Source organism: Somniosus microcephalus, chromosome 30 (genome assembly GCF_052327205.1).
Source record: "Somniosus microcephalus isolate GS21.2 chromosome 30, FLI_Smic_1.0, whole genome shotgun sequence".
Classification (NCBI taxonomy): Eukaryota; Metazoa; Chordata; class Chondrichthyes; order Squaliformes; family Somniosidae; genus Somniosus; species Somniosus microcephalus.
In genome coordinates, this window is record NC_141016.1 from 21,031,415 (window position 1) to 21,092,362 (window position 60,948).

The 60,948-nt window shown below is 48.9% G+C and overlaps 1 protein-coding gene across 1 annotated transcript; it reads left to right on the forward strand.

The window, feature by feature from the left end:
- The first annotated feature begins 8,275 nt into the window (after window positions 1-8,275).
- LOC147097999 (sialic acid-binding Ig-like lectin 13) lies at window positions 8,276-44,938 on the forward strand. Its single transcript, XM_085971196.1, has 8 exons — window positions 8,276-8,424; window positions 9,423-9,482; window positions 14,855-15,211; window positions 17,428-17,715; window positions 18,975-19,232; window positions 30,594-30,714; window positions 38,918-39,050; window positions 43,971-44,938. The coding sequence occupies exons 2-8, from the start codon at window positions 9,437-9,439 to the stop codon at window positions 44,085-44,087; spliced, it is 1,320 nt and encodes a 439-aa protein (XP_085827322.1). The 5' UTR covers window positions 8,276-8,424; window positions 9,423-9,436; the 3' UTR covers window positions 44,088-44,938.
- The last annotated feature ends 16,010 nt before the right edge of the window (window positions 44,939-60,948 follow it).

Sequence of the window (60,948 nt, forward strand, 5' to 3'; positions counted from 1 at the left end):
AGTTAGTGAGAGGAGTGAGTGAGTGGAGTGAGGGAGAAGAGTGAGGGAGAGGAGTGAGCGAGGGGAGTGGGTGAGGAGAGTGTGAGGGGAGAGTGAGGAGAGAGTGAGGGGAAAGAGTGAGGGGAGAAAGTGAGGAGAGAGTGAGGAGAGTGAGGAGTGAGTGAAGGGAGCGTGAGTGAGGATAGAAAGTGAGGGGAGAGAGTGAGGAGAGAGTGAGGAGAGAGAGTGAGGAGAGAGAGTGAGGAGAGAGTGAGGAGAGAGAGTGAGGAGAGAGTGAGGAGAGAGAGTGAGGAGAGAGAGTGAGGGGAGAGAGTGAGGAGAGAGTGAGGAGAGAGAGTGAGGAGAGAGAGTGAGGAGAGAGAGTGAAGGGAGAGAGTGAGGAGAGAGAGTGAGGAGAGAGAGTGAGGGGAGAGAGTGACGAGAGAGAGTGAGGAGAGAGAGTGAGGAGAGAGTGAGGAGAGAGAGTGAGGAGAGAGAGTGAGGAGTGATTGAGGAGAGAGAGTGAGGAGAGAGAGTGAGGAGAGAGTGAGGAGAGATTGAGGAGAGAGAGTGAGGAGAGAGTGAGGAGAGAGTGAGGGGAGAGAGTGAGGAGAGAGAGTGAGGAGACAGTGAGGAGAGAGAGTGAGGGGAGAGAGTGAGGAGAGAGTGAGGGGAGAGAGTGAGGAGAGAGTGAGGAGAGAGAGTGAGGAGAGAGAGTGAGGGGAGAGTGAGGAGAGAGAGTGAGGAGAGAGAGTGAGGGAAGAGAGTGAGGAGAGAGAGTGAGGGAAGAGAGTGAGGAGAGAGTGAGGAGAGAGTGAGGAGAGAGTGAGGAGAGAGAGTGAAGGGAGAGAGTGAGGAGAGAGAGTGAGGAGAGAGTGAGGAGAGAGAGTGAGGAGAGAGAGTGAGGAGAGAGAGTGAGGGCAGAGAGTGAGGAGAGAGTGAGGAGAGAGTGAGGAGAGAGAGTGAAGGGAGAGAGTGAGGAGAGAGAGTGAGGAGAGAGTGAGGAGAGAGAGTGAGGAGAGAGAGTGAGGAGAGAGAGTGAGGAGAGAGAGTGAGGGGAGAGTGAGGAGAGAGAGTGAGGAGAGAGAGTGAGGGAAGAGAGTGAGGAGAGAGAGTGAGGGAAGAGAGTGAGGAGAGAGTGAGGAGAGAGTGAGGAGAGAGTGAGGAGAGAGAGTGAAGGGAGAGAGTGAGGAGAGAGTGTGAGGAGAGAGTGAGGAGAGAGAGTGAGGAGAGAGAGTGAGGAGAGAGAGTGAGGGGAGAGAGTGAGGGGAGAGAGTGAGGAGAGAGAGTGAGGAGAGAGAGTTTTGAAGAGAGGGTGAGGAGAGAGTGAGGAGAGAGAGTGAGGGGAGAGGGTGAGGAGAGAGTGAGGAGAGAGGGTGAGGCAAGAGATTGAGGAGAGAGGGTGAGGAGAGAGTGAGGAGAGAGAGTGAGGCGAGAGTGAGGAGAGAGGGTGAGGAGAGAGTGAGGAGAGAGAGTGAGGAGAGAGGGTGAGGAGAGAGAGTGAGGAGAGAGAGTGAGGAGAGAGAGTGAGGGGAGAGAGTGAGGCGAGAGTGAGGAGAGAGAGTGAGGAGAGAGAGTGAGGCGAGAGTGAGGCGAGAGAGTGAGGAGAGAGAGTGAGGGGAGAGAGTGAGGAGAGAGAGTGAGGAGAGAGAGTGAGGAGAGAGTGAGGGGAGAGAGTGAGGAGAGAGTGAGGAGAGAGAGTGAGGAGAGAGAGTGAGGGGAGAGAGTGAGGAGAGAGAGTGAGGAGAGAGAGTGAGGAGAGAGAGTGAGGGGAGAGAGTGAGGAGAGAGAGTGAGGGGAGAGTGAGGAGAGAGTGAGGAGAGAGAGTGAGAGAGAGAGTGAGGAGAGAGAGAGAGGAGAGAGAGTGAGGGGAGAGAGTGAGGAGAGAGTGAGGAGAGAGAGTGAGGAGAGAGTGAGGAGAGAGAGTGAGGAGAGAGAGTGAGGGAGAGAGTGAGGAGAGAGAGTGAGGGGAGAGTGAGGAGAGAGTGAGGAGAGAGAGTGAGGAGAGAGAGTGAGGAGTGAGTGAGGGGAGAGAGTGAGGAGAGAGTGAGGAGAGAGAGTGAGGAGAGAGTGAGGAGAGAGAGTGAGGAGAGAGAGTGAGGAGAGAGAGTGAGGGGAGAGAGATGGAGAGAGAGTGAGGAGAGAGAGTGAGGAGAGAGAGTGAGGAGAGAGAGTGAGGGGAGAGAGTGAGGAGAGAGAGTGAGGAGAGAGAGTGAGGAGAGAGAGTGAGGAGAGAGAGTGAGTGGAGAGTGAGGAGAGAGAGTGAGGAGAGAGAGTGAGGAGAGAGAGTGAGGAGAGAGTGAGGAGAGAGTGAGGAGAGAGAGTGAGGAGAGAGTGAAGGGAGAGAGTGAGGAGAGAGAGTGAGGGGAGAGTGAGGGGAGAGAGTGAGGAGAGAGAGTGAGGAGAGAGAGTGAGGAGAGAGAGTGAGGGGAGAGAGTGAGGAGAGAGAGTGAGGGGAGAGAGTGAAGGGAGAGAGAGTGAGGAGAGAGAGTGAGGAGAGAGTGAGGAGAGAGAGTGAGGGAAGAGAGTGAGGAGAGAGAGTGAGGAGAGAGTGAGAAGAGAGAGTGAGGGGAGAGTGAGGGGAGAGAGTGAGGAGAAAGCGTGAGGAGAGAGAGTGAGGAGAGAGAGTGAGGAGAGAGTGAGGAGAGAGAGTGAAGGGAGAGAGTGAGGAGAGAGTGTGAGGAGAGAGAGTGAGGAGAGTGTGAGGAGAGAGAGTGAAGGGAGAGAGTGAGGCGAGAGAGTGAAGGGAGAGAGTGAGGAGAGAGTGAAGAGAGAGAGTGAAGGGAGGAGAGGTGAGGAGAGAGTGTGAGGAGAGAGAGTGAGGACAGAGAGTGAGGAGAGAGAGTGAGGAGAGAGAGTGAGGAGAGAGTGAGGAGAGAGAGTGAAGCGAGAGAGTGAGGAGAGAGTGTGAGGAGAGAGAGTGAGGAGAGAGTGAGGAGAGAGAGTGAGGAGAGAGAGTGAGGAGCGAGAGTGAGGAGAGAGAGTGAGGGGAGAGAGTGAGGAGAGAGAGAGTGAGGAGAGAGAGTGAGGAGAGAGAGTGAGGAGAGAGTGAGGAGAGAGAGTGAAGGGAGAGAGAGAGGAGAGAGTGAGGAGAGAGATTGAGGAGAGAGAGTGAGGACAGAGAGTGAGGAGAGAGAGTGAGGAGAGAGTGAGGGGAGAGTGAGGAGAGAGAGTGAGGAGAGAGAGTGAGGAGAGAGAGTGAGGAGTGAGTGAGGAGAGAGAGTGAGGAGAGAGAGTGAGGAGAGAGAGTGAGGAGAGAGAGTGAGGGGAGAGAGTGAGGAGAGAGAGTGAGGAGAGAGAGTGAGGAGAGAGAGTGAGGAGAGAGAGTGAGGGGAGAGAGTGAGGAGAGAGTAAGGCGAGAGAGTGAGGAGAGAGAGTGAGGAGAGAGAGAGAGGGGAGAGAGTGAGGAGAGAGAGTGAGGAGAGAGAGTGAGGAGAGAGAGTGAGGAGAGAGAGTGAGGGGAGAGAGTGAAGAGAGAGTGTGAGGAGAGAGAGTGAGGAGAGAGAGTGAGGAGAGAGAGTGAGGGGAGAGAGTGAGGAGAGAGAGTGAGGGGAGAGAGTGAGGAGAGAGAGTGAGGAGAGAGTGTGAGGGGAGAGAGTGAGGAGAGAGAGTGATGGGAGAGAGTGAGGAGAGAGAGTGAGGAGAGAGAGTGAGGAGAGAGAGGGAGGAGAGAGAGCGAGGAGAGAGAGTGAGGGGAGAGAGTGAGGGGAGAGAGTGAGGAGAGAGAGTGAGGAGAGAGAGTGAGGAGAGAGTGAGGAGAGAGAGTGAGGAGAGAAAGTGAGGAGAGAGAGTGAGGAGCGAGAGTGAGGAGAGAGTGAGGAGAGAGTGAGGAGAGAGTGAGGAGAGAGAGTGAGGAGAGAGAGTGAGGAGCGAGAGTGAGGAGAGAGTGAGGAGAGAGTGAGGAGAGAGAGTGAGGAGAGAGTGAGGAGAAAGAGAGTGAGGAGAGAGTGAGGAGAGAGTGAGGAGAGAGTGAGGAGAGAGAGTGAGGAGAGAGAGTGAGGAGAAAGAGTGAGGAGAGAGTGAGGAGAGAGAGTGAGGAGAGAGAGTGAGGAGAGAGTGAGGAGAGAGTGAGGAGAGTGAGCAGAGAGTGAGGGGAGAGATTTAGGAGAGAGTGAGGAGAGAGTGAGGAGAGAGAGTGAGGGGAGATAGTGAGGAGAGAGTGAGGAGAGGGAGTGAGGAGAGAGAGTGAGGAGAGAGTGAGGAGAGAGTGAGGGGAGAGAGTGAGGAGAGAGAGTGAGGGGAGAGAGTGAGGGGAGAGAGTGAGGAGAGAGAGTGAGGGGAGAGAGTGAGGGGAGAGAGTGAGGAGAGAGAGTGAGGAGAGAGAGTTTTGGAGAGAGGGTGAGGAGAGAGTGAGGAGAGAGAGTGAGGGGAGAGGGTGAGGAGAGAGTGAGGAGAGAGGGTGAGGCAAGAGATTGAGGAGAGAGGGTGAGGAGAGAGTGAGGAGAGAGAGTGAGGCGAGAGTGAGGAGAGAGGGTGAGGAGAGAGTGAGGAGAGAGAGTGAGGAGAGAGGGTGAGGAGAGAGAGTGAGGAGAGAGAGTGAGGAGAGAGAGTGAGGAGAGAGAGTGAGGGGAGAGAGTGAGGTGAGAGTGAGGAGAGAGAGTGAGGAGAGAGAGTGAGGCGAGAGTGAGGCGAGAGAGTGAGGAGAGAGAGTGAGGGGAGAGAGTGAGGAGAGAGAGTGAGGAGAGAGAGTGAGGAGAGAGTGAGGGGAGAGAGTGAGGAGAGAGTGAGGAGAGAGAGTGAGGAGAGAGAGTGAGGGGAGAGAGTGAGGAGAGAGAGTGAGGAGAGAGAGTGAGGAGAGAGAGTGAGCAGAGAGAGTGAGGAGAGAGAGTGAGGGGAGAGAGTGAGGAGAGAGAGTGAGGGGAGAGTGAGGAGAGAGTGAGGAGAGAGAGTGAGAGAGAGAGTGAGGAGAGAGAGAGAGGAGAGAGAGTGAGGGGAGAGAGTGAGGAGAGAGTGAGGAGAGAGAGTGAGGAGAGAGTGAGGAGAGAGAGTGAGGAGAGAGATGAGGGGAGAGAGTGAGGAGAGAGAGTGAGGGGAGAGTGAGGAGAGAGTGAGGAGAGAGAGTGAGGAGAGAGAGTGAGGAGTGAGTGAGGGGAGAGAGTGAGGAGAGAGTGAGGGGAGAGTGAGGAGAGAGAGTGAGGAGAGAGAGTGAGGAGAGAGAGTGAGGAGTGAGTGAGGGGAGAGAGTGAGGAGAGAGTGAGGAGAGAGTGAGGAGAGAGAGTGAGGGAAGAGAGTGAGGAGAGAGAGTGAGGAGTGAGTGAGGGGAGAGAGTGAGGAGAGAGAGTGAGGAGTGAGTGAGGGGAGAGAGTGAGGAGAGAGTGAGGGGCGAGTGAGGAGAGAGAGTGAGGAGAGAGAGTGAGGAGAGAGAGTGAGAGGAGAAAGTGAGGAGAGGGAGTGAGGAGAGAGAGTGAGGAGAGAGAGTGAGGGGAGAGAGTGAGGAGAGAATAAGGAGAGAGAGTGAGGAGAGAGAGTGAAGAGAGAGAGTGAGGGGAGAGAGTGAGGAGAGAGAGTGAGGAGAGAGAGTGAGGAGAGAGAGTGAGGAGAGAGAGTGAAGGGAGAGAGTGAAGAGAGAGTGTGAGGAGAGATAGTGAGGACAGAGAGTGAGGAGAGAGAGTGAGGGGAGAGAGTGAGGAGAGAGAGTGAGGGGAGAGAGTGAGGAGAGAGAGTGAGGAGAGAGTGTGAGGGGAGAGAGTGAGGAGAGAGAGTGAGGGGAGAGAGTGAGGAGAGAGAGTGAGGAGAGAGAGTGAGGAGAGAGAGGGAGGAGAGAGAGTGAGGAGAGAGAGTGAGGGGAGAGAGTGAGGGGAGAGAGCGAGGAGAGAGAGTGAGGGGTGAGTGAGGAGAGAGAGTGAGGAGAGAGAGTGAGGGGAGAGAGTGCGGAGAGAGAGTGAGGAGAGAGTGAGGAGAGAGAGTGAGGAGAGAGAGTGAGGATAGAGAGTGAGGAGAGAGTGAGGAGAGAGAGTGAGGAGAGAGTGAGGGGAGAGAGTGAGGAGAGAGAGTGAGGAGAGAGTGAGGAGAGAGAGTGAGGGGAGAGAGTGAGGATAGAGAGTGAGGAGAGAGTGAGGAGAAAGAGTGAGGAGAGAGAGTGAGGGGAGAGAGTGAGGAGAGAGTGAGGAAAGAGAGTGAGGGGAGAGAGTGAGGAGAGAGAATGAGGAGAGAGTGAGGAGAGAGAGTGAGGAGAGAGTGAGAAGAGAGTGAGGATAGAGTGAGGAGAGAGTGTGAGGAGAGAGAGTGAGGAGAGAGTGAGAGAGAGAGTGAGGAGAGAGAGTGAGGAGAGAGCGAGGAGAGAGAGTGAGGAGAGAGAGTGAGGAGAGAGAGTGAGGAGAGAGAGTGAGAGAGAGAGTGAGGAGAGAGAGTGAGGAGAGAGTGAGGGGATAGACTACGGGGTGAGAGTACGGGGAGAGAGTGAGGGGAGAGAGTGAGGGCAGTGAGTGAGGGCAGTGACTGAGGGCAGTGAGTGAGGGGAGTGATTGTGGGGATTTAATGAGGACAGCGTTTGAGTGTGTGTGTGAGCGAGTGTGTGTGTTTGATGATGTTTCTGTGAGTGTATGAGTATGTGAGTGTGTGTGTTTAAGAGTGTGAATGTGTGAGTGTGTGTTAGATAATGGGCCAGTAATTCCGGCCCCAACGTGTGAGTACGGATGGTGTACTCACGTGTGGGCCCGTTGGAAGTGCCGGATTTCAGCATGTGCAGCGCATGCGCGGGAAACCGGCATTTCCTCCAAGGGGTTTAGAGGTCCAACGCGCACGCGTTGAACTTCCTTCTTTTTGACAGGTTTGCCCGTGTGCAAGGGCCTGAACTTTTTAGACATATAAAAAGGAGGCGTAAGGACTTGATTCTTGAAGGTAAGTGGTCTATTATTTAAAATCATAACATTTTTTCCACAGCTTTATTGTTTTTAAGGACTTTACAGTAAGGTAAGTTTATTTTTAGACCCGATTTCTTAAAAAATTATTTTTTCAAAAATTTGATTAATTGTTTAAAATAGTTTTTAAAATTTATTTATAGTTTATTTAATTATTGGGATGTTTTTTAAAATTTTATTTAAAATTAAACTAGTCTTTTGGGCGCCTGTACTTTTCATGAGTTTGACAGTTCTTACTATCAAACTCATGAATGAAGTTTCCCCTCCTCTAATTGGCTGCACAGTGCTCACCTGATCCCAGCCGGCACATCGCACTAACTACACCGCTGGATCAGGCAAGCACATCGCGCCGACATCTGAACCGGGCCAGTGACAGGAATTCCAAGCAGGCCCAGGCTTCAGAAGTCGGCGCGCCAGGTGAGTGCACATCGGGGGCTTGCACGCGTGGCAAGTCCCCGATCCTAATTTCTGGCCCAATGTGAATGTGTGAGTGTATGAGTGTGTGAGAGTGTGTGTTTGAGAGTGTGTGTGTGTGAGTGTATGAGTGTGTGAGTGTGTGTTTGAGAGTGTGTATGAGTGTGTTTGTTTGAGAGTGTGTGTGTGAGTGTATGAGTGTGTGAGAATGTGTGAGGTTATATGTGTGTGAGTGTATGAGTGTGTGTTTGAGGGGAGTTGTGAATCCTGGGGGTTAGATGATTTCTGACGTGATGCTTCTATGTCCTTATTTGGTGCATTGGACGTAAATTTGTTATAATTATTTTAAAGCCGTAAAATCACACACGGTCCCTTTTTATCATGGACTGTTTGTGAGTGTGAGTGTGTGTTTGAGAGTCTGTGCGTGTGTGAGTGTGTGGGAGTGCATGTGAGTGTGTGTGAGTGCGTGAGTGTGTGTATGAGTGCGTATGAGTGTATGCGTGTGTCTGAGAGTGTGTGCAAGTGTGTGTGTGAGATAGTGTGTGTGTGTTTGTGAGTGTGTGCGAGTGTGTGTGTGAGATAGTGTGTGTGTGTGTGTGTCTGAGAGTGTGATTGAGAGTGTGAATGTGAGTGAGTGTATTTTTGTGTGAGTGTAAGTGTGCGAGTGTGTGTTTGAGAGCATGTGTGTGTCTGAGAGTGTGAGTGTGTGTGCGAGTGTGTGAGTTTGTGTGTGTGAGATCGTGTGTGTGTCTGAGATTGTGACTGAGTGTGTGAGCGTGTGTGAGTGTGGACTGTTGAGTTTACAGCTTCATACTTGGCTATGGACCAATTTCTGCCTCTCGGTGAGATTGCTGTGTTTCTGTGCACTAGTCTGTCACAAACAGTCGATGATAAAAGCGGAACGTGTGTGGTTTCACGGCTTTAAAACAATTATCACAACTTGACGTCCACTGCCCCAAATAAGGACATAGAAGCATCACGTCAGAAACCATCTGACCCATCGGATTCACATCCTCCCAAACTCGGCTCACTCCCAATCGCCTCTAGTCTGTTGCAGTGGGAAGTGAAAATTGATCGCCTGCGATCCTGTTCAACTCAACACTTCCAGGTTTACATTAGTGAGCTGAAGTGGATCAGTTCGTCCGACAGGATACAACCTGGGGATTCTTCAGTAAGTAGAACCAAAGTGTTTTCATCCTTGGGTGAAACCCTTGTTCATTTCCCAACCTCAGGACGTCCCAAAGCACTTAACAACTTAAGTTCTCTTTTTGTAATGTCGCAATGTATGAAATACGGAAGCCAATTTTCACACAGTAAGGTGCCACAAATAACATTTTGGTAATGTTCAGGGATACTATTTTTAGTGATGTAAGTTGAGGGATAAATATTGGCCGCAGGCCCCAGCAGAATTCCCTTGCTTTTCAAAATAGTGGCCCTGCCATCTTCTATGTCCACCCGAGAGGGCAGACATGGGCATCCAAACGATGGCACCTCCAACAGCACAGTGCTGCCTCAGTAATGCCCCTTTTGACAATGCAGCACTCCCTCAGTACTGCCCCACCCGACAGTGCAGCACTCCCTCAGTACTGCCCCTTCCAATAGTGAGCATTCCCTCAGTACTGCCCCTCCGACACTGCAGCACTCCCTCAGTACTGCCCCTCCGACAGTGCAGCATTCCCTCAGTACTGCCCCTCCGACAGTGCAGCACTCCCGCAGTACTGCCCCTTTCGACACTGCAGCGCTCCCTCAGTACTGCCCCTTTTGACACTGCAGTGCTCCATCAGTACTGCCCCTCTGACAGGGCAGTGCTTCCCCAATACTGGCGCCAGGGAGTGTCTGCCTGGAATATGTGTTCAAATTCTCTGGCCCGAGGACTCAAACCCACGACCTTCTGACTCAGAGGCAGGAGAGAGAGAGTGACAAACCCACTAAGCCATGGCAAAGAAGATCCAACACCCAGCAAAGGAGATGACAGAGCAACTAATATTTTTCTTTTTGCCGTTGGTTTTGACCATCCCTTCCCAATCTCTCCTTCCTTGCCTTGATGTTGGGGGAACACCTTGGGCTGTTTTTACTACCTGAAAGTTGCAACTTAGATGCAAGTTGTTGAGGAAGGAATGCTGGGTCAGACTTGTTAAAAAGACTTCCTATTTTTATTTTTACATTTAGGAGAGGAACTGAAGATGGAGGTCGTCAGATTGATGCCAATCTTTCTCCACTTGCTACCAGGTACAATTTACTTTCTGAGCTGAATTCAGGAAATTGGATTCATCATAGCCCTTGGATTGAGAGAGCAGCCACTTAATGAAAGGGAACAGATTTGACCTTCAATCGTAGTGTGAGCAGATATAGAATCATAGAACGAGTGCGTGAATGTGAGTGTGTGTGAGTGCATGTATAAGTGTGTATTTGCATGTGTGTATGTACACGAGTGTGTGTGTGTATGTACACGAGTGTGTGTGTGTATGTGCACGAGTGTGTATGTGTGTGTGAGTGAGTATTTGTTTGTGTCTTGTGTGTGAATGTGTATGTGCATGAGTGTGCTTATGACTGAGCGTGTATGTGTAAGTGTGTGTATATTAGTGTGTGTGGCTGTTTGAGTATACATGAGTGTGTGAGTGAGTGTGTATGAGTGAGTGTGTCTATGAGTGTGTATAAGTGAGTGTGTGTGAGTAACTACTTAAAGTAGGGAAACATATTTGGTATTAAATCATAAAGTGACCAGATATAGAATCATAGGGGGAGAAATTCCCTATCTCATCGCCACCCGTTTATGTGGAGAAAGCGGTGGGTGCTGCTCTTCTGCCAGCTGGTGACGGGTCCCGTGGCATCTGCCATTTTTGTTGTCCTGCTGCTAAGTAGTAGCGCCCTGAAAACAAAAATGGCACTGTGGTGACACGCCGACTTAACGTCACCACGGAGAACTTCGACCCTAGTGCTGAGTTCAGCGCTGGGTCCTAAGCACGCGCCATGTAAACCCAGCATGCAAGCAGACTGACGGAGGCACTGTCAGCACCTCCTAAAGGGGCACACACATCTTTCAGGTAAGTTGGGATTTAAGCTTCTGGATTTTTTTTTGGATTTTGTTAAAGTAGTGGCTTGCTGCAATATATGTTTAAATGCTTGCAAGGCCTTGGATGGTAAGGGAAGGCCTCTGAAAAGACAGAAAATGCTGCAAATACTCAACAAGTCAGGCAACATCCATGGAGAGAAAAACAGAGTTCACATAAGAACATAAGAAATAGGAGCAGGAGCAGGCCATTCGGCCCCTCGAGCCTGCTCCGCCATTTAATGAGATCATGGCTGATCCGATTTTGGCCTTAACTCCACTTTCCTGCCCGCTCCCCAAAACCCTTGACTCCCCTGTTGCTCAAAAATCTATCGATCTTAGCCTTGAATATATTCAATGACTCAGCTTCCACAGCTCTCCGGGGTAAAGAATCCCAAAGATTCACGACCCCCTGAGAGAAGAAATTCCTCCTCATTTCTGTCTTAAATGGGCGACCCCTTATTCTGAGACTATGCCCCCTCGTTCTAGATTCCCCCACAAGGGGAAACATCCTCTCAGCATCTACCCTGTCCAACCCCCTCAGAATCTTATGTTTCTTAAGCCCCCTCCTACGGGAATGATCGCCGTCAATCATTATCTTTGAGTTACTCCCATGTCGGTTTGGCTGTACCGATGTGTCGCCGGCAGGACAGCGTAAAGGTATGACCCGCCATGACTTACAACTCAAAAGAAGCCACAGCTACTTGTAACACCGGCTCCCCAGCATTGAGAAGGAAGGCTTATAGACCTGAGGCTCCCCGAGCTGCTCAAGGCCCTGCTAAATCACAAGAGGCTGAGAAGGTTTGGTTACTCTGCCTATTTGGTTGGAGGTTCTCGGCCAGTCATTTAGCCAGCACCGACGTGCTGCCCAGCGGGACCTCGTGGAGGTACGACTCACTGTGTTATAGAACTCCAAGATTACACAGTTACATTGTAACTCTAGACTCAACTCTAGGGGGAGCCTGAGAGAGTCCTCAACTCAGTAGAACCCCAAGCGGGCTCTCACCCCAATAGAACATTGAGGGATTCACTCGCCTGGTAGAACCCCGAGAGATTTCCCGACTCAAGTCAATCACGGCAGCAGCTCGTCCACCGCGCCCTTAAGAGAGTCATAGTTACTCCCGCTTCAATAAGATCACCTCTCATTCTTCTAAACGCCAATGAGTATAGGCCCAACCTGCTCAACCTTTCCTCATAACACAACCCTTCCATCGCAGGAATCAACCTAGTAAACCTCCTCTGAACTGCCTCCAATGCAAATATATCCCTCCTTAAATAAGGGGACCAAAACTGTACGCGGTACTCTAGGTGTGGTCTCACCAGCACCCAGCACAGTTGTAGCAAGACTTCCCTACTTTTACACTCTATCCCCCTTGAAATAACCTCAGGTCAAGATACTGTCTGACCTGCTGAGTATTTCCAGCATTTTATGCTGCCATTTCAGATTTACAGCATCCGCTCGCAGAGGGAAGAGGAAGACACAGTAGAGGAAGACACAGAAGAGGAAGAAGCTGAAAGCAGAAGAGGAGGAAGCAGAAGAGGAGGAAGCAGAATGAAGGATGCAACTCAGACAGCCCCTTTCTGGCCAGGATACCCGGGATGGAATCATCCGCTTGCGGTACCAGTGACCACAAACCCAATTCCCCTTTTAATATTAGCCCCACACCTTACATTCCCTCTGTTACTGACCATCACAACATCCTCTTGGCCACAATGCTGAAGTAAAAGCCACCACAAAGCAAACTTTTCAATCCAACTTTATACATCTATCCATCCAATATGACATCAAGAAATCAACTCATCACCCTTATGCATTGACTTTCTTGTGTGTGCCTTTGCCCATCCTACTGATGTCACACAGTGCTACCCCAATGACTGCAGCATGGCTGCTGGAAGGCTGCTGGCTTTCAGTGGGGGACACTGTAAATGGCCTTGCTGGTCGACTTTGAGGAGCTGGTGACTGGGAGTGTCAAATTGAGTGACGGTGTTCCTTCTTCTTCACTTTCCTCTTCCTCTTCTTGGTCAACCACTGGCTGGGCAGGCTGCATTTTTTGGGTGTGTGAAATGAGTAAGGCACAAGGGTGGCATTGTGGTGAGGGGAGGGTGGGAAAACAAGAGGTGCATGCCAGAAGCAGGATAACACATGAGGATACCAGCATCTTGTATCCTTTCTGCCCCGCCGCTGGCCAAGGGCTCAGCCATGCCCCTGCCAAGAATGGCCTGCTCCGTCTCCTCCAAGGGGTTGAGGTGAGGCTAGGAATGGGAGATGTGCCTCGTGATTGATAAAAATTGTTGGTAGGTAAGTGATTGGGTGGGGGTGGGGGGGATGTAGTTCAATGAGCACTGTGTGAGGCTAGTGATTCAGTTGGCAGGAGATGGCTTTTGAAGATACATTCACTGACTTTGACCAATGCTCTGAGGTCATGAAGCTTCTTTGGGCATTGGAGCCAGATGGTTGGGCGGGGGGGGGGAGGGGGCGACACTGCTGGCAGTGATGGCCTCGGTGATGTAGTCCCACATCCTTCTTCCTGGAGGGCCTCCTGCCTCCTGTGTAGGGGAACTCTCTTGCAGTGTTGACCTCCTGCACAAAGTTGGAGTGCTGTGTGTGGGACTCTGGGTGCCCCTTCCCTGGCTTGCTGAGCCATTTGTGTTAGTGCTGAAGCACTTTTCCCCTTTTTTGAGGTTTGGAAGGGAATTCAGCTTTAAGTGCGGGAGACTCCCATTTGGGAGTATTTTAAGGTAAATTTTTTTTTGAAAGGCTGTAAGGGCAGAAATTTATTTTTTTCACTTGATTTTAATTTTTATTAGTTCTGAAAGCACTGCCCCTTTAATTCATTGCTCTTTTAATTGCCCACAATTCATTGCGAACTGCACAGCCTCGCTCCCAGGGGCTGTAAGAAGCTGTAACGCCACTCCTCGATGGTAACTTCGGGTCAGATGCCTCCACTGACGCCACCAGGAGTGGGTTACACTGTAAGTTAGCACTGGGCTAATCATCTTTAGCCCCCCAGTGTGAATTTTCAGCAGCCGTAAACCCGAGGCCACGCTGGTTTTAGTCGATGTCCAATTTCTAGGCCACAGAAGGAGGCCATTCGACCCATCAGCTATTTGAAAGAGCTATCCATTTAGTCCCACTACCCACCCCCCTGCTCTTTCCCCATAGCCCTGCGGATACTTCCCCTTCAAGTATTTATCCTCTTCCCTTTTGGAAAGTTACAATCGAATCTGCTTCCACCGCCCATTCCAGATCATAACAACTCGCTGCGCCAAAAATGTTTCCTCGTCTCTGCTCTGGTTCTTTTGGCAATCACCTTAAATTTGTGTCCTCTGGTTACCGACTCTCGTGGAAACAGTTTCTCCTTATTTACTCTATCAAAATAAGAACATAAGAAATCCCTCATAATTTTAAACACCTCTATCAAATCTCCCCTTAAACTTCTCTGCTCTAAGGAGAACAACCCCAGTTTCTCCAGTCTCTCCACTTAACTGAAGTCCCTCATCCCTGGTACCATTCTAGTAAATCTACTCTGTACCCTCTCCAAGGCCTTGGCATCCTTCCTAAAGTGTGGCGCTCAGAATTGGCCACAATAATGCAGCGGAGGATGCAGCCAGTGAATTATAAAGAGACTTTGGGGGCTGTGAAATTGATCTTGGGCAGGGGGTGTCTCAAAGAGGCAGCCGATTCTCAAATCATCAGAGAACACTCTTTCAACAACAACAACAAAAACTTGTATTCACGAAGTGCCTTAAACATAGTAAAACGTCCCAAGGCGCTTCACAGGAGCGTTATCAAACAAAAATTGATGCCAAGCCATATAAAGAGACATTAGGACAGGTGACGAAAAAGCTTGCTCAAAGAGATAAGTTTTAAGAAGCGCCTTAAAGGAGGAGGAGGAGGTAGAGAGTGCGGAGAGGTTTAGGGAGGAAATTCAACAGTTTAGTGCCAAGGCGGATGAAAGCACGGCCGCCAATGGTGGAGTGATGGAAATTGGGGCACGCGCAAGAGGCCAGAATTGGAGGAGTGCAGAGATCTCGGGGGGTTGTCGGGCTGGAGGAGGTTACAGAGATAGGGAGGGGGCGATGCCATGGAGGGATTTGAAAACAAGGATGAGAATTTTAACATTGAGTCGTTGATCAACCGGGAGCCAATGTAGGTCAGCGAGCACGGGGGTGATTGATGAATGGGATTTGGGGCGAGTTATTATACTGGCAGCAGAATTTTGGATGACCTCAAGTTTACGGAGGGTGGAAGATGGAAGGTCAGCCAGGAGAGCTTTGGAAGAGTTGAATCTAGAGATAACAAAGGCATGGATGATGGTTTCAGCAGCAGATGAGCTGAGTCAGGGGTGGAGACGGGCGATGTAACAGAGGTGGAAGTAAGCGGTCTTAGTGATGGAGTGGATATGTGTTCAGAAGCTCATCTCAGGGTCAAATACGACACCAAGGTTTGGTTCAGCCTCAGGCAGCTGCCAGGTGGAAGGAGAAGCAGATCTGATGTTGTTTGTTGTGCACTGTTTCATTCACTTCTTCCCCCCACCTCGTTCCTTTTTAGGCGTGTTGTCAGAGGAATGGTCCATCCGAGCTCTGCCGAGTGTGGCCGTGAGCAGATCTTGTGTGGTTATACCCTGTACTTTCGACTTTCCTTCACACCCTTACACAGCCCTGCATGGAGCCTGGTTTAACTACTGGTATTACTGGAAGTATACAGTCTACTACACCAAAGATCCCAAATATGTGATGTCCAAATTCGAGGGACGAGCCAAAATAGTTGGAGACCTGAAGCAGAAGGATTGCTCCTTGAGGATCAATAATCTCAGTCCCAATGATAGTGGCATGTATTACTTCTATGTGGATTTGGAGGGCTTCGAGGATCATACTTTCACAGAACCCGTCCAACTGCAGGTTCTCCGTAAGTCTCAGTTCCTTTGACACTTAGTTTGTCAGTGTCAACTATGGCTCAGTGGGTTTAGCATTCTCGCTCTCTCGCCTGTGAGGTCGTGGGTTCATAGTCCCACCCCAGGAGACTTGAGCTCAAAATCCAGGCTGACACTCTTTCAGATTAGATGTTAAACTGAGGCAACATCTGCCCTCTCAAGTTGATTGGAAAAAAAGCAGGGAAGTTCTCCCTAGTGTCCTGGGCCAATATTTATCCCTCAACCAATGTCACTAAAAAAAAAATGATCCGGTCATTGTCACATTGATGTTTACATTGGTGTTTGTGGGAGCTAGCTCTGTGCAAGTGGGCTACTGTGTTTCCTACATTACAGGGGTCATAGTCTAAGGATAAGGGGTAAGCCATTTAGGACTGAGATGAGGAGAAATTTCTTCACCCAGAGAATGGTGAACCTGTGGAATTCTCTGCCACAGAGGGCGGTGGAGGCCAGTTTATTAAATATATTCAAGAAGGAGTTGGATATACAGTATTTCTTAAGGCTAAAGGGATCAAGGATATGGGGAGAAGGCAGGGACAGGGTACTGACTTTGGATGATCAGCCATGATCTCATTGAATGGCGGAGCAGGCTCGAGGGGCCAAATGGCCTACTCATGCTCCTATCTTCTATGTTTCTATTACAACAGTGACTACACTTCAAAACTGCTTAATTGGCTGTAAAGCACTTTGGGAAGTCCTGAGGTTGTGAAAGGTGCTGTAGAAATGCAAGACTTTCTTTTAGTTCGGTCACTTTGCTGGAACAGGTTGTGGGATGTCAACGCAGGGAATGCAAAACCGTTTCCAAAACATTGCCCTCAGCAATTGCATCAGGAGCAGTCCTTCCCTTTTTGAGAAGCCCTAGGTTCAAGATTGACCAGAAGATGAGATAAGCATATGGAGCTCCTTGGGCCTTATCGATAGAGGAGGCACAGAGTAAAAAAGCAAGGAGGTGATGTTAGAACTTTATAAATCACTGGTTCGGCCTCAGCCTGGAGTATTGTGGACAATTCTGAGCACCACACTTCAGGAAAGATGTAAAGGCCTTAGAAACGGTACAAAGGAGGTTTACCAGGGTGTTACCAGGGCTGAGGGACTTCAGTTATGTGGAGAGGTTGGAAAAGTTAGGACTGTTCTCCGTGGAACAGAGAAGGATAAGAGGTGATCGAATAGAGGTTTTCAAGATAATGAGAGTCATAGAGTCATAGACATCGAGTTATACAGCACCGAAAGAGGCCCATCGGCCCATCGTGTCCGCACCGGCCATCAAGCCCTGTCTATTCTAATCCCATTTTCCAGCACTTGGTCCGTAGCCTTGTATGCTATGACGTTTCAAGTGCTCATCTAAATGCTTCTTGAATGTTGTGAGGGTTCCTGCCTCTGCCACCCTTTCAGGCAGTGAGTTCCAGATTCCAACCACCCTCTGGGTGAAAAAGTTTTTCCTCAAATCCCCTCTAAACCTCCTGCCCCTTACCTTGAAACTATGCCCCCTGGTTATTGACCCCTCTACTAAGGGGAAAAGTTCCTTTCTATCTACCCTATCTATTCCCTACATAATTTTGTACACCTCAATCAGGTCCCCCCTCAGCCTTCTCTGCTCTAAGGAAAACAACCCCAGCCTGTCCAGTCTCTCTCCATAGCTGAAGCACTCCAGCCCAGGTAACATCCTGGTGAATCTCCTCTGCACCCTCTCCAATGCAATCACATCCTTCCTATAGTGTGGCGGCCAGAACTGCACACAGTATTCCAGCTGTGGCCTAACTAGCGTTTTGTACAGCTCCATCATAACCTCCCTGCTCTTATATTCTATGCCTCGGCTAATAAAGATTCAAAATCATTGGAGAAAGATCTCAAGGGAAGATAAGGAGAAATGTTTTCACTCAGAGAGTTGTCAGGATCGGGAACGCTCTACCTGAAAAGGTGGTGGAAGCTGATTCCATAAATAATTTTAAAGGGAGTTGGATGGGTTCTTGAGGATGAGGAACTCACAGGGTTACGGACAAAACGCGAAGATGTGGGACTGAGCCCGACTGCTCTTTCAAAGAGCCAGCACAGGTACGACGGGCCGAATGGCCTCCTTCTGTGCTGTAAGTTTCTATGATTCTATGAAAAAGCATAGGACAAACCCAAGCGAATCATTGGGTCGATGGCTCTGTTCTGTTTGACTGCCAACCTCTGTATCTTTCTTAATGTCCAGAGACTCCGGATGCACCAGAAATATTACTCCCAGAGAATATAAGCGAAGGGACACCCGCGAATATAATCTGCAAATCCCTCTACGCCTGCCCTGATAATTGTCCCACTCTAACCTGGAGTGAATTGCCAAATTCCACTGTCAACACCATCACCAAGAACAGTGGCGAGGTTTCCACTGTGCTGACCTTTAACCCTTCGTTCAAGCATCATGGGCTAAGTGTTCGCTGTACGTCCGACTACCCTAAAACCAGCCAACGACTGGTGAACTCCGTCACCTTAAGTGTAAAATGTAAGTACTGTATTGGCTATCAAGTCTTGTTTGCGTTACAGGTGCCGTTGGTCACATATTAAATGAGGCACGCGTGAAGGTGCAAAAAAAGATTCACAAGGATGGTACCAGAACTGAGAGGTTATTATCAGGAAAGACTGAACAAGCTGGGCCTCTTTTCTCTAGAAAAGAGAAGGCTAAGAGGTTACCTGATAGAGCTCTTTAAAATTATGAAGCAGTTCGATAGGGTCGACGTTGAGAAGATGTTTCCACTTGTGGGGGGAGTCCAAAACTAAGGGCCATAAATATAGGTTAGTCACTGACTGCTTTACCCAGAGGCTGATGAGAATGTGGAACTCGCTACCACATGGAGTGCTTGAGGTGAATGGCACAGATACTTTTAAGGGGAAGCTAGATAAATACATGAGGGAGAAAGGAATAGAAGGATATGCAAATAGGGTGATATGAAGTAGGGTGTGAGGAGGCTCGTGTGGAGCATAAACATCGGCATGGACCAGTTGGGCCTGTTTCTGTGCTGTACATTCTATGTAATTCTATGTAAAATCAGTCTCTAATCAGGAATACAGCGCAGTTTGTACACATGCTAGTGTTGGAGCTCTATCCAGTCCCAACTTGAATGCCTCCCCAGCCAAATTCTGAGACTCACATATTAGATGTTAAACTCCCTTGGGTTCACTCTTTTTTAAAATTCATTCTCGGGATGTGGGCGTCGCTAGCAAGGCCGGCATTTATTGCCCATCCTTAGTTGCCTCTTGAGAAGGCAGTGGTGAGCTGCCTTCTTGAACCGCTGCAGTTCCGATGGCAAAGGTGCTCCCACTGTGCTGGTAGGTTGAGAGTTCCAGGATTTTGACCCAGCGACGATGAAGGAACAGCCGATGTATCTCCAAATCGGGACGGTGTGTGCGTGACTCAGAGGGGAATTTGGAGGTGATGGTGTTCCCATGCGCCTGTTGCTCTTGTCCTGCTGGATGTGGAGATCGCGGGTTTGGAAAGTGCTGTCGAAGAAGCCTTGGCGGGTTGCTGCCATGCATCTTGTAGATGGTACACACTGCAGCCATGGTGTGCCGGTGGTGGAGGGAGTGAATGTTTAAGGTGGTGGATAGGCTGCTGATCAAGCGGACTGCTTTGTCCTGCATGGTGTCGAGCTTCTTGAGTGTTGTTGCAGAATGAACCCCTCCAGGCAAGTGGTGAGCACTCCATCACACTCCTGACTTTAGCTCAGTATATATTAATGTGTTGATAATTTTTGTATTTCAAAGACGCTCCTCAAAACACTGTCATCAGAAGGACATCCATAAAAGAAAATATGATTTCCATGAGATGTTCCAGTGATGGTATCCCACCAGTCCACAGTTTCTCCTGGTCCAAGGTCTCCAACGGAAAAGATACCAGTCTGAGAAATGTTGGTCAAACTATTACTGTTCCCTTTGGCATCGGAGAGGAAATCTTCTACTACTGCAAAGCAACAAATGCCCTGGGCAGCTCACGGTCTCTGCCCATTAAAATTCCCACCAAATGTGAGTACCTTTCATTTTGATTTTTAAAAATTCCTGCATTTTGACGTTGATCCAAAAAGAACCGAATGTTTTGTTCCGTAATTCAGAATTCTTAAGACGCTCTCAAATGACAAAGCTTTAAGTTCAAATAGAACTAGCACGGTGGCATAGTGGTTAGCACTGTTGCCTCACAGCGCCAGGGACCCGGGTTCGAATCCGGCCTCGGGTGACTGTCTGTGTGGAGTTTGCACATTCTCCCCGTGTTTGCGTGGAGTTTCCTCCGGGTGCTCCGGTTTCCTCCCACAGTCCAAAGATGTGCGGGTTAGGTTGATTGGCTATGATAAATTGACCCTTAGTGTTAGGGGGATTAAATACGTGGGGTTACGGGGATAGGGTGGGATACGTGTTGGTGTAGGGGTTACGGGGATCAGGTGGGATATGTGTCGGTGCAGGCTCGATGGGCCGAAATGGCCTCTATCTGCACTGTGGGGTTTCTGTGATTCTGTGAAGAAAGAAAGAATTTGCATGAATATCGCGTCTTTTACGACCTCGGGAGGTCTCCCAATCCAAAGACTGGATCCCCATAATTCAGGCCGCACTCCCAGTCATTCAATTAGCCAGTCAGTCAAGTCATTCAATTAGATCATGGCTGATCTGTACCTCAACGCCATTTACCTGCCTTTGCTCCGTATCCCTTGATACATTTACCAACAAATCTATCAATCTCAATCTTGAAAGCGCCAATTGATCCATAGCATTTGGGGGAGATTTCCAGATTCCCACTACCCTTTGGGTGAAGAAGTGCTTCCTGACATCACTCCTGAACGGCCTAGCTCTAACTTTAAGATTGTGTCCACTATTTCTGAACTCCCCCCAACAGAGGAAATAGTTTCTCTCTATCTACCCTATCAAAGCCTTTAAACATCGTAAACACCTCGATTAGATCACCCATTAGTCTTCTATTCTTGAGAAAATGCAAGCCTAGTCGATGCATCCTGCCCTCATAATTTAAGCCCTGGTATCATTCATAGAAACACAGGAACATAGAAGATAGGAGCAGGAGTAGGCCATTCGGCCCCTCGAGCCTGCTCCGCCATTCAATGTGATCATGGCTGATCATCCAAATCCAGTACCCTGTCCCTGCCTTCTCCCCATATCCCTTGATCACGTTAGCCTTAAGAAATATATCTAACTCCTTCTTGAATATATTTAAGGAATTGGCCTCCACTGCCTTCTGAGGTAGAGAATTCCACAGGTTCACCACTCTCTGGGTGAAGTAATTCCTCCTCATCTCTGTCCTAAATGGCTTACCCCTTATCCTTAGACTGTGACCCCTGGTTCTGGTGAATCTGTGCTGCAACTCCTCCAAGGCCAATACAGTATATCCTTCCTGAGGTACGGTGCCCAGAACTGAAGGCAGTACTCCAGATATGGTCTGACCAAGGCTCTGTACAAGGCTCAGCATAACTTTCTCCCCTTTTGTATTCCAACCCTTTTGAGATAAAGGCCAATGTTCGATTGCTTTGGTGTACCTGTCCACTGAAACTGGATAATTGAATGGGCCTTTTTCTCAAATCACACCTTACAGATGAAGCAGTCATACTGCCAGAGTCGAAATGCACGCGGTACCTGACCTGGGTTTTTCTCTCTTGGACACCGGCGGGTCTGCGATTCTGCATGTCGCCTCACCGTGGCGCCAAACGTGGCCAGTGCTCTTCGAGGGTCTGGGCTGCCTGACAGCCTTCACCCACCAGCCCATGGTTGACTCCACCGTTACCCCCGTCATTCAGCCACTGCGCCGCATCCCGCTTGCTCTCCGTGACGGGGTCACAGCTGAACTAAAGCAGCTACTGGAAGCTGGCATCATTGAACCAGTTGCTGCCTCCCCATGGGTCTCCAACCTGGTGGTCGCAATGAAAAAGTCAGGTGGTCTACGCATCTGTGTCGATCTTCGAGCAGTGAATAAGGCCGTAATCCCTGACAAATATCCACTGCCCACGTCAGAGGAACTCACAGTGCAGTTCTATGGTTCCATCCTGTTCTCGAAACTGGACCTTCGACAGGGCTATCTACAGGTTCCCCTCTACCCCAGCAGCAGGGACCTCATTGCTTTTGTGACACATGCTGGCATCTTTCAGTACACCAGGATGCCATTTGGACTTGGCTCTGCACCCAGCTGCTTCCAAAAGGTGATGTCCTCTGTGCTCGCGGGCATTCCTGGGGTGGCCATCTACCTGGATGACATCGTCGTGCATGGGCCCTCGACCTCCACTCACGACGAACGCCTTCACAGAGTTTTCACGACTCTAGCAAAACACAAGCTCACACTGAATGGCGAAAAGTGTGTCTTTGCTGTTTCAGAGATCGAATTTGTGTGGTTTCGGTTGTCGGCTGACGGTATATCCCCACTCCAGTCAAACGTGGATGCCATTCACAGCATCCCAGAACCCAGCTCTGCAGCACAGGTTGCCTCCTTCCTTGGGATGACTGGGTACTGATGTAAGAAAAAGGAGGCTTACCATCAAGTAACTTTAAAGTAAGCTTTAAGTAACTTATAAACACACTATATACAAGAGAGGTCTTTACCATGCCTCTGGTAGAAGCCTCTTACAATACTGAACAGACCAGTATTTATACCAGTCCAACAGGAAGTGACACATGACAGGAAGTGAGGTATGTACACAGTTCATAGTTCATAGTTCACAGTTCACAGTTCACAGGAAGTGATGACATAACTTCCCGGAAGTTATTATTTTTATCACATTCTTCCCTCCTGCAGGTTTAGGAGGCTGTGGTCTACCTTTTGGTCCGCAGCCGCCGAACAAGGAAGAGTCGCACCCGTTTGGATTCCCGTCGTAGAGGGTCGCTGGTCCGCTTACATGCGGTTGGCCATTGGCCAGAGTCCGTGTGGCCTGGATTGCCCTGTGAAGGGTCGGGGAGATCATGGCTTCGAGTACGAGCCCCAATAGGTTCAAAGTCAGACTGCCTCTGTTCAGAGGGAGGTGCAGAGCTGGTCTTTGGCAGACCAGTACTTTCATGCGTGGTACTGGGAGGGTCGCAACCTTGAGCACGGGGTTCTACCGGCACCAAGCTAGTTGGTGTCCGATCAGGATCCTGGAGAGGGGTACCCGATAGGTCCCAAGAGTTTCCTGGTGAAATGCCATCACCCGATGTCCCACTAGGTCCTGGTGGGCAGGGAGCCAGATCCCGTAATGATACGGTAGATTCTCGGCCGTCGGAATATCGTATGTTTGCATAGGTGGGGTTGGCATCGGTTAGTTCGACCTCGTCTACAAGAGGGTCATTTTTAGACGTCCGAACGTATCTTCGGAGTAATACAGGTCCAGGAGTAGTTAGCCATGATGGGAGTGATGTCCCATGAGATGAGCGACGCTGGAATCCAAAGAACCGCTCATGAGGTGTAGTATTTGTGGCTGTAGAAAGCAGGGACCGTATAGAGTGCAATGCATCCGGAAGCACTGTTTCCCATTGCTGGTCTGGTAGGCCCCGAGATCTTAAAGCGAGACGTACGGAATTCCAGATGATACCGTTATACCTCTCTACCTGCCCATTTCCGATGGGATGGTATGGTGTTGTTTTGCTTGTAGCAATTCCCCGTTCTGAGAGGTAGTCCTTGAGTTCCCTCGACATAACGGATGGACCCCGATCTGAGTGAATATAAGCCGGCATGCCACAGAGAGAAAATACCTGCTCAAGGCAGCAGATTACTGTGGATGCCAGCATATTGGAGCAGGGGAAGGCAAATGGAAAACGTGAATATTCGTCGATCATGGCGAGCAAATATGTGTTCCGAGTTGAAGAGGGCACTGGGCCCTTAAAATCGATGCTAAGTCGTTGCATCGGTTGGGTTGCATGTATGAGTTTTCCATCTGAGGGGCGGAAGAACTGAGGTTTTAATTCCGCACAAAGCCGGCATTCTGAGCATATTTTCTTTACATCTCCAGTGGAAAAAGGGAGATTCCGTGATCGTACGAAATGTAGCATGCGCGTAACGCCAGGATGGCACAAACCATTGTGGACATCCATGAGGGTGGAGGATGACATAGTGGAGCAGAATGCCCGTGTGAGGGTGTCCGGGGCCACATTCTCCTTGCCAGGCCGATAGAAAATGGTATAACCAAAAGAGGCCAGTTCCATCCTCCAAAGTTGTATTTTATTATTCTTAATTTTGGTTCGTTTTCGATTATCGAGCATGAAGGCGACTGATCGTTGGTCCGTGATCAATGTAAAGTGCTGGCGAGCTAGAAAATGGTTCCACTTCCGTACTGCCTCTATGATGGCTGTGGCTTCTTTCTCAACCGGAGGATAATGTAGCTCGGCACCTTGTAAGGTCCTGGACATAAATGCTACAGGACGACCTTCCTGATTCAGAGTAGCCAAGATCGCCACCTCCGAGGCATCACATTCAACCACGAAAGGGAGATTCTCATCAATGGAGTGAAGAGCCGCTTTCTCCAACTGTTTTTTGAGAAGGTTAAAGGCTGCAACAGCCGCTGTTCCCAGTGGAAATGATCTAGCATGCAGCAAGGGTTGGATTTTGTCCGAAAAATGAGGAATCCATTTAGCGTAGTATGCAAACAGACCGAGAGCCCGACGTAAAGAAGCCGGATTCTTAGGTGACGGGAGCTCTTGGAGCGGGCGAAGTCTTTCTGGGTCTGGCTTAATGATACCATTGCCTACGCAGTAGCCAAGGATGTTGATGGTCGGTTGCGACTCAACAGATTTGGATTCATTCAGGGTCAAATTACGGCGATGGAGGGCATCCCGAAATTTTTGGAGGTTGGAGTCGTGTTCCTGTTGATCGTGACCTGCAATGGTAATGTTATCAAGATAGGGAAAAGTGTCCCTTAGGTTTTCCTGCTTAACCAGGCCATCCATTGCCCGTTGAAAGACAGCCACTCCATTAGTAACCCCGAATGGGAGGCGACGAAATTGGTACAGCCGTCCATTAGCCTCAAAGGCTGTGTACTGCTTATCTGAGACCTTCAAGGGTAACTGATGATAGGCACTTTTTAAATCGTAAGTTGAGAACACTTTGTATTCGGCCAGTTTATTAACCATATCATCAATGCGTGGCAATGGGTAGGCGTCCAAGTCGGTATATTGATTGATGGTTTGCGAATAATCGATGCATAGTCGCTGTTTGTGAGGTTTTAGAGGGTTCTTGACAATGACGACTTGAGCCCGCCAGGGCGACGAACATGGTTCAATGATATCCTCTGCTAGAAGTCGAGAGATTTCAGCCGCAATAAAAGATTGGTCTTCCTGATTAAAGCGCCGCGATTTCGTTATTATCGGTTGGCATTGAGGCGGAATACTGGCAAATAATGAGGGTTCATCAAGTGAAGCTGCTGATAATGCACAAAATGGTAATTTAGACGGTATATTAGAAATAGTAAGTCCGGGTTTGGATCCACCAAACTCAATGGTGAGTTTCTTATGCTGTTTTTGGAAGTCCAGTCCTAAGAGGAGATCACTACATAAGTCCTTGAGCACCGAAAGTCGGGTGGAGGGATACATACGACCATGAATTGTCATATCAACAACACAAAAGCCGGAGATTCTGGTATTAAGTGATGACTGGGCCATCGCAATTGCCTGGTCCGATGGGAAGACATGTAGTTTCAATTTCGCAACAATCTGTTCCTTAATGAAACTATCAGTACTTCCTGAGTCAATTAAGGCATCTAAGGTATGCCCTTTAATTGAAATTTTTGTGGCAGCATGAGACAGGTTCTGTGGGCAAGCAGCTGTAATTGGTGTCGTTGCACAGAGAGTGGCTAAAACTCTTGGTGTGCTTCTTCGGGAGAGAGCTCGAGAGGAAGCTTGATAGGTCCTAGCTGGAGCATCTTGATAGGCCCTAATTGGGGCAGTTCGGTAGGCCTTAGCTGGATTGGCCCTCGTAGAGGCCCTTGATAGGCAAACTTTAGCAAAGTGTCCTTTTTTCCCGCAATAACTGCAGATTGCATTGCGAGCAGGGCAGGTTTTCCTAGGGTGAAAAGCATCTCCACAAAAGAAGCATTCCTTCCTAGATTGCCAAGAGGCTGCTAAAGTGGGGTCGTCCTCCTCTTCTTCATCAGAATTATCAGAATTAGATTCCCCCATGATAGGGTTCACCTGAGACCGCTTGAATTGTCTGGTTGCAGCTACAGCAGCAGATCGAGATCTGGGCAGCTGATAGAGGTCTGCATTTCTCTTTGCCAAATCCAGTGAACAAGCTAGGTCAAAAGCTTTTTGTAGCTCAAGTGTTTTACTTTCTAGTAGACGCTGGCGTATAAATGGAGAGGCAATCCCGCAGATGAAAGCATCACGAATCATTTCTTGGCGGTACAGCTCAGCTGAGGCTGCCTGAAAGTTACAATCTACGCTGAGCCTGCGAAGTTCTTGCAGGAATTCGTCAATTGATTCCCCTGGCCCTTGTCGGGCTGTGGCCAGTAGATGTCTAGCATAGACCTCATTTGGGGTCTTGGCATACAGTTTCTTAAGTGCCCGAATCACCTCATCGTAATTATCCCATTCATCAACATATTCGAACACTTTTGGGGTCACATAATTGATAAGTATCTTCAATCTAGCAGGAGCATCCGCTTCACATTCATCCAGAAAATTCTCAAAAGTACGGTACCAATGCTTCCATACCCTGCCAGCTGCTGGTGCATTCGGGTCCAAGTCCAGACGAATAGGTCTAAGGATTTTCTCCATGATGGGTGGTTCCCTGGATCCTTAATTCCGAGTTTGTCCGAAGGTCTAGTATTCGTGAGTGTAAATACTAAGTTACTTAAATTGATGTAAGAAAAAGGAGGCTTACCATCAAGTAACTTTAAAGTAAGCTTTAAGTAACTTATAAACACACTATATACAAGAGAGATCTTTACCATGCCTCTGGTAGAAGCCTCTTACAATACTGAACAGACCAGTATTTATACCAGTCCAACAGGAAGTGACACATGACAGGAAGTGAGGTATGTACACAGTTCATAGTTCATAGTTCACAGTTCACAGTTCACAGGAAGTGATGACATAACTTCCCGGAAGTTATTATTTTTATCACAGGTACTACCTGAAGTTATTGCCCCAGTATTCAGCCACCACAGTCCCACTGCGCCAGCTCCTGCGAAAGGATGAGCCCTGGGTGTGGGCACAAGCCTGTACGGAAGCTGTTTGCCTCCTCAAATCGCAGCTCACATCGCCTCCAGTGTTGGCTCACTTTGACATCGCCAGCCCCACCCTCGTCACCTGCGACGCGTCTGCTGCAGCTGTGGGGGCGGTGTTATCGCAGATACAGAATGGAGTGGAGAAACCAATCGCCTTTGCCTCCCGAGCCCTTAGCCCCACCGAACAGAAGTACTCAGTAGGCGAGCGTGAGGCACTAGCGTGCGTCTGGGCATGTGAGCGGTGGCACCTGTACACGTATGGCCGTGCCTTCACCCTGCGAACCGATCACCAGGCTCTCACTGCCCTGCTGTCAACATCCGGCACGGGCCACAGACCACTGCGTCTACACCGCTGGTCTGACCGCCTCCGCCAATACAATTTCAGTCTCCAGTTCACACCAGGACGTGACAATGTTGTTGCAGATCTGCTCTCCCGCACTGTCTCTGCCCCAGCTCCACTCATCGGGTCTGACCATGTGGAACAGGATATCGTCCAGATGCTGCACACGCCTCTCCAAACCACAGTCTCTCTCCAGGAGCTCAAAGAGGCCTCTGAACAGGATCCGGCCCTCTCCCAGCTGTGCACCTTCATCAGAGATGGCTGGCCTCGCAAGGTGCCTGAGGAACTGTCTGCCTACTCCAGAGTTAAAGAGGATCTCTCCTGCTGGAATGAATCCTGTGTTGCACGTGGGCTCTGCACTGTGGTCCCAAGTGCCCTTCTTGCGCGTATTTTATCCATGGCGCATGAGGGCCACTTGGGCATAGTGAAGCTCAAACAACGATGCCGAGACCTAGTGTGGTGGCCGGGTTTAGACAGGGAAATCGAGGCCCTGGTCAAGGACTGTGCAGCCTGCCTTGTAAGTGGCAAGACTGGCCACCAAGCTCCTCCACCCCTGCAACCCCTTGCCTGGCCCTCTCAGCCCTGGGAGCACCTGCAGCTGGACGTCTGCGGGGAGATCCATGGTGTCCCCCACCATCAACGGTTCCTAGTGGTGACCTATGACCTGCACTCAAAATGGCCAGAGGTCACTGCCGTGGGCTCCGTCACCTCTCAGGTCATCATTGATATCCTTGAGTCCCTCTTCTCCCGCTGGGGGCATCCAAAGGCCATCACCACAGACAATGGCCCCCAAATGGTCTCTTCGGAACTCTCCTCTTACCTTGAGAGCAAGGGCATCCGTCACATACTACCACCCCGAGTCAAATGGGGGGGTGGAGCGTTTTAACCAGACACTGAAAAATGGCCTCAGAGCACACCTATCCCAGGGGTGTGCATTTGACAAGGCCCTCCTCCACACACTGCTGCACTACAGAGCCTCCCAGCATTCCACTACAGGGGTCTCACCCGCATCCCTCATGCTAGGCCGTGAGCTCATGCTGCCCCTTAGCAGGCTCCGCCCCTCGCTAGCTCAGAGCCCTGCTCCACCAGCTCAAGCCACAGTTGCTAGACAGCAGGAGAAGATGAAACTCCGCTTCGACCAGTCGAAGAGGGCCAAGGCGCCCAACATCTCAGTCTCCGATTGGGTCAGAGTCCGCAGGCCTCACCGCAACAATAAGATGGCGTCATTCTGGTCCTCCCCTCTCCAAATCAGCCGCCAACTTGGACCAGCCACTTTCTGCCTCACTGACGGCTCTCGGTGGCATGCCAGCCGCCTTCGGAAGGTGCCAGCACCCCCTGATGCGGGATTATACGGACCTAATCCCCAAGCCTTACCCCCAGAGTGGCGGGATGCACATGTGGCTCAGCCAGCCAACCCTCAAGCAGACATTGTGCCTCAGCCTGCTCCTCACCAGTCCCCACTTCGGCCTGCTCTTCACCAGTCTGCACCTCGGCCTGTTCATACACGTTCTCGCCCTGGCCACCTACAGGACTTTGTCACTACATTTCATGTTTGAAATTCTGTGAGGGGGGAGGAAATGTTATGCCTGACATTGGTGATAGGTACTCGATTGCCTTGGCCTGAGCACATGGAGTTTGATAGTGCTGTTATCATTGTATTGTGTATAGGTATTCGATTGCTTTTGCCTGGGAGTGTGTGTGTGGAGCAGCCAATTAAAAAGCAACATGAACTGAACTCTGCTTACGGCCTCTGGATTATCTTTGCAAATGTAACAGGAGCGTTGCACTGTCGGAGGGACAGTACTGAGGGAGTGCTGCACTGTCGGAGGTGTTGTCTTTCAGACGAGAGTGGGGGAGTTCTCCCCGGTGTCCTGGCCAATATTTATCCCTCAACCAACATCACCAAAAGAGAGATTACCTGGTCATTGTCACATTGCTGTTTGTGGGAGCTTGCTGTGCGCTATTGGGCTGCCACATTTCCCTACAGTACAACAGTGACTAAAAAGTACTTCATTGGCTGTGAAGCGTTTTGGGACCTCCTGAAAAGTGCTGCAGAAATGTAAGCTCTATCTTTCTCCCGTTAAGTGGGCTCCAACCCCCCCGCTTCTCTGCTGCGCTCGGCTGCCCCGAGATCCGAAGGCGCTTACACCAGACATCACAGCTGTTCGTCGCACTGCGGACCATCTGTGGGATCAGCTCACATTTATTTCTGCTCCTCAGCTGCATTCTGAACTGTTCTGCAGTATTTGTGCTGATTGCCCTGCTGATTAAGGAGACCACATTCAGCTTGTAAAAAGTAACAGCAAAAAATAGAAGCGGTGTTGAGTTTAGCGGAAAGACTGAACTACGAAGTCCTGACTAAAGTGTCAAACCATCATCAGCAATAATGTTGAACGGAAAAAATGAACATGAATTTTTCTTGCGCCTTTCAAAACCTCAGGACGTCCCATAGCGCTTCACAGCCAATGGAGTACTTTAAAAGTGTAGTCACTGTTGAAATGTAGGAAACGCAGCAGCCAATTTGCACACAGCAAGCTCCCACAAACAGCAATGTGATAATGATCAGATAATCTGTTTTAGTGATGTTGGTTGAGGGATAAATATTGGCCAGGACAACAGGGATAACTCCCCTGCTCTTCTTCAAAATAGTGGCTGTGGGATCTTTTACGTCCACCTGAGAGAGCAGACGGGGCCTTGGTTTAACGTCTCATCTGAAAGACAATGCAGCATTCCCTCAGTACTGCCCCTCCAACAGTGCAGCATGCCCTCAGTACTGCCCTTCGACAGTGCAGCGCTCCCTCAGTACTGCCCCTCCAACAGTGCAGCGTGCCCTCAGTACTGCCCCCTGACTGTGCAGCGCTACCTCAGTACTGCCCCTCCGACAGTGCAGCACTCTGTCTGTACTGCCCCTCTGACAGTGCAGCACTCCCTCAGTACTGCCCCTCTGACCGTGCAGCACTCCCTCAGCACTGACCCTCTGACAGTGCAGCGTTCCCTCAGTACTGCCCCTCCGACAGTGCAGCACTCCCTCAATACTGCCCCTCCAACAATGCAACACTCTCTCAGTACTGCCCCTCCGACAGTGCAGCACTCTCTCAGTACTGCCCGTCTGACAGTGCAGCACTCCCTCAGTACTGCCCCTCTGACAGTGCAGCACTCCCTCAGTACTGACCCTCTGACAGTGCAGTGTTCCCTCAGTACTGCCCCTCCGACAGTGCAGCACTCCCTCAATACTGCCCCTCCGACAATGCAACACTCTCTCAGTACTGCCCCTCCGACCGTGCAGCACTCTCAGTACTGACCCTCTGACAGTGCAGCACTCCCTCAGCACTGCACTGGGAGTGTCAGCTTAGATGTTGGTGCTCAAGTCTCTGGAGTGGGACTTGAACCCACAAACCTTCTGACTCAGAGGCGAGGGTGTTAGCCATTGAGCCACAGCTGACACTTCACAGCCAACTGAGTTCTTTTTTTTTGAAGAATGGTCACTGTTGTAACGGGGCAGCCACATTTGCTCATAGCAAGATCCCACAAACAGCAATGCTCATTTTTTTTGGATCGATGTTGGTTGAGGGACATATATCGCCCCCTTGACACCAGGGAGAATTCCGCCTCCCTCGCTCTTCTTTGAAATAGTGGCCCGCAGGATCTTGTATGTCCGCCCGAGAGGGATTGAGCGGATCGGGCTCAATTGCAACACCTACTGCTATAGTTGGATAGCCAGCCGAAAAGGCTGACACTTACACAAAGGGGATGTGGGTTGCTGCTCAATGATTCACCGGGTTCGTCTTATTAAGGGTGTGCAAGAGATTTATGGAGCAAAGTACATTAGCACTTATATTGTCCTCTTTTTTTCCTTTTATACCTTAGTTGTGAGAGCATTGGAGAAGATACCAACAATCCCATTGGCTGCTGCAGGAGGGGCTTTGTTTCTGATCGTCTCTACGGCCGTAATTTGCTTAATTGTCAAGGCCTGCAGGAGAACCAACAAGTGAGTATGAAAGCAACTGGGGCCTGGCCCCTCCCTATCTCTGTGACCTCCTCCAACCCCACAACCCTCCGAGATCGCTGCGCTCCTCCAACTCTGGCCTCTTGCGCATCCCCCGTATTCCATCATTCCACCATCGGCGGCCGTGCCTTCAGCTGACTACGTCCCAAGCTCTGGAACTTCCTCCCTAAACCTCTCCTCCTCACTCTCTTCCTTTAAGATGCTCCTTAAAATCTACCTTTTTGGCCGAAATTTTGGTCACCTTTCTTAATATCGCCTTATGTGGTTAGTGTAGTGCATGTACCTTTAAGAGAGAACTACTTTTACAGCTCCTGTATACTGTAGTACCGGCAGTGACCACCCCTGTATATAAGCCTTGAGCATGCCTCTGTACTGTTAGTCTTTAGACTACCCTACTCCAGTAAACACCTGTTGATTGTTAAGTTACAGCCTCCGTGTAGTTAATGGAAAACATTCCTGGGACTAGGGACAGGGTCACTGGCAAGGCTTGGAAGTCTAAGCAGAGCCAGGCCTGGTTAGTACCTGGAGGGGTAACCATCAGGGAAGACCAGGTGCAGAAGGTCACAGAAGGAGCCCCGAGGAGGGGCGGTTGGTGAAAAGGTCACGGATGGAGCCCCGGGAGGGGCGGCTGGTGAGCAGGCCTGGGCGTTGGGCTGAAGATTGTCAGACAGGAGGAATGGTGGAAATGGATTGGCGGCGCGCACAGACGCAGCGGCTTTGCTTCTCCCAGGACGGTGCTATTTACATTTAATGTTAATGTTATTTGTACTGGACTCATGGGAGCTTGCAAGATCACATTTCGTTGTTCATGTACTTATGCATTGTACAATGACAATAAAGTTGAATTATTATTACTCTAAGAATCACGGATCCAACAGTGGCGACGAGGTCGATTCGAATCTACCTGCAACTCTGCATTTCCCTTCAAGGATTCGCTCCGGGAGGGCGGTGGAAGAAAGTCAAGGCCAGAAGCACGGGCGTCGACCACGAGCAACCGCCCAGTCGTCCGGCAGAGAGTGAACATCGCAGGGGAGGCTGTTGAGAGCCGGGCTTGGTTCCCCAGCCACGACGATCCAGCAACAGACTGGCAACAGGTACAGCGCAGACCCTTCCCGGACAGCGGCGGCTGGAGCCGACCGACGGCAGAGAAAAAGCCGAGCAGCGTCGACGGGGTAAGAGAGAGGGTGAAGCGCACAGGGCGTAGCCGGGGGTTGAAAACCGAGCGGCGTCAAGGAAAAACAAAAACAGAGAGAGAGAGGGTAAAGCAGCAGCCGGGTTCAGGACCGAGCGGCGGAAACGGGAAAGGTGCACAGGAGAACGCGCAGAGCACAGCCAGGGCTCAAGGGCTGAACAGCGTCCGCGGGGAGAAGAAGGGAGAGCGCGGGAGACGCCATTGAGCTGCGGAGAAGAAGGGAGAGCGCGGGAGACGCCATTTTTAGAAGCCGCAGCGGAGAAGAAGGGTGAGCGCGGGAAGAAAGGAAAGCGCGGGAGACGCCATTTTGTGCCAGTGGAGAAGAAGGGAGAGTGCGGGAGACGCCATTTTTGACAGTTAAATCACACCCAGGGATGCCGAAGAGTGGCAGTATCTCTGCGTTCGACAATGAAGTTGAAGATTGGGCAAGATATGTGGAACGCATGGAGGTGTACTGCAGGGCGAATGAAGTGCCAGATGCTAGGAAAGCACTGGTTTTGTTAAATTCCATGGGTGCAAAAACTTATGGCTTACTGCGAAACTTAATAACCCCAGAGAAGCCCGTGGATAAGAATTTCGGAAGCATAGTAGAAATCCTACAGGACCACTTAAACCCCACACCGCTGCTGATAGCAGAAAGATTTAAGTTCCACAAACGCAACCAGCATAAAGATGAAAGTAATGCTGAGTACTTAACGGAACTGCGCAAGCTATCGAAACACTGTCAGTTTGGAGTGGGACTAGAAGATACGTTAAGGGACAAGTTTGTGTGTGGGCTTCAAAGTGAAGGAACCCAGAAACGGCTTCTATCAGAAAAGTATCTTACGCTGGACAAGGCTTTCAGCATGGCAGTATCACACAAAGCAGCCGCAAGGGGTGCTGCAGAGATACAACGGAGACCGCAAGAATATGGCACCAATGAAATGTCATATGGAGCAGGGAAGTGTTATCGCTGCGGCAGAAGAACACACGACCAGAAGAATTGTTGGTTCAACAACCAAGTGTGCAGACAGTGTGGAAAAGCAGGACACATAGCAAGAGTCTGCAGGTCAGGGAAGAAAACCAACAGCAAGAAATCTCCACAGGAGAAGTACAAAAAGGTACATAAGGTGATGGACAGTAGTTCAGACGAACAGAAAAATGATACAGACTCCGGAAGCAAGGAGCTGGGTTGTCTGAAACTACATAAGGTAACCAAAATGGAGGATCACCAGACTATCTGGGTCACACTCAAGATAGATGGAGTCCAAGTGAAAATGGAATTGGACACAGGGTCAGCCCTAACAGTCATAAACCAAAGGGACTACAAGCGGCTATTTTCACATATACCCTTGAAAGCTACAGAGATTGTCTTGAAGACGTACACGGGGCAAAACGTCTACCCCAAAGGAAAAATAAGGGTGAAAGTGACATACAAAGGCCAGGAAATACCTAAAATGGACCTATATGTATTGCCAGATGGAGGACCACCACTACTAGGACGTGAATGGATCCGGAAGATACAATTAGATTGGCATTCCATACAGGCACTGAAGGTTGAGGCCAAAAAGGATGACGATGTCACACCTGGACGACTGTCAAAAATGCTAACTGACGCAAAAGAAGTGTTCCAGGAGGGACTCGGAACACTAAAAGGCATAACAGCAACGATTAAAATAGAGGAAAATGCAAGCCCAAAGTTTCTTAAGGCCAGACAAGTGCCTTATGCGATCCGACCAGCCGTCGAAGCAGAGCTGGAAGGGTTGGAACATTCAGGAGTACTGTCCAAAGTAGACTGGAGCGAGTGGGCTACACCCATCGTTCCTGTAATGAAGAGGTCGTTGAGTAATATGCCTGGGGAACCAAAGAAGGTCCGCATCTGTGGGGATTTTAAGGTGACAGTGAACCCAGTCCTTCACACGGTACAATATCTGCTTCCACGGATTGAGGATATTTTTGCCTCGCTATCTGGAGGTAAACGCTGCACCAAAATTGATCTAGCCCAGGCGTACTTGCAAATGGAGGTAGAAGAAGCCTCGAAACAATACCTCACGATCAACACACATAAAGGTCTCTACCAATACAACCGGCTGGTGTTCAGGGTAGCATCAGCTCCGGCTATTTGGCAAAGGTCGATGGATCAAGTCCTGCAAGGGAATCCAGGGACCCAGAGTTATTTGGACGAAATCCTGGTCACGGGCGAAAATGACAGTGATCACCTTGCCAACCTGGAGAAGGTGCTCACTAGATTAAAGGAATATGGGCTACGAGCTAATCGCCACAAGTGCGAGTTTTTCCAGAAGCAGATCTCGTATTGTGGCCACGTTATTGATGAAGAGGGGTTACATAAGTCCCCTGAAAAGATTGAGGCAGTAGTCAAGGCTCCAGCACCGGAAAATATGTCACAACTGAGGTTGTTCCTCGGGCTGGTGAACTACTACCATAAGTTCTTACCAAATTTGTCTACAGTATTACACCCACTGAAAACCCTACTGCAAACGGGGGTACCATGGAAGTGGAATGACGAACGTAAACGAGCTTTCCAGAAGTGCAAAGAATTGATCACATCAAAAGAGGTGTTGGCCCATTTCAACCCAGCACTACCAATTCGTTTGGCACATGATGCATCACCCTATGGTATTGGAGCGGTGCTGTCGCACAAATTCCCAGACGGGTTGGAGAGGCCAGTAGCCTTTGCGTCTCGGTCACTAACCGCAGCCGAGCGCAACTACGCCCAGATTGACAGGGGGGCCCTCAGCCTAGTATGGGGAGTAAAAAAATTCAACCACTATCTGCATGGGCAGAAGTTCACCTTGCTGACTGACCACCAACCACTTGTCTCCATCTTTAATCCAAAGAAGGGCGTTCCGGTGATGACTGCACAACAGTTACAAAGATGGTCCCTTTTTCTAGGGGCAAACCAATATGAAATAGAATATAAAGGCACGAAACAGCATGGAAACGCTGATGGGCTATCACGCCTGCCACTGCCTACTGGAGACCCGCAATGATCCGACACTCTCTCGGGTATATGATTTGACGGTGAGGGGATGGCCAACACATGGCGACTCACTGTTGCCAGCATTCTCATCCAGAAGAGAACAGCTGTCAGTATGCCAGGGGACAGTGATGTGTGGGTCCCGAGTGGTAATTCCACCCAAGTTAAGGGAGAGAGTGCTAAATGAGCTTCACGAAGGTCATCTGGGAGGGGTGAAAATGAAAAGTCTTGCTAGGGCTTATGTGTGGTGGCCGGGGATCGATCAACAAATCGAGGACCTAACAAAGAGCTGCTCAGGATGCCAGAAGGTCCAAAATGCACCACCACATGCCCCTCTACACCCATGGGAGTGGCCCTCCTCTCCATGGCAACGGGTGCATATTGATTTTGCTGGTCCATTCATGGACTCAATGTTCTTAATAGCAGTGGATGCTCACTCGAAATGGCCTGAGGTGATAAAAATGTCCTCAACCACTACAGAGAAAACGATTGCAGTCCTACGGACCATATTTGCCAGGAACGGCTTGCCAGAACAGATTTGCTCTGATAATGGACCACAGTTTGTATCCGAAGAGTTTCGGAAATTTATGAGAAGGAATGGGGTAAGGCATTATACATCCGCCCCGTATCATCCAGCCACAAATGGATTGGCTGAGAGGTTCGTACAAACCTTTAAAAAGGCGATAAAGGCCATGTGCAATGATGAAATTCCACTACAGCATAAGGTGGACAATTTCCTGTTAGCCTACAGAAATGCGACACATGCAGTTACCAACCAGACCCCGGCCATGATGTTCTTTAACCGAAGGTTGAGATCTCGTCTGGATTTGCTCAGACCAAATGTGCGAAGAAATGTTGAGGATAAACAATTCCAGCACATCAATGAGAAGCCGACAAGGAGCTTCAATGTAGGACAACCAGTCTTGGCCCGTGACTACCGAACAGAGAAATGGCAACCCGGAACGATATGCACACGGCAGGGGCCATTAATGTACACAGTGGATGTCGGGGAGAACATTGTGAGACGCCACGTCAATCAGATCTTAGCGTCACAGGAACGAGTCAACCCCATGTCTCGAGTACCTGGGGATGAACCCGACATACCGGTAGCATCTACCTCAGAAACAGTAGCAGTGGAAACGGATGAACTAACCGACGAAAGGGGGCCAGAATCGCCTCCGCATCAAGAACAAGAACCTCAGGAAAGGCGCTATCCAGAAAGGATCAGGAAGCCGCCCCAAAGACTGAATCTATAAATGGACTATTTCTGTTTAATGTGCATGTTAAAGTGTTAATTGTTATTTGAATATTATGGGTACTGTTAATCTAAAAGGGGAGGAATTGTAGTGTATGTACCTTTAAGAGAGAACTACTTTTACAGCTCCTGTATACTGTAGTACCGGCAGTGACCACCCCTGTATATAAGCCTTGAGCATGCCTCTGTACCCCCAGTCTTGAGACTACCCTACTCCAGTAAATACCTGTTGATTGTTAAGTTACAGCCTCCGTGTAGTTATTGGAAAACATCATACTCTAAGAATCACGGATCCAACAGTTAGGTGTCAAGTCTTTGCTTGATACTCTCTCCTGTGAAGCACCTTGGGATGTTTTACTATGTTAAAGGCACTGTATAAATGCAAATTGTTATTGAAATATGGGTGCAGAAAGCGAACAATGCTTTGGGACATCCTGAGGTCGTGAAAGGCACTTTATAATTGTAAGTTCGTTGCACCCTCTCCATGGCCGGGACACCCTCCCTAAGGTAAGATGTCTAAAATTGGACCCACAGAAATCTAACCAACACCAACAATAACAATTTGCAGAGTTTAGGGCCTAGTCAGCTGAAGGCACGGCCGCCAGTGTTGGAGTGATGGAAATCGGGGATGTGCAAGAGGCCAGAATTGGAGGAGCACCGAGATTTCGGAGGGTTGTTTGGCTGGAGGAGGTTACAGCGATAGGGAGGGGGAGAGGGCCGTGGAGGATTTGAAAACAAGGATGAGAATTTTAAAATCGAGGCGTTGCCAGACCAGGAGCCAATGTAGGTCAGTGAACAACAGCGGGGTGATGGGTGAACGGGACTTGGTGCTCGTTATGATACGGGTCAGCAGAGTTTTGGATAAGCTCAAGTTTATGAAGGGTGGAAGACGGGAAGCCGGCCATGAGAGCGACTTGTGCCGGTTTAATGAGACCTCTTGGCTTTTTAGCTCCCCTTGTTTATACATTGTCGGAGGGCACGGGTCGGAAATTCAACTTGCAACCTGGCGTGAAATGTGCATGAAACACAGAAGGTTAGTATGCAGGTACAGCAGGTGACCAGGAAGGCCAATGGAATCTTGGCTTTTATTGCAAGGGGGATGGAGTATAAAAGCAGGGAAGTCTTGCTTCAGTTATACAGGGTACTGGTGAGGCCACACCTGGAATACTGCGTACAGTTTTGGTTTCCATATTTAAGAAAAGATATACTTGCTCTCGAGGCAGTTCAGAGAAGGTTCACTCGGTTGATTCCGGAGATGAGGGGGTCGACTTATGAGGAAAGGTTGAGTAGGTTGGGCCTCTACTCATTGGAATTCAGAAGAATGAGAGGCGATCTTATTGAAACATATAAGATTGTGAGGGGGCTTTATCGGGTGGATGCGGGGAGGATGTTTCCACTGATGGGTGAGACTAGAACTAGAGGGCATAATCTTAGAATAAGGGGCTGCCGTTTCAAAACTGAGATGAGGAGAAACTTCTTCACTCAGAGGGTAGTAAATCTATGGAATTTGCTACCTCAGAGAGCTGTGGAAGCTGCAACATTAAATAAATTTAAAACGGAGATAGACGGTTTCCTAGCTGATAAGGGAATTAGGGGTTACGGGGAGCGGGCAGGGAAGTGGACGTGAGCTTAGGTTCGGATCAGCCATGATCCTATTGAATGGCGGAGCAGGCCCGAGGGGCCGTATGGCCTACTCCTGCTCCTACTTCTTATGTTCTTATGTTCTTATGTGCATTGGGATCAGTTGCCCATTATGGAAACCGCCTGATTTACATTTCCGTTTCAAACAACAGCGAGCGATTCTCGAATGCGGCAAGTTATATATCTGCCACCATAAGTTTTTCTCCTACAGCTTGTCCTCCCACTTTTGAATATTTGCGTGTATCTGAATCACTGAGTTTCTCTGCTCCTCTACTCCTTTTAAACCATTACACTTTAGGAAGGACATCAAGGCTTTGGAGAGGGTGCAGAGGCGATTTACCAGAATGGTTCCAGGGCTGAGGGACTTCAGTTATGTGGAGAGACTTGGAGAAGTTGGGATTGTTCTCCTTAGAGCAGAGAAGGTTAAGGGGAGATTTCATCGAGGTGTTAAAAATCCTGAATGGTTTTGATAGAGTAAATAAGGAGAAACTGTTTCCACTGGCAGGAGGGTCGGTAACCAGAGGACACTATTTATGATAATTGGCTGAAGAACCAGAGGAGAAGATGAGGAGAATTTTATTTTTACACAGCAAGTTGTGATCTGGAATGAAAGGGCGGTGGAAGCAGATTCAATAGGAGCTTTCGAAAGAGAATTGGACAAATACTTGAAAGGAAAACATTTGAAGGGCTGTGGGGAAAGAGCAGGGGATTGAGACTAATTGGATGGCTCTTTCAAAGAGCCAGCACAGGCACGATGGGCTGAATTTGCTCCTTCTGTGCTGTAAGATACTATGATTTAACCCCTGTTTCCTCTCCTTATTACTCCTCCTAAAGTGTATCACCTCACATTTCTCCTTATTAAATATCATCCCTCTGCCCAATCTCCCAGTCTGTCTCTGTCCTCCTGAAGTCCCAATAGCCCTCTTCACAGTTCACCATGTTCCTTATCCTCAGCTCGCTTTTGAAGTGGTAAAATAGGCTAGATTTCAGACAGTGTGTCAGGTGCAATGGTTAAAATGCGGTCCAAATATTATAATCAGCTGTCAATCCCAGTCATTCCAACCAGAATCTCTCTTATTATTTCCGGTGCTTGTAAGCTTGTCTTAAAATATGTTTTTAGACCAGAAGGAAATGAGACGAATAAGGCAACAAAGCCGGTGTCAGAGGACCAGTCCGAAATGAAGTCCATTGGTCCAAAACAGGAGAGGGAGAAATACGTTGAAATCCTCCCTGCACTGCCCAAAGTGGCCCAGGTAACAACTGTCTACTTGAATGACTTTTTTAAAATTCCTTAGATGTGGGCATCACTGGCAGGGCCAGCATTTATTGCCCATCCCTAATTGCCCTTGAGAAGCTGGTGGTGAGCCGCCTTCTTGAACCGCTGCAGTCCGCGTGGTGAAGGTACTCCCACAGTGCTGTTAGGGAGGGAGTTCCAGGATTTTAACACAGCAACAATGAAGGAACGGCGATATAGTTCCAAGTCAGGATGGTGTGTGACGTGGAGGGGAACTTGGAGGTGGTGGTGTTCCCATGCGCCTGCTGCCCTTGTCCTTCTAGGTGGTAGAGGTCACAGGTTTGGGAGGTGCTGTCGAAGAAGCCTTGGCAAGTTGCTGCAGTGCATCTTGTAGATGGTACACACTGCAGCCACGGTACGCCGGTGGTGGAGGGAGTGAATGCTTAAAGTTGTGGATGGGGTGCCAATCAAATGGGCTGCTTTATCCTGGATGGTGTCGAGCTTCTTGAGTGTTGTTGGAGCTGCACTCATCCAGGCAAGTGGAGAGTATTCCATCACACTCCTGACTTGTGCCTTGTAGATGGTGGAAAGGCTTTGGGGAGTCAGGAGGTGAGGCACTCATCGCAGAATAACCAACCTTGACCTGCTCTTATAGTCATTGTATCCATGTGGCTGGTCCAGTTAAGCTTCTGGTCAATGGTGACCCCTAGGATGTTGATAATGGGGGAATTTGGTGATGGTAATGCCATTGAATGTCAAGGGGCGGGGGTTAGACTCTCTCTTGTTGGAAATAGTAATTGCCTGGCACTTGTGGGGCACGAATGTTACTTGCCATATGTCAGCCCAAGCCTGAATGTCGTTCAGGTCTTGCTGCATGCAGGCACAGACTGCTTCATTATCTGAGGTGTTACAAATGGAACTAAACACTGTGCAATTATCAGCCAACCTCCCCACTTCTGATCATATGATGGAGAGAAAGTAATTGATGAAGCTGCTGAAGATGGTTGGGCCTAGGACACTGCCCTGAGGAACTCCTGCAGCGATGTCTTGGGGCTGAGATGATTGTCCTCCAAAAACCACAACCATCTTCCTTTGTGCTAGGTATGACTCCAGTCAGTGGAGAGTTTTCCCCCTGATTCAAATTGACTTCAATTTTACTAAAAAAAAACTTAAAATTTCCTACAGAACAATAGTGACTACACTTCAAAAGTACTTCATTGGCTGTAAAGTGGATTGGGACGTCCTGAGGTCATGAAAGGCGCTATAAAAATACAAGTCTTTTAATAGGGCTCCTTGATGCCACATTCGGTCACATGCTGCCTTATGTCAAGGGCAGTCACTCACACCTCAGCCCTGGAATTCAGATCTTTTGTCCATGTTTAGACCAAGGTCTGGATCCGAGTGGTCCTGGCAGAACCCAAACTGAGCATCGGTGAGCAGGTTATTGGTGAGTAAGTGCCGCTTGATAGCACTGTCAATGATACCATCTATCATTTGCTGATGACAGGGTGGTAATTGACCGGATTAGATTTGTCCTGATTTTTGTGGACAGGACATACCTGGGAAGTTTTCCACATTGTCGGGTAGATCCCAGTGTTGTAGCTGTACTGAAACAGTTTGGCTAGAGATGCGGCTAGTTCTGGAGCACAAGTCTTCAGCATGACAGCCGGGATGTTGTCGGGGCCCACAGCCTTTGCTGTATCCAGTGCGCTCTGCCGTTTCTTGATATCACGAGGAGTGAATCAAATTGGCTGAAGACTGGCTTCTATGATGTTGGGCACCTCAGGAGGAGGTCGAGATGGATCTTCCACTCGGCACTTCTGGCTGAATATGGTTGCAAACGCTTCAGACTTGTCTTTTGCACTCACGTACTGGGCTCCACCATCATTGAGGATGGGGATATTCATGGAGCCGCCTCCTCCCGTTAGTTGTTTAATTGTCCACCACCTTTCATGACTGGATGTGGCAGGACTGCAGAGCTTTGACATGATCTGTTGGTTGTGGGATTGATCAGTTCTGTCTATAGCTTGCTGTTTCTGCTGTTTAGCATGTATGTAGTCCTGTGTGTAGCTTCCCCAGTTTGGCACCTAATTTTTAGGTACGCCTGGTGCTGCTCCTGACATGCTCTTCTACACTCCTCATTAAACCAGGGTTGGCCCCCTGCCTTGATAGTAATGGTAGAGTAAGAGTTATGCCGGGCCATGAGGTTACAGATTGTGGTGGAATACAGTTCTGCTGCTACTGATGGTCCACAGCATCTCATGGATACCCAGTTTTGAGCTGCTAGATCTGTTCTGAATCTATCCCATTTAGCACGGTGGTAGTGCCACACAACACAATGGAGGGTGTCCTCAGTGTGAAGACGGGACTTCATTTCCACAAGGACTGTACGGTGGTCACTCCTATCAATACTACCATGGACAGATGCATCTGCGATAGGTAGATTGGTGAGGACGAGGTCAAGTAGGTTTTTCCCTCGTGTTGGTTCTCTCACCATCTGCCGCAACCCAGACTGGCAGCTATGTCCATCAGGACTCGGCCAGCTCGGTCAGTAGTGGTGCTACTGCATCACTCTCGATGATAGCCATTGAAGTCCCCCACCCAGAGTACATTCTGTACCCTTGCTACCCTCAGTGCTTCTTCCAAGTGGTGTTCAACATGGAGAAGTACTGATTCGTCAGCTGAGGGAGGGCGGTAGGTTGTAATCAGCAGGAGGTGTCTTTGCCCATGTTTGATCTGATGCCATGAGACTTCATGGGGTCCTGAGTCAGTGTTGAGGACTCCCAGGGCCACTCCCTCCCGACTGTATACCACGCTGCTGCCACTTCTGGTGGGTCTGTCCTGCCGGTGGGACAGGACAAACCCAGGGATGGTGATGGAAGAGTCTGGAACGCTGTCTGAAAGGTATGATTCTGTGAGTATGACTATAATCAGGCTGTTGCTTGACTAGTCTGTGGGACAACTCTCCCAATTTTGGCACAGTCCCCAGATGTTAGTGAGGAGGACTTGGCAGTGCCAATTGGGCTCGGTGTGCCTTTGTCGTGTCCGGTGTCGAGGTTGATGCCGGGTGGTCTGTCCAGTTTTATTCTTATTACGTATTGTTTTTCATAGTGCCGCAATTATTCCTTGGTCACATACACACAGAGTACAAGGCTCTAATTCCCATTTATACACCACCCTTTCACCACCTCAGGACGTCCCAAAGCACTTTACAGCCAAAGCAAGATGTACAATTGTATGGCGCCATCCCACCTCTCTAGATATGGCATCAGAAATCACGCATTATCATACAACCATAGAACGGTTACAGCACAGAAGGAGGCCATTCGGCCCGTCGAGCCCGTGCCGGCTCTCTGCAAGAGCACTTCAGCTAGTCCCACTCCCCCGCCCTTTCTCCGTAGCCCTGCAAATCCTTTTCCTTCAGGTACTTATCCAATTCCCTTTTGAAAGCTACGATTGAACCTGCCTCCACTACCCTTTCAGGCCGTGCATTCCAGATCCTAACCACTCACTGCGTAAAAACGTTTTTCCTCATGTCGCCTTTGGTTCTTTTGTCAATCACCTTAAATCTGTGTCCTCTGGTTCTCGACCCTTCCGCCAATGGGAACAGTTTCTCTCTATCTACTCTGTCTAGACTCCTCATGATTTTGAACACCTCTATCAAATCTCCTCTCAACCTTCTCTGCTCTAAGGAGAGCAACCCCAGCTTCTCCAGTCTATCCACGTAACTGAAGTCCCTCATCCCTGGAATCATTCTCGTAAATCTTTTCTGCACCCTCTCTAAGGCCTTCACAAACTTCCTAAAGTGCGGTGCCCAGAATTGGACACAATACTCCAGTTGAGGCCGAACCAGTGTTTTATAAAGGTTCATCATAACTTCCTTGCTTTTGTACTCTATGCCTTTATTTATGAAGTCCAGTGCCCAGTATGCTTTTTTAACCGCTTTCTCAACCTGCCCTGCCACCTTCAAAGATTAGTGCACATATACCCCCGGGTCTCTCTGTTCATGCACCCCCTTTAGGATTTACCCTTTAGTTTATATTGCCTCTCCTTGTTCTTCCTACTAAAATGTATCACTTCGCACTTTCCTGCATTAAATTTCATCTGCCACATGCCCTCCCATTTCACCAGCCTGTCTATGTCTTCTTGAAGTCTATCACTATCCTCCACTGTTCACTATATTTCCAAGTTCTGTGTCATCTGCAAATTTTGAAATTGTGCCCTTTACTCCCAAGTCTAAGTCATTAATATATATGAAGAAAAGCAATGGTCCTAGTAGACTGTATATCTTCCTCCAGTCCGATAAACAACATAAACACGTTAAACACACGTAATCGAACGTGACACTGCTTGGTACCAACAGAAACTGAGAGAAAGAACTTTCATTTATACACTGCTCCTTTCACTATCTTTGAACATCCCAAAGCGCTTTACAGCCAATTAAGTGCTTTTGGAGTGTAGTCACGATTGTGATGTAGGATAAATATTGGCCCAGGACACGGGGAGTGCTCTCCTGCTCTTCTTCGATGTAGTGCCATAAGATCTTTTACATCCACCTGAGAGAGCAGACGTCTCATCCAAAAGATGGCACCTCCGACAGTGCAGCACTCCCTCAGTACTACACTGGAGTGTCAGCCTAGACTTTTGTGCTCAAGCCTCTGGAGTGGAACCTGAATTCACCACATTCCGATTCAGAGGTGAGAGAGAGAGCTAAAACCACAGAGCCACGACTGACGTGGATAAATCATATAATCAAACCCAACACTGTTCAGGATCAATAATCAAACCCAACGTTCTTCAGTATCAATAATCAAACCAACGTTCTTCAATATCAATAATCATTGGCTGCAATTGTGGGTGGAATTTTCTAATTGGATTTGAAGATAACAAATACAGATCATGCTGATTGTCAATCTGCTCATTTCCTTTTCTATTACAGAAGAAAAAGGAGGAGGACCTGGAAATCAAATCTAACCGCCGCATCAATTCATATCAAGATCATGATATTTACGAAAACTGCGAGTTTGACGAGAGTCCTGTATATGGGAATGTATAATCTGAGCAAGAATGAAAAACACGCACTCTGGGAACAGCACAGAAGAAGAGAATCAATTCGAAACTCTACTTCACCTTCCTAGAAACCACAGGACTTCACCCCACAAAAAAAAGTTCTAAACTTCTTGACATAATCTAATGCAGTTTCGTAGAGCTGATGTTATCTCATTAAGTTGAGTGATGATATAGCCCAGATCATTCTCACTGGGTTTAGTTGCGTACGCCCTCTTTCAGGACTGCCCCTCACTGTTGGAGTCATCCTTCTCTCCATTGTGATTATAAATGTCTTTAGGTATTGATCGACAATCCACCAGGACAGAAGGTATAAATTCAATCCCGTGTGTGTGCTTGAGGCAATTTTAATTTTGTGATTCACTCTCCTGTCTGTGAATGTTTACAGAATGGTTGTTACCAAGTGTAGACTCCAGCGGAAGCAGGGTTAGAAGATAATTGGACCAGGGCAGATCGGTATAATTAACTCGCTATTTTACAGTCATGCATTCTTCTGCTTATTTTTATGCAATACTTTTGAGTTTATATTATTTTTCACAGTTAAATAGCAAAACTATTTGGGAAGCAGGGAAACAGAGTTGGAGAATTGGGAGATTCTCTGCAGTACAGACTGAGGAACAGGATGACGTGAAACAGAGGTGATACAGCGACACTACTGCTGGGAGGGTGTAATTACAGCATGACATGCTTGCATAGGCAGTTCCCATTGTAAATATGGATGGAGGAAATTATGCTGGGAAAAGTTGCTTGCAGATGTAAGATTTTTTGATATGTCATAGATGAATGAAACAGCTTTGATCACATAATGAACTACAGCTACAATAAACAACTATTTTAGTATTTCAGTCTTTGAAAGTGCAATTAGCAGCCACCCCTGATGGCTCAGTGGATGGGTGGAACCATGTTGTATGACACAGGATACAGAGGCCAAGGTCCTAGATCCTGGTTCTGGTCTGTGTTAGGTTAAAAGATCTCAACCAGGTGCTTGGGTCAAGGAGCGAGAATTAAGTAACCCTCCCACTCTTAATCTGTAACCGGTGACTCCCTCTGTTAAGCTCGGATTGAGTGAAGTCAGATTTGGATTCGGGAGTGCTGCCCTCCATGGTCAAACAGCCCACTTGTCCGCCGACATGTGCAGAATGGTTACCTGGTTTAGGCACTGTGTGCTGCTGCACCTGTGGAACTGACCCAAGTATCAGTCATTGCCTTAAGAGCAGGAGAATATTAATGTAACTAAGATGTACACAGAAACAGGGTGGCTATTACAGCAGAATATCACGGGAATGGATACATGTCCAGTCGAGTTGAGAATAAGGCTCAGGGGAGAACCTTCTCTGTTTGCTACGTGTGCACGACATTGGAAACGGAGCACTCCTGGAGTGCACCAGGAGTGGGGCAGCAGAATTTCTATCCACGAGGTTATTGATGACATTAAATCCATACACAACAGCCCCCATTTGGGCATCGAGTGGCACCAATTGGCGACTTGCCCCTGAGAGGTCACAAAGATTGACTGTGATGCCAATACAATTGGGTTGGCACAAGACAAGATTGCTCTTCTTGGGCTTTTCTTCAATTCATTCTCGGGATGTGGACGTCGCTGGCAAAGCTGGCATTTATTGCCCATCCCTAGTCGCCCCTTGAGAAGGTGGTGGTGGGCCTTCTTCTTGAACTGCTGCTGTCCGTGTGGTGAAGGTGCTCCCATAGAGCCATTAGGTAGGGAATTCCGGGATTTTGACCCAGCAATGAAGGAACGGCTGATATATCACCAAGTTGGGATGGCGTGTGTGTAACTCGGAGGAGAACTTGGAGGTGATGGTCTGAAGCCCTTGTCCTTCTAGGTTGGGTGAGATTAAGGAACATTCCTGAAGCAGAATAGTAAGCGCTTTACTCCCAATCTGGCCACTTGCACATAAGTAATCTGGAAGTGCACTGGGAGGCAAATGTTTGGAGGTTCCACCAGAGACAAGGAGCCTCACTGGTTGGAGGTGTTGTGGAGTATTTTAAACCATCACTCGACACAAGGTTTTAGATCGTTATTCAAATGGTCTTTATTACACCAGTGGGGAGACAATCTCTATTGGCGCACCAGGAGACTTCTCCAAATTGATACAGTAAGCGTTACAAACTTATACATTCAGAAGTCGTGGTAGCTTCGTGCATAATCCATTACACTGTTTTAATTGGCCTAAGGCCTGCTTGCACAGTTGCTGATTGGCTAATTCCCCGTCTCGCATCACACAACCTTTTGCCTATATTTTATCTTTATGATCTCACCTGTTGTTATATTTTGTAACCTTCAGTAAAACCACATGTCTACATTTCTGTCTTGCTGTGCCCCGTGTGGTTTTACTTATCTCTAGGTTCCATAGTTTCTGGTTAATCATAGATGGTGCTTCTGAGCTAATTTCATCTAATCTTGAAAAGCATTGAGACCTTGTGGTCAGCATGTCTGAACTATCTCCGCCGATCTCTGTCTCAACCATTTCTAGTGTGCAAGCTGCATTGTTAAACCCTTAATTCCTGAAGGACGCTGATGTCCCACTTCAGAGGCAAGGGTGTAAAATGGAGGAGAGGAATTTTACAATGTGTGAAATGAGCACAGTGACTTCATTACATGGCCTGTTATTGTTTCACCTGTTGTTGAGATCTGTGGGTTTACGTTGTCCTGCGTGGGGAACACTGAGCAGCGGCGGAGCTTAAAACCGGCAGCGAGGCGAGGCCCAACCAGAGCGGACCTGCGTGGGGAACACTGAGCAGCGGCGGAGCTTAAAACCGGCAGTGAGGCGAGGCGAGGCCCGACCAGAGCGGACCTGCGTGGGGAACACTAAGCAGCGGCGGAGCTTAAAACCAGCGGCGAGGCCCGACCAGAGCGGACCTGCGTGGGCAACACTGAGCAGCGGCGAAGCTTAAAACCAGCAGCGAGGCGAGGCGAGGCCCGACCAGAGCGGACCTGCATGAGGAACACTAAGCAGCGGCGGAGCTTAAAACCGGCAGCGAGGCAAGGCGAGGCATATCAATTCAACAGCGGGGGAGAGAGGTAAAAAGTAATCAAAGTGTGACGTCACCAGGAAGCAGGTAAGTGATTGGTTGGTGAGTATTTCTCTTTTTTTAAACTTTAACTCTGGTTTATAGTTTCTAAAGGTCTCTCTGGTGTAGCAGGGACTGTTGGTAAACCAGTTAACTGTAGTGTAATAGTGGGATTGATTGATTTAATTTAAATTCAATTAATTAAAGGGTAAGTCATTGCAGGACAGCCGGGCCACGTTATATGCTCCTCCTGTGATATGTGGGAACTCAGGGACACTTCCTGTGTCCCTGACAACTACATGTGCAGGAAGTGCATTCAGCTGCAGCTACTGACAGACCGCATTGCGGCACTGGAGCTGCAATTGGATGCATACTGGAGCGTTCAGGATGCTCAGGACATCGTGAGTAGCATGTTTACGGAGTTGGACACACCTCAGGTAGAGGTTGGACAGGAAGAAAGGGAATGGGTGACCAACAGGCAGAGTACTAGGTGCAGGCAGGTAGTGGCCATCCCCCTCTCCAACAGATACACCACTTTGGGTACTGTTGGGAAGGATGACTTATCAGAGGAAGGCAGCAGCAGCCAACTTCCTGGCACCAGGGGTGGCTCTGCTGCACAGAATGGGAAGAAAAAGAGGGGTAGAGCTATAGTAATAGGGGATTCTATTGTAAGGGGAATAAATAGGCATTTCTGTGGCTGCAAACAAGACTCCAGGATGGTGTGTTGCCTCCCTGGTGCAAGGGTCAAGGATGTCTCCGAGCGGCTGCAGAACATCTTGGAAGGGGAGGGTAAACAGCCAGTTGTTGTGGTGCATATAGGCACCAACGATATAGGTAAAAAGCGGGATGAGGTCTTAAAGCAGAATATAGGGAGTTAGGAGATAAATTAAAAAACAGGACCTCAAAGGTAGTAATCTTAGGATTGCTACTAGTGCCACATGCTAGTCAGAGTAGAAATAGAGGGATACTTCAGATGAATACGTGGCTAGAGGAATGGTGCCAGGGGGAGGGATTCAAGTTCCTGGGACATTGGAACTGGTTCTGGGGGAGGTGGGACCAGTTCAAACCAGACGGTTTGCACCTGGGCAGGGCTGGAACCGGTGTCCTAGGGGGAGTGTTTGCTAGTGCTGTGGGGGAGGGTTTAAACTAAAATGGCAGGGGGTTGGGAACCTGAGCAGGGAGACAGAGGAAAGGGAAACAAGGATAAAAGCAAAAGATAGGAAGGAGAAAAACAAAAGTGGCAGTCAGAAAAATCAACGGTTTAAATCAAACGTGGCCATAGTAAATAATAATTCTAATAGGTTAATAAAACAAGCCTGAAGGCTTTGGCCTAGAAATTCAGTGCCCTTAGCGCCGATTTTGCGGCGCTAGAGGGCCTAGCGCTGCAATTGGCGCCGGCGCCGAAATTGCCTGGGGGGCTTCCGCCGCGGTAGACCGGTAGCGCTGCGCCGGCACCGATGACGTCATCGGTGTGCGCAGCGTCCCGGTTGCCATGCCGACGGGCCCCAGCGCCGAAATTCAGTTGCGGCCGCCTCGCCCGTGGCAGCCGCAACTAAGACTCTGGCAACAGAGTCTTACATGACTTTGCGCCGGCGCATTAAAGGCCCCGCGGCGGCCGGCCGCTTTCCCGCCGGCCGCCTGGCCACAGCTCCCTCCCCGGACTTCCCCCCCCCCCCCCCCGGAACAGAAGCAAGCCCGGCACTTGTCCGAGGTGCCGGGCTCATTTTTAAAAAGATTTTCGCGGGCCGCGGCCGGGTGCAGGCAGCTCCTCCTTAAGGGAAGGAGGAGGCCTGCACTTCCCGAACCTGCCGCACTGCAGCGGGCGCCGCAGCGCCGGAATAGCGCCGATATTCAGCGCGTAGCGCCAGTTTTCAGGCGCAAACAGCTCTCAGCAGCGCCGGCAGCCGTTTGGGCGCAGAACTATTGAATTTTGGGCCCGACCAGCGCGACTTAGCTCCGGCACTAACTTCCGGCGCTAAAGCCCTGGCTGCGCCAAAACTCAATTTCTAGGCCTTTGTGTCTTAATGCGAGGAGCACTTGTAATAAGGTGGATGAATTGGCTGCGCAAATAGAGGTAAACGAATACGATTTGATTGGGATTGCGTAACCGTGGCTCAAGGATGGCCAAGACTGGGAACTCAACATCCAGGGGTATTTGATATTCAGGAAAGATAGGCAAAAAGGAAAGGGAGGTGGGGTAGCATTACTGGTTAAAGAAGGGATTAACACAATTGTAATGAAGGATATTAGCTCTGATGATGTGGAATCTGTATGGGTAGAATTGAGAAATACGAAGGGGAAAGAAACGTTAGTGGGAGTGGTATATAGACCTCCAAACAGTAAGGCGGAGGTTGGGGATGGCATTAAAAGGGAAATTAAAGAAGCGTGCAATAAGGGCACAGCAGTCATCATGGGTGACTTTAATCTACATATAGATTGGGCCAACCAAATTAGTAACAATACTGTGGAGGAGGAATTCCTGGAGTGTTTATGGGATGGTTTCCTGGACCAATATGTCGAGGAACCAACCAGAGATCAGGCCATCTTAGAGTGGGTATTATGTCATGAGAAAGGATTAATTAGCAATCTTGTTGTACGAGGCCCCTTGGGTCGGAGCGATCGTAATATGATCGAATTCTTCATTAAGATGGAGAATGAAGTAGTTGACTCAGAGACTAGGGTCCTCAATTTAAATAAAGGAAACTACGATGGTCTGAGGAGCGAGTTGGGTAGGATTGATTGGGGAATGGCACTCAAAGGGTTGACGGTGGATAGGCAATGGCAAACATTCAAAGACCGAATGGATGAGCTACAGAATTTGTTCATCCCAGTTTGGCATAAAAATAAAACAAAAAAGGTGACTCTACCGTGGCTAACAAGGGAAATTAGGGATAGCATAAGATCCAAGGAGAGGACATATAAATTGGCCAGAAAAAGCAATAATCCTGAGGATTGGGAGCAATTTAGGATTCAACAAAGGAGGACAAAGGGATTAATTAAGAAAGGGAAAATAGAATATAAGCTTGCAGGGAACATAAAAACTGACTGTAAAAGCTTTTATAGATATGTGAAGAGAAAAAGATTGGTGAAGTCAAGCGTTGGTCCCTTGCAGTCAGAATCAGGGGAATTTATAATGGGGAACAAAGAAATGGCAGACCAACTAAATACATATTTTGGTTCTGTCTTCACAAAGGAGGGCACAAATAACCTCCCAGAGATGCCGGGGAACATAGGGTCTGATGACAGGGTGGAACTGAAAGAAATCAGTATTTGTAGGGAAATGGTGTTAGGAAAAATGATGGGACTGAAGGCCGATAAATCCCCAGGGCCTGATAATCTACATCCCAGGGTACTTAAGGAAGTGGCCCTAGAAATAGTAGATGCATTGCTGGTCATCTTCCAGAACTCGATAGACTCTGGAACAGTACCCATGGATTGGAGGGTAGCTAATGTTACTCCACTATTCAAAAAAGGTGGTAGAGAAAAAGTGGGGAATCATACATCGGTAGTGGGGAAAATGCTAGGGTCCATTATAAAAGATGTAATAGCAGAGCACTTGGAAAGCAGTGACAGGATCGGACGAAGTCAACATGGATTTACAAAAGGTAAATCATGCTTGACTAATCTACTGGAATTTTTTGAGGATGTAACTGGTAAAATAGATAAGGGAGAACCAGTGGATGTGGTGTATTTGGACTTTCAGAAGGCTTTCGATAAGGTCCCACATATGAGATTAGCGTGCAAAATTAAGGTACATGGGATTGGGGGCAAGGTATTGACTTGGATAGAGAACTGGTTGGCGGACAGAAAGCAAAGAGTTGGAATAAACGGGTCGTTTTCCGAGTGGCAGGCAGTGACTAGTGGGGTACCGCAAGGATCGGTCCTAGGACCCCAGCTGTTCACAATATATATTAATGATCTGGACAAGGGAATTGGATGTAATATCTCCAAATTTGCAGACGACACAAAGCTGGGTGGGAGGGTATGCTGTGAGGAGGATGTCGTGAAACTCCAGTACGATTTGGACAGGTTGGGTGATTGGGCAGAAACATGGCAAATGCACTATAATGTGGATAAATGTGAGGTTATCCACTTTGGTGGCAAAAACAGGAAGGCAGATTATTATTTGAATGGCAATAGATTGGGAGAAGGGGAAGTGCAAAGAGACCTGGGTGTTCTTGTGCACCAGTCGCTGAAGGTAAGCATGCAGGTGCAGCAGGCGGTTAAGAAGGCAAATGGTATTTTGGCCTTCATAGCAAGAGGGTTCGAGTACAAGAACAAGGATGTCTTGCTACAGTTGTACAGGGCCTTGGTGAGACCGCACCTTGAGTATTGTGTGCAGTTTTGGTCGCCTTACCTGAGGAAGGACGTTCTTGCCATGGAAGGAGTGCAGCGAAGATTCACCAGGCTGATACCTGGGAAGGCAGGAATGACATATGAGGAGAGATTGTGTCGATTGGGCTTATACTCACTGGAGTTTAGAAGATTGAGAGGGGATCTCATCGAAACCTATAAAATTCTGTCAGGCCTGGACAGACTAGATGCAGGAAGGATGTTTCTGATGGCCGGGGAGTCCAGAACCAGGGGTCATAGTCTAAGGATAAGGGGTAAGCCATTTAGGACTGAAATGAGGAGGAATTTCTTCACTCAGAGAGTGGTGAACCTGTGGAATTCTCTGCCACAGAGGGCGGTGGAGGCCAGTTCATTAAATATATTCAAGAAAGAGTTGGATATATTTCTTAAGGCTAAAGGGATAAAGGGATATGGGGAGAAGGCAGGGACAGGGTACTGAATTTGGATGATCAGCCATGATCTCATTGAATGGCGGAGCAGGCTCGAGGGGCCGAATGGCCTACTCCTGCTCCTATCTTCTATGTTTCTATGTTTCTATTTCTGCATTGAACATCCTGCAAACTTGAGTTCCTCAAATATTTCTGGCTTTTGGCTGCACTTCAGTTGCCTCATAGGAACAGGAGGAAGCCTCTTCGACCCTCGAGCCTTTTACAGCCGTGCCCCAGTTGGTAGCACCCTCGCCTCTGAGTCAGAAGGTTGTGAGGTCAAGTCTCACTCCAGGGACTTGAGCTCAAAAATCTAGGCTGACACTCCAGTGCAGTACTGAGTGAGTGCTGTACAGTTAAAGGTGTCGTCTTTCGTTAAGACGTTAAACTGAGGCCTCGCCTGCTCTCTAAGGTGGAGGTAAAAGATCCTATGGCACTATTTCGATGAACAGCAGGGGAGTTATCCCTGGTGCCCGGGCCAGTATTTATCCCTCAATCAACATCACTAAAACAGATAGCTGGTCATTATCACATTGCTGTTAGTGGGAGCTTGCTGTGTGTAAATTGGCTGCCACGTTTCCTACATTACAATTGTACTTCAAAAAGTACTTAATTGGCTGTAAAGTGCTTTGGGACATCCGGTGGTCGTGAAAGGTGCTATATAAATGCAAGTCTTTCTTTCTTTACTTAGGAACAGGAGGAGACCATTCAGCCCCTTGAGCCTGTTGCATAGGAACAGGAAGAGGCCCATTCAGCCCTTCGAGCCTGTTACATAAGAACAGGGGGAGGCCATTAAGCCTCTCGAGCCAGTTGTATAGGAACAGGAGTAAGACCAATAAACATCTTGAATATGTTACAAAGGAACAGGAGGAGGCCATTCAGCCCCTTGAGCCTGTTGCATAGGAACAGGAGAAGGACCATTCATCTCTTTGAGCTTGTAACATAGGAACAGAAGGCAGTTGTTCAGTCCCTCGAGCCACTTGCATAGGATCAGGAGTAGGCCCATGATTAGGCCATTCAGCCCCTCGAGTCTGTTAAATAGGAATCTTGAGGAGGCCATTCAGCCCCTTGAGCCTGCTACATAGGAACAGGAGGAGCCCATTCAGCCCCTTGAGGCTGTTGCATAGGAACAGGAAGAGGCAATTTAACCCCTTGAGACTGTTACAGAAGAACAGGAGGAGGCCATTCAGCCCCTTGAGCATTTTACATAGGAACAGGAGGTGGCCATTTAGGCAATTGAGCATGTAACACAGGCCATTCAGCCCTTTGGGCCTGTTGCATGTGTACAGGAGGAGGCCAATTCAACCCCTCGAGAATGTTACAAATGAAGAGGAGGAGGTCACATACAGCCCCTCAAGTCTGCTACATAGGAACAGGAGACCATTCAGCACCTCAAAACTATTACAAAGGAACAAGAGGAAGCCCAATAAGCATCTCAAGACTGTTGCATAGGAACATGATTAGGCATTCAGCCCCTCGAGTCTGTTTAATAGGAAGAAAAAGGTCATTTAGCCCCTTGAGCCTGCTACATAGGAACAGGAGGAGGGCATTCAGTCCCTTGAGTCTGTTACAAAGGAACAGGAGGAGGCCATTCAGCCCCTCGAGCCTGTTACATCGGAACAGGAGGAGGCCATTCAGCCCCTTGAACCTGTTGCATAGGAACAAGAGGAGGCCATTCAGACCCTCGAGCCTGTTGCATAGGAACAGGATGTCATTCAGCCCTTTGAGCCTGTTACATAGGAACAGGAGGAGGCCCATTCAGCCCCTCAAAACTTTTACGTAGGACAGGAGGAGGCCATTCAGCCCCTCGAGCCTGTTACATAGGAACAGGAGGAGGCCATTCAGCCCCTTGAGCTTGTTACATAGGAACTGGAGGTGGCCAATTCACCCTCGAGCCTGTTGCATAGGAACAGGAGGAGGCAGTTGAGCCCCTCCAGCCTGTTGAATAGGAACAGGAGGAGGACCACTCAGCCCCCTCGAGGATGTTACATATGAACAGAAGGAGGCCCATTCCACCCCCTTGAGTCTGTTACAGATGAAAAGGAGGAGGCCATTCACCATTTCGAGCCTGTTACATAGGAACAGGAGGAGGCCATTCAGCCCCTCAAGCTTATTACATACGAACAGGAGGAGGTGAATCAGAACTTCGAGCCTGTTGCATAAGACCAGGAGGCGCCACATTCAGCCCCTCGAGCCTGTTACATAGGAACAGGAAGAGGCCAATCAGCCCCTCGAGCCTGTTACATAGGAACAGGAGGAGGCCATTCAGCCCCTTGAGGATGTTACATAGGAACAGGAGGAGGCCATTCAGCCCCTCGAGCCTGTTACATAGGAACAGGAGGAGGCCATTCAGCCCCTTGAACCTGTTGCAAAGGAACAGGAGGAGGCCATTCAGACCCTCGAGCCTGTTGCATAGGAACAGGATGTCATTCAGCCCTTTGAGCCTGTTACATAGGAACAGGAGGAGGCCCATTCAGCCCCTCAAACCTTTTACGTAGGACAGGAGGAGGCCATTCAGCCCCTCGAGCCTGTGGAGGAGGACCACTTAGACCCCTCGAGGATGTTACATACGAACAGAAGGGGGCCCATTCCACCCCCTTGAGTCTGTTACAGATGAAAAGGAGGAGGCCATTCACCATCTCAAGCCTGTTACATAGGACCAGGAGGAGGCCATTCAGCCACTTGAGCTTGTTACATAGGAACTGGAGGAGGCAGTTCAGCCCCTCGAGCCTGTTGCATAGGAACAGGAGGAGGACCACTCAGTCCCCTCGAGGATGTTACATACGAACAGAAGGAGGCCCATTCCACCCCCTTGAGTCTGTTACAGATGAAAAGGAGGCCATTCAGCCCCTCGAGCCTGTTACATAGGAACAGGAGGAGGCCATTCAGCCCCTCGAGTTTGTTACATAGGAACTGGAGGTGGTCAATTCACCCTCGAGCCTGTTGCATAGGAACAGGAGGAGGCAGTTCAGCCCCTCCAGCCTGTTGCATAGGAACAGGAGTGTAGTGTCCGCGTATCAATAACACACGGACTGCAGGAGAACGGTAATAACAGGTGTTTACCGAACAGAGGGTATGTTGGAACTAACTGTACAAATTACTACACGGTGTTATATACAGGTGTGGTCACTACTGGTACTGCAGTATACAGGGGCTGTAAAAGATAGTTCCTCTCTTAAAGGTGCATACATTACAATTCCTCCTCTTTTAGATAAACAGTACATAACATTCATTTAACAATTAAATAATAACTAATTACTATTTCAATTTCCTTTGTACAATATACATCAGCTGAAAGTAATCATTTATAAATTCAGTCTTTGAGGAGGCTTCCTGATCCTGTCTGGATAGCGCCTTTCTCGAGTATCCTGTTCTTGCGGCGGAGTCGATTCTGGCTCATTGTCATTGGTTGGTTCGTCAGCTTCCAATACCACAGATTCTGAGGTAGACGCAAACTGTACTCCGGGTTCATCACCAGGTACGTATGGGCGAGGCATGGGGTTGACTTGTTCCTGTGACTCTAGAATCTGGTCAACATGGCATCTCACGATGCTCTCTCCAACGTCCACTGTGTACATTAGTGGTCCCTGCCGTGTGCATATCATTCCTGGCTGCCATTTTTCTGTTCGGTAGTCGCGGGCCAAGACTGGTTGCCCTATCTTGAAGCTCCTGGTTGGCTTCTCATTGATGTGCTGGAATTGCTTATTCTCAACATCTCGTCTTATGTTTGGTTTGAGCAAATCCAGGCGACATCTTAACCTTCGGTTAAAGAACATCATGGCTGGAGCTTGGTTGGTGACTGCATGTGTCGCATTCCGGTAAGCAAACAAGAAATTATCCACCTTGTGTTGCAGTGGTATGCTGTCGTTATACATCGCCTTTATTGCTTTTTTAAAGGTTTGAACAAACCTCTCAGCCAATCCATTTGTGGCTGGATGATATGGGGCGAATGTGCAATGCTTTACCCCATAATTCCTCAAAAACCTCCGGAAATCCTCGGACACAAACTGTGGTCCATTGTCGGAGCAAATCTGTTCTGGCAAGCCATTCCTGGCGAAGATGGTCCGTAGGACTGCAATAATTTTCTCCATGGTGGTGGAGGACATTTTGATGACCTCTGGCCATTTCGAATGTGCATCCACGGCGATTAAAAACATTGAGTCCATAAATGGACCAGCAAAATCAATGTGTACCCATTGCCATGGAGATGAGGGCCACTCCCATGGGTGTAGCGGGGCCTGTGGTGGAGCGTTTTGGACTTACTGGCATCCTGTGCATCTCTTGGTCATTTCCTCGATTTCTTTATCGATTCCCGGCCACCACACAAACGCCCTGGTTAGGCTCTTCATTTTTACCCCTCCCAGATGACCCTCATGAAGCTCATTGAGCACTCTATCTCTCAACTTGGGTGGAATTACCACTCAGGATGCACACATCAAGATCCCCCGGCACACTGACAGCTGTTCTCTCCTTGGCGAGAATGCTGGCAACAGTGAGTCGCCATGTGCTGGCCATCCCTTCACTGTCAAATCATAGACCCGAGAGAGGGTCGGGTCATTTCGGGTTTCCTTCTCAATACTTGAGTTTGTAACAGGTAGACATTCAACTATGGTCGAGTGGAATATCTCAACAGGGTCCACTGCAGGTGCTTCCTCCACCATAGGCAGCGGCAGGCACGGCAGCCCATCAGCGTTTCCATGCTGTTTCGTGCCCTTATATTCTATGTTGTATTGATGTGCCCCTAGAAAAAGGGACCATCTTTGCAGCCGTTGCGCCGTCATCACCGGAACGCCCTTCTTTGGGTTAAAAATGGAGCCAAGAGGCTGGTGATCAGTCAGTAAGGTGAATTTCTGCCCATGCAGATAGTGATTGAACTTCTTCACCCCCCACACCAGGCTGAGGGCCTCCCTGTCAATCTGGGCATAGTTACGCTCGGCTGAGGTTAACAAGCGTGACGCAAAGGCTATTGGCCTCTCTGAACCGTCAAGAATTTGAGCGACAGCACCGTTCCAATGCCGTAGGGAGACGCATCACATGCCAACCGAATCGGTAGTGTTGGATTGTAGTGGGCCAATACTTCATTTGAAGTGATTCAGATCAATCTTCATAAAGCGTTTCCCTCCAGATAGTGAGGCAAAAATATCTTCTATCCGCGGAAGTGGATATTGTACTGTGTGAAGGACGGGGTTCACAGTTACCTTAAAGTCCCCACAGATGCGAACCTTCTTTGGCTCCCCAGGCGTGCTGCTCAATGATTTCTTCATTACAGGAATGATGGGTGTGGCCCACTCGCTCCAGTCCACCTTGGACAGCACACCTGAATGCTCCAGACTCTCCAGCTCTGCTTCGACGGCTGGGCGGATCGCATACGGTACCGGTCTGGCCTTAAAACATTTTGGGTTTGCGTTACCTTCAATTTTTATCGTTGCCGTTACGCCTTTTAGAGTCCCAAGTCCTTGCTGGAACACCTCTTTCGCGTCAGTTAGAATTTTTGACAGTCGTCCAGGTGTGACGTCGTCATCCTTTTTGTCAGCCGCAGTTAGCACCTGAATGGAATGCCAATCCAATTGTATTTTTTGGATCCATTCACGTCCCAATAATGGCGGTCCTCCATTTGTAGTATATATACATACAGTTTCTGTGTTTCCTTGCCATTGTATTTAACGGGTACCCTTATTTTCCCTCTGGGGTAGACTTTTTGCCCCGTATATGTCTTCAAGACAATGGACGTGTCCTTCAAGGGTATGTGTGAAAATAGCCGCTCGTAGTCTCGTCGATTCAAGACTGTTAGGGCTGATCCTGTGTCCAATTCTATCTTTACTTGGGACCCTGCTATCATGAGGGTGACCCAAATGGTTCGGTGATCCTCCTTTGCGATCACGTTGTGTAACTTTAGACAACTTAATCTCCTGCTCCCGGAGTCATTATCATTCTTCTGATCTTCTGAACTACTGTCCGTCATCTTTTGTACTTTCTTGTACTTTTCCTTAGTAGTTCTTTTAGTGTTGGTTTTCTTTCCCGACCTGCAGACTCATGCTATGTGTCCCACTTTTCCATGTTGCCTGCATACTTTGTCCTTAAACCAGCAATCCTTCTGGTCATGGGTTGTTCTGCCGCAGCGATCGCACTTTTCTGCTCCATATGCCATTTCATTGGTGCTATATTCTTACGGTTTCTGTTGTATTTCCGCAGCTCCCCGTGCTGCTGCTTCGTAGGATACTGCCACGCTGAAATCCTTTTCTAGCGTAAGGTCCTTTTCCGAAAGTAGTCATTTCTGGGTTCCTTCACTCTGGAGCCCGCAGACAAACTTATCCCTTAAGGTATCTGCCAGTCCTGCTCCGAACTGGCAGTGTTTCGATAACTTGCGTAGTTCCGTAAGATAGTCAGCATTACTCTCGTCTTTGTGCTGGTTTCTTTTAAGGAACTTGAATCTTTCTGCTATCAGCAGCGGTGTAGGGTTTAGATGTTCCTGTAAGATATTGACAATCTCTTCAAAGCTTTTCTCCATTGGTTTAGCTGGGGTAATTAAATTCCGCAATAGGCCGCACGTTCTCGTGCCCATCAAATTCAATAATACCGACGCCTTCTTTTCATCGGCCACCTCATTTGCCTTGTAGTACACTTCAATTCTTTCCACATACGTGGTCCAGTCTTCTATTTCGTTGTCGAAAGCAGTGATGCTGCCACTCTTCGGCATCTTGGGTGGTTTAAAATGGCGCCTCCCGCGCTTTTCCTTCTTTCCCAATGGATTAAAATGGCGCCTCCCGCGCTTTTCCTTCTTCCCCCTGTTGCCAATGCCGCTCCTAGTGTTCTAAATAGTAATGGCGGCGCCCCGTGGCTTTCTGCGCGTCTCTCTTTTGTTAATTAAATTTCTTAGTTTTATTCTTCTTCGACGCTGTCCACTGCACATCTCTTTTCCTTCCCCCTTTTTAAATTTTCTTTAACGCTGCCCGGCTCTTGAGCACCGGCCGCGCCCTGTGCGCTCCACCCTCTCTCTCTTTTCCTTCCCAACGACGCTGCTCGGCCCCCTTGCAGAGCCGCTCGATCGAGCTCTAGCCCGCCGCAGTCCAGGAAGGGTCAGCGCACTACCTGCTACCAGCCCGATTTGCTGGAACACCTTGACTGGAGAGCCAAGCCCAGCTCTCCACAGATTCCCCTGCGATTCCCTGAACTCCGATGGATCACTGGGCAGTTGCCCACGGTCGACGCCCATCGCTCTGGCTTCGACCTCCAAGAAGCTTCTTTGTAGGGATGGATCCCCGTGAGGTGATGCAGTACTGCAGGTGAGTTTGAACCTGCTCGTCGCCACTGTAGTGTCCGCGTATCAATAACACATGGACTGCAGGAGAACGGTAATAACAGGTGTTTACTGAACAGAGGGTATGCTGGAACTAACTGTACAAATTACTACACGGTGTTATATACAGGTGTGGTCACTACTGGTACTGCAGTATACAGGGGCTGTAAAAGATAGTTCCTCTCTTAAAGGTACATACATTACAATTCCTCCCCTTTTAGATAAACAGTACATAACATTCAGTTAACAATTATATAATAACTAATTACTATTTCAATTTCCTTTGTACAATATACATCAGCTGAAAGTAATCATTTATAAATTCAGTCCTTGAGGAGGCTTCCTGATCCTGACTGGATAGCGCCTTTCTCGAGTATCCTGTTCTTGCGGCGGAGTCGATTCTGGCTCATTGTCATTGGTTGGTTCATCAGCTTCCAATACCGCAGATTCTGAGGTAGACGCAAACTGTACTCCGGGTTCATCACCAGGTACGTATGGGCGAGGCATGGGGTTGACTTGTTCCTGTGACTCTAGAATCTGGTCAACATGGCATCTCACGATGCTCTCTCCAACGTCCACTGTGTACATTAGTGGTCCCTGCCGTGTGCATATCGTTCCTGGCTGCCATTTTTCTGTTCGGTAGTCGCGGGCCAAGACTGGTTGCCCTATCTTGAAGCTCCTGGTTGGCTTCTCATTGATGTGCTGGAATTGTTTATTCTCAACATCTCGTCTTATGTTTGGTTTGAGCAAATCCAGGCGACATCTTAACCTTCGGTTAAAGAACATCATGGCTGGAGCTTGGTTGGTGACTGCATGTGTCGCATTCCGGTAAGCAAACAAGAAATTATCCATCTTGTGTTGCAGTGGTATGCTGTCATTATACATCGCCTTTATTGCTTTTTTAAAGGTTTGAACAAACCTCTCAGCCAATCCATTTGTGGCTGGATGATATGGGGCGAATGTGCAATGCTTTACCCCATAATTCCTCAAAAACCTCCGGAAATCCTCGGACACAAACTGTGGTCCATTGTCAGAGCAAACCTGTTCTGGCAAGCCATTCCTGGCGAAGATGGTCCATAGGACTGCAATAGTTTTCTCCATGGTGGTGGAGGACATTTTGATAACCTCTGGCCATTTCGAATGTGCATCCACGGCGATTAAAAACATTGAGTCCATAAATGGACCAGCAAAATAAATGTGTACCTATTGCCATGGAGATGAGGGCCACTCCCATGGGTGTAGCGGGGCCTGTGGTGGAGCGTTTTGGACTTTCTGGCATCCTGTGCATCTCTTGGTCATTTCCTCGATTTCTTTATCGATTCCCGGCCACCACACAAACGCCCTGGCTAGGCTCTTCATTTTTACCCCTCCCAGATGACCCTCATGAAGCTCATTGAGCACTCTATCTCTCAACTTGGGTGGAATTACCACTCGGGATGCACACATCAAGATCCCCCGGCACACTGACAGATGTTCTCTCCTTGGCGAGAATGCTGGCAACAGTGAGTCGCCATGTGCTGGCCATCCCTTCACTGTCAAATCATAGACCCGAGAGAGTGTCGGGTCATTTCGGGTTTCCTTCTCTATACTTGAGTTTGTAACAGGTAGACATTCGACTATGGTCAAGTGGAATATCTCAACAGGGTCCACTGCAGGTGCTTCCTCCACCATAGGCAGCGGCAGGCACGACAGCCCATCAGCGTTTCCATACTGTTTCGTGCCCTTATATTCTATGTCGTATTGAT

What these genes read in the sequence shown, in the direction of transcription:
- LOC147097999 (XM_085971196.1), top strand. Translation starts at nt 9,437, where the DNA reads ATGGAGGTCGTCAGATTGATGCCAATCTTTCTCCACTTGCTACCAG. An exon ending in CGTCCAACTGCAGGTTCTCC is followed by an intron (nt 15,212 to 17,427) that starts GTAAGTCTCAGT and finishes CTTAATGTCCAG; the next exon opens with AGACTCCGGATGCACCAGAA. An exon ending in CATTAAAATTCCCACCAAAT is followed by an intron (nt 19,233 to 30,593) that starts GTGAGTACCTTT and finishes TTTATACCTTAG; the next exon opens with TTGTGAGAGCATTGGAGAAG.